Source organism: Lutjanus erythropterus, chromosome 3, assembly GCF_056507025.1.
Source record: "Lutjanus erythropterus isolate fLutEry1 chromosome 3, fLutEry1.hap2, whole genome shotgun sequence".
Classification (NCBI taxonomy): Eukaryota; Metazoa; Chordata; class Actinopteri; order Lutjaniformes; family Lutjanidae; genus Lutjanus; species Lutjanus erythropterus.
Window position 1 is genome coordinate 33,755,145 of NC_139319.1, and position 63,862 is coordinate 33,819,006.

Consider the following 63,862-nt stretch of genomic DNA (forward strand, 5'->3'; position numbering starts at 1 on the left):
AGACAGACACAAAAAATAAAACCGAAAGCAAGGAGACAAACAGGGAGAGACACAGCGACATGGAGAAACATACACCGAGAGAAAGAGGGACGCATACTGTAGTCATACATGGAGAATGAGAGAGCAGAGAGTAGAGGAAGCCAAGCTTTCTGTGGCTTAGCCAGACTGGAGCGGTGGGACTTGGCTGGCTGTGGACCCTTGGCTTCACTATTAAAGCAAGGGAGAAAAAAAATCACAGTCAAAAAATGAAAAGGGCAAAGAGCTATGCCAAGAATGCACAGGCAAGAAGCAACACATTAGGTTCTTTCCTTCTGCCTGCCTTTCTGTTTCCCCAAGCAGATCTAAACAATAGGTGGGACCAGCCTCAAGAACCAAGCACTATACTCTCAAGAACCCTGCTGTGTGACTGAGGTCGACTCTGGAAGTTTGAGACTGTGTATAATGAGCATATCATCCCCTTAATACACAGTTTAAACCTTTTTGTTTTCCCTTAAGTAGCTTTAAGGTTGTTAAAATCATCTTATTCCACACAGTCTGACTGATATACTGTGTGTTCTGTACTTTGTTCCAACTCTTCACTTGAGCACAGAAATAACTACACCTTACATTTTTTGTTGTTGTTGTTGTTATTGTTTGTTTATTGACAGCATTATTCAATCAGATGGAAATATTTCAATTTTTTGTGCATAATTTTACACAATTTCACTAAATCCAGTGTGACACATTCGAGTCCTTTTGAAAATGTATTTCTATTAGGATTTGACAGTTTTGTAGATTTGATTTGCTGCATGGCTTTAGTTTGTGTAATGACTGGCCCACCAGGAGGCCCAAAGTGTGTTATTAGCGTTACCAACAAAGTACAAATTTTAGATACTTTTTCACACAGAATATCCTCGTAGTGTGATGTGTGAAATGCAAATTCTGCTGCTAGGGGTCTCTCTCACACTAAAACAATAACAGAGGACATAGTTTGATGACATTGTGAGGTACCATTGGATGGTGGAAATTGTTTTCTTCACTTTTAAAAGACAACCATAGCTGATGAACATCTATCTGACATGACTCAGGCAGAAATCATGTTCCTGGATGAAATAATATTACTTTTATTCACGTTTTGTTTAATTGTGTGTCGACTTCCTTCTTCACTCTCTGATGTAGCCCATTTCTGTTCCAGAAGTTGTAGCAACTCACAACATTTTCTCATTTTTTTTTTAAACATTGTTGGAAACATTTTGGATAATGTAAGTACGCAACTCAACAAAATGTATGTATGTTTGACCTGATGAGGAGGGAGTTTGCAATGTAGTTACAAGTAGTTACAAGTTAATTTGTAAGTATCATTTTGAACAACAAGGTTATACTGTCTTAAAGTAAATTAAGAAAATGTCCAGCGTCCTTGCTGGTTGGTCCAACACATTCAGAATCATTACCGCATTTGCCATTGAAATTTCATAGGTGCCTCGCTTCATGCCAAAAAAATATGGATTTAAATCGTTAAATCAATATCATTAACATGTGACAACAACGACTTGACTAATGGCTTCAACTGACAACTAGTCAACTAGGAAAAATTTTAATCAGTGGTAACTCAAATCCAGATGGGGACATGAGTGTTTGTATGAAAACCTTGTGCCTATACATCTGGTAGAGATATTTCACAGGTTGAAATTGTTGCTTTCTGATGGCGCTAAATGAAAAGAAAAAGAAAATCCATGGCAATCTGTCTAATAGTTGTTGGGACATTTCATTAACAGATATGGTGGCCCTCAAGGAACAGTCAGGGGATCACCAGTGTCAGTGGGATTCATTCTTTGGGGGGCATGAATGTATGGACAAAATTTAATGGCCATCCATTTAACAGCTGTTGAGATAGTTCGGTCTGGACCAAAATGGTGGACCGACCAACTGACCGACTTGCCACTAGCTGGGCTCAAGATGTAGGCCTATTAAAAATCTCATCTTGGCCTTTAGTGTGTTTACTCTCTTTTGGTAAGCAGCTCTTGAAGTTAATGGCATTGCAACAACAAACGGTGCCAGAAGTTTAGTTCTTTTGCGTCTGGGTGTGTATGTGTGTGTGTGTATATCTGTGTGTGTGTGTGTGTGTGTGTATTTCAAGTGCCGTGTTAGCCATTTGGAGGTTTGGCATTGTATATAAGCCCTATAGAGAAGTGAAAGCCAGAGCTGCATCAACACCTGAGTAATTTATGCTTCTGGCAAACGCACACAAACAAAGAACATTCTTCCATTAGTTTTTGCACAGACCATACAAAACAACAAAACATCCCATAATGCAATCTGACTGACCCAGCCACTCACAGCTACTAATCATGTAGTAATAGTGGCCATGCCATAATCATATCACCACATAGAGGCATGTGGGGACTTATAGGCTTTGCCAGATTAATTGTGAAAAACAAGGACTTATTTTTCTGACTTTTCCATCCGCTGATACCCTAAGTAGAGGATTATAGCCTTTAGATCGTCTGACTCCAGAAAGGCCGTCACGGAGGGGGATATTTGTGGAAAACACACCCCAGAAATGGCTCACCACACCATGGTGCACACAGAGCACACCAAAATATCCAACCAGCTGTGCCAAATGAGCACCAGAATGGCTTTGAAACAGTGAAGGGTGAGAGATTTCCTTCTGCTTGGGTGGAAAACCCAAAGCTCTTTCCCTTCAGTTGTCATCTGATGATTTAAAAGAAGCAAGGAAAAGTCATTCTGAAAACTGATATTCTCACATTGACAAATGACAATATCAGAGGAAAGCAAAAAAAAAAAAAAAAGTTTCTCTCCATACCTCAAACAGGTACCACAAAGTGAATCACCATGTGGTGCTTTGGTTATCTTCATCTGTCAAACGTTTGAAATGCTGCTTGATTTTGTTTGCCATATGTCTTGTACTGTGAGGCTGACTGTGTGTATGCAGCTGAGATGCAACCCCAAAGCCATGTCATATTCTGGGCTTGGAGGAGAAAGGAGGATGCCAAGAACTGAAACGTGACGACGAGTGGGTGTGTGTGAGAGTGAGTGGGGAAAAAGGAAGCCTTCCAAAAGCTCAGTTTTGCCGTGTGTGTGTGTGTGTGTGTCTGTCCATGTGTGTGCATGTACTTTCATGTGTGCGCACATGTGATCAAGAGTGCATTTATGTGTGGGAAGAAGGAATCCTTCCAGCCGTTTTCTTTCCTGAGCCTCTTCCTGTGTCCCCCCCGCACACAACTCTCAAAGCCGGCGTCGGAGGGTTTGGCCTCGGCAAGATCCAACCCACCAGAGGAGACGGAGGAGAGGAGCCAGTGTTTCTCCTCTCCCTCTCTCCCTCCTCCAAGCTCTGTCTGTTTCCACCACTCTCTGAATGTTACTATAAATCCTGCTCACACACACACACACAGATATTCCCACATCCCTCCATCCAGTGTGTGTTGGTGTATCTCATATGACTTGGCAGAAGTGAACCATGCATATGTGCGTGCCAGTGCGGGAATGTGTGTGTTAAGAGTTTTGGCAGTTTTCTCAACGCAGTCTTACCAAAAGATCCTCTGGGAAATGTGGTTTTAACGCCCCCTCTCTTCTCTCCTCTTGTTTCCTTTCTCTCTCCATTTCACAATTACATCTCCGCTGTTTCTCCATGCTCCGCTCCCTCTTTCTTTTTAATTTCCTTTACATTTTCCTCTAATTCAACCTGTGGAAATCCTTTCTACTTCTCCTTCCAGCTATTCTTTCATTCTCGCTCTAATGACTCCAATCTTTTCCTTCTTTTTTTGTTAATATTCACTATCTTCTCTCTATTAAAATCATGACATCATCATTTGCATAAAAAACATTGTATGCCGTGCATGCATATAGGCCTCAGCTTCAGGATGTAACTCTCCCAGCACTGTCCGCACACAATGAATGCTGATGGAGAGACATGATAGGTTATCCTGTAGGGAGGGCTGGTCAGATGAAATAGCTACTTGGTATTCCATCCCTCTGCAAAGCATGACACACAGGAGAGGGATGCTGCCTGGCAAATATGCAAATGATGAAATACTTCATATATTTCATCGCCCTCCCTCTGAAGTTCATCAGCAACAGAAATGTTACAGATGTTTTTGTGCTGTGTGAGGGCTGGCAAAATATACAACACATGTCAGATGGGTGTACATGTGTTTTCTCAGTGGGGGAAGTAACTAAGTACATTTGCGTACCGTACACAAGAACAATTTTAATATACTTTACATGAGTATTTCCATTCTAAGCTGCTTTATACTTCTATGCTGCTACAAAGTAAGAATATTGTACCTTGATATCCCACTACAAGTTATGAGTGTAATGAAGTGAAGTTTTACAAATACAATTCCTAGACTATGTTTATTTTTATGCTTTTTATCAGGATTATTTTATACTTGCTGCTATTTATCTTTTCTCTGTATTTTTTATTGAATGTTATTTATAAATGATCAGAGTCCACATTTCATTTTATGCATGTAAGAGTGAAACACACAGTCTTGATGTTTGTGTATGGTACAGATGTCATGGTGCAAATATATACATGTCTAACATCTTTCACATAACTCACACATCATATAACTATGTAAAAGTGTAAAGATTAGTGTAAAGAGTGTCTAATTATTTCAAGGGACATACATGAGGGGGTATTTGCGTCACCACAAGGGGTCCTCAGCTGAGAAACAGCTGAAATCCTGGATTAAACTATACTCATCAGTGTATAAAGTCATAAAACCTTTTTGACAAAACACTGCCTATTAGATGTCATAAGTAGTCAAAATTTGACAATGATAATACAGACATATCATTCTGATTGTACATGTTCACATTTGTCCTTTAAATCAGTTAAAATATTCATTTAAACTTGCAAAATGTTTTACACATTTTCAGCTCCTCTCTACCTTTGTTCCAGAAATTCACCATTTCAGCAGAAATACAGTAACTGTAATACTTTAGTCCTCCCAACCCTTTGTTTGTGAACACAAATACTACCTAAATGGTGTTGGTTTTTACTCATTTTAAACAACTTTTGGAAAATTTACAGTTTGTTTTTAACTGGGTTTGTGCTATGTCACCTCTCCAGTCTGATTTTAGAGCCTCACATTCACTAAACAGTGGATTCTTGATAAGTAGCTGTCATTACAACTTTAAAACTTTTTTTTAAGTATAAAATTTATTTTATATGTTTCCTCATATTTTCAGACAGTAAGCAGGCTATAAGTGAAAAAGGAGCTTGAGCTTGGAGAACTGGTTTGTGTGAAAGAGTACTCCACCAATTTGTGACGCTGACTCAAGTGACATCACAAGGTCTACATTTATAATGCATACATAATATATAATTTAATAGCACTCGCAAAGGTCATTTTCCTTAATAAGCCATTTTACTTTTAATACTTTGAAGACATTTTAACATTGGACATTGCTGCTAATAATTATGAACTTTTATTTGAGTAAACTTTTACTTTGTGGTTTTGTTACTGAAGTAAAAGATTGGAACACTTCTTCCACCACTGTATTTTAATGCCTGATGTCATGCAGTTGTGTGTCTCTTTCTAGTCATTCATAAGCAAGAAAGAAGCCCCATTGACTGTGATAGGGATCGAACCACACAGACGTTCTCCTGTGTTCCACACTGACTTCAGCGGCCCTGTTCCGCTCTGCGAAGTTCATCAGAGTTCATCTTCTTTGTCCCTGCTGAGCTGAGGCCCGCTACTGTCTCCATCCTTGTCTCGCTCATCACTCCTCACCCCTGTCCCTCCCTCCCTCCCACCCCAGGTCTACTTCCATCACCTATCCCGAGGGGATAACTGCCTCCACACACACACACACACACACACACACACCTCCCCCCTTGTCTGTCCCTTAACCAACCCGACCTCACCCTGCCTCTCCCTCTGCTCTTTGGCTGCAACCTCTTTATGTGATGTCATTGAGGAGAAGTACAGCCTTTTTGGTGTGTGGTGTGTGTGTGTATATAAATGGGTGTGTGGTGTGTGTGACTCAGTGAGTGGGGGTGCTCATGTGTGTGAGTATGTGACAGGGAAAGAAGGAGAGAAAGGCAGAAGTGTCAGGTTTCCCTTTTCAATTGAAAGGATCAACTACTTGTTTTTAATCTAGAGAAGAGGGTGAAAACAGCAGGAAAGGGGAGAAGATAACTGGGAATTTGAGCTGCTGACAGCTGTTTTTGTCCCTTCTCTCCTCACCCCTATTTCTTTCTCTCTTTACAGTGTCATGGCTGGGTACCCAAAGCAAGGAATGGGAAGTAACTTAGTACAAATACTTTGTCACTGTGATTAAGAAGAGTTTTCAGATATCTGTACTTTACTTGAGTAATTATTTTTCTGATTTTTCTTTTTACTTGAACTCCAACAAATATTGGTACTTTCTACTCCTTACATTTTCAAAACAAGCTTGTTACTTTAATCATAATTATTTTTTGCGTCACCTCCTTCCCAACATAGAGACTGATTTCAACTTAAAGGGACAGAGCAACAACACATGAAAAAGACAGTTCCTTGAAATATCCATCACTGCATATTACACACGATAGACGTAACAAGAAGAAAACAATGTAAAAGTAAGTAACAAGACAAAAACAACAAGACAAGCATGACATAAAAGATGTAGCCAGTGAGACTAAACCAATGTAACAGGACAGAAGAGGTGAAACAAGTAACATGACCAAAACAATGTAAAAGCAGTAACAAGACGAAACTGACATAAAAAATGTAACACGATGAAAACAACTTTAAAAACGTAACAGATGAAAACGACATAAAAGATGAAACAAGAATAAAATTATGTGATAAGATGAAAACAATGTAAAAGATGTTATAAGAGGAAAATTATATAAAAGCTGTAACAAGAAGAAAATGACGTAACAAGATGAAAACAACAGAAAAAGATGAAAATGACGTAACAAGGCAAAAACAACAAAAAAGATGTAACAAGATGAAAATGACATAAAAGACATAATGAGAAGAAAATTACATAACAAGATGAAAATGATGTAAAACGACTTAACAAGACAAAACAGACAGAGAGGGAGAAAAGGTGAGGTTCAGTCAGACTTGCTCAGAAACAGAAATGTCTGAGGTAGAAATGTCTTTCAGAGGACAACTTTTTACTTTTAGTACATTAGTACATTTCAGAGCCTGTGCTTTTCACTTTTACTTGAGTAGAGAAGTTGAATCAGTTTTGCTACTTTTACACAAGTATCTGTACTTTTGCTTGTGTACAGAAAATGTGTACCTTTGCCACCACTGCCCAAAGCATCTGTATAAACAGATGTAAAACTGACTATAAAATGCTGCTTACATTTACATGCATTTCTATCTGTCATTATTTATAGAAGAAGTGATTAGAGATGCAGTCTGTCTCTTTTTTTTCCACTGATGATAGTATTTACCTCTCAAATCACATTTTTCTCTCTCTTCCTGTGACGTGTCACTCACCACATCCTGGTTTTGACTTCACTAGATGCTGACATATCTGCAGTTTAACGGTTTTCCTGTCAATTTTCAGTTCACACACTCGTATGCTCTCGTAAGATATATTTATTCAGCACGCCAGCTAAAGCGCACGCATCCAGACTGTACAATAAATAATTATATATACCATAATGGTAGGCTACTGTCCAATCTGTGGGAAGCCCGTTTACTTTGGTGAGTGTGACCTCTTTAATTTTTATTCAGTATGTATCTGTCCTCCTTCGTCTGGCTGTCTCTGTCTCTGTCTCTGTCTCTGTCTATGTCTTTCTGAATTTTTGCTCTCTGTGTTATTTTAGTGTCTTTCCGTCTTTTACTCATTTTACTCAAAGAGGAAAAAGTTCAAATTAGATGAAGACAAGAAAACATTTTGCCATTATTACAGAACTTATCACAAAAAAAAAAAAAAAAACATCAAAAGTCTATGGCATAAAAGAAAAGTAATGAACAGGTGCAACCAATAATGTTAACGATGGCTGCATTCCATTTATATGTACCAGCATTAAGGCCCGTTGTTGTGCACACTGACTCAGACACACATATATGGAATAGAGACATTATTAGCAGTTATTATCTTCACCCGTGCTTTTCCTGCTATGACAAATCAAAATATCTGCTTTGAAAACGAAGCTTTGATATTTATGCTTCAAGGGCTCTTAGGTCTATTTTCTAATATAAAACTGGTTCCTTTCTGTATATGGAGGACAAAAAAAGGCTTTTCACTCTCTCGTTCTCCTTTGCTTTCAAGCACACACAGACACACACAGACACACACACACACACACACACACACACAAATGCATGCACACGAATCCATGATAACAACAGGATGTGGGTCTAGCCAAACAAGCTTGCACGCTGCTCTCTGGGTTTCCTCCTTACCTTCTGTCTCTTTTAGTTGAGGCCTCTCCGAAAATCAGACCTCATTATTAGATGAAAAACAGCACTTAAACTGACTATTTCAAGTCTATTTTGTTTTTTTTACTGCTAGTTTCAGTTTTCCTATTCATGTGCCAGCTAAGTTCAAATTCTCTGATGTGACCTGGCCTACTTACCTCTTTTCCTCCAACACCACCCTCTTTGGTCCAGTTGCACTGATGAGAGTAACAGTCTATACTCTGAACCAGATACCTGAATCACACTATATCCAGTAAATGAAATAAAAAATATGGTAACACTTTGTAAGAACATCCATCAGGCATTACAATGCTTTATAATGCTTTATATTTAAGGTTTTATAAAAGACTTGATAAATGTTAATAATCGTGCATGACAATGTATAACAATGTTTATAAAGCCTTGGTCATGTTATAGTCTATTTAGGTTTATAAGACATTATTCCTTTTCAGAAACTTATTTTAAATTCTAATCTGTTATGAAGCTTTAGAGCAGTTCGCTATGTGTCTTATAACTGGCCAAAGTCACAGCGCTTATAATGTATTGTGTAACACAGTACTCAGACTCTTCTTTCAAATACTTTGGTATGTATAAAGTGTTATGAATGCTGAATTTGAAGAAAAGTCTGAGTCCTGGGTTACACTGTACATTATAACTGCCGTAAGTTGAGCCAGTTATAAAGACACATAGAGAACTGCACCAGTGTTTCATAACAGTTTATAAATTCTAAGTTTCTGCAATGGAATAATGTTTCATAAACATCAGTAATACATAGCATGACTTTAGATGTATTATAATGTCATATTATGAATGAGCTTATAATGTACATTACCTTTGAAATTTTTTTTAAATCAAAAATGTTATTTAATTGAAGTTATTATCTCACATTTTGGAGAATCCAAACATGATGTTTTGAAAGTGTATGTGTGCAATGCAAATTTCCTCCGACTTTTTGGTTAAATATCCATAAAATATACACAGCATAATTACAGCTAGTGTCCAGACTGCTTTAAACTTTTAAGTTGACTGAATTTGAAAAGTAAGGTTATTCATCTTGTTACTTCAGTCGTACTTGACTTAAGCTAACATATTTGATTTCCTTGTACATTTCCGTTTGGTTTGCTGGTTTGCTTTCACACAAAAAACCTTACAGTTACAGCAGCTCCTGTTGGATTTATTAAATTTTAAGTGTAAAGAAGTAGAGACTGATTTCAAAACTAACCTTCATCATGGTTCACTGTGTTTTTCATTATTGTGAAAACAAGCAAACATGATTTATCTTAGCGTGTATTAGAGACACACAGCAAGTCTTCATCATATCTTTTCTTCAAGCTGTAAAAAAGAATGGTGTCAGAAAGTCAGAGAAAGTCTCAAACCATGCATGTCATGTTGTCATGTTGTATGCTGATCATGTTTCTTTACTTAAACTTAATTTTATGAATTGATTGAACTTTGTACAGTACATTCATTCAACTCATCACAAGACTTTGAGTTTGAAGATGTCGTGTTTAAAAGTTCAGAGGTTGTCTGATAAATATTAAAAATGTCAAGTTTAAGTTTAAAATAAATGAAACATTATGTTAAGTTAATGAAAAAAGATGAGTTGATTCATTTTTTCATTTTATCTTTGGTACAGGTGAGAAGAAGAGGTCCCTAGGGCGGGATTACCACCCCCTGTGTCTGAAGTGTCAAAAGTGCAACAGACAGCTCACAGCTGGACAACATGCTGAGGTATTTGAGGACAATAAATAAGGAAATATATGAGGAAAAAAGTGAAAAAGTGATTGAATGAATGAGTAGAATGATACAGTAAATGTGTCCTGCTGGTTGTTTTTCAGTATGATGAGAAGCCATACTGTTCACACTGCTACCTGAAGATGTTTGGTCCAAGAGGTACTGCCTTCCTAGTATACATGCACACACACACACACACACACACACACACACACACACACTGGCATCCACATGCAATTTCTAACTGCCTTTTCTCTGTGTGAATGTGTCTTGACAGGTAACAGGTAACTGGTGTCATCCTGGCACAGTGCAGTGCTCCTTCACAGACACCTGAGAGGCAAAATGGACAAACGCTGACAAGGAAAAGACACACAGGGCCTGTTTATTGGCCCAAAATTAGTGAATAAATATGAATGATGGCCAAATATTTAACAGCTCCTCCACATAATTAAATATTTATAAATGTGTGATGACCACTGGATGCCATGTGTATGTGATTGTTCACTTTTACAATATAAATGGATTTTGCATGTAGAAAATTGTAATAAATGCATTTTTAAACATTCAATTGTCAAGCCCTGGTAAATGTCTCAGTCCTTCACTCAATTTACACCTGGTATCAAAATGGGATCTGTATCAGGATACGATGTCCAAACTTTTTCACAGATTGCGTTTACATCTACCTAAGATACAAAGCCAGACTACCTCCAGATGTGGACAGGCAGATCTGATCTGTTTTTTCTTATCTGAGTAATTTTTCCAGGTATACATTGCATTTTAATACCAACTGGAAATGGCGTATGTGTGGTGGACTTGCAGTGTGGATGTATTTGTTCACAAACTACCAAATCAAATCAAATAGCCTAATCACCAAAAACATGCATGCACATAAAAAATGAGTTGAGCTACAGGGTTGTCCCGCTCTCCCCCTTCGAGCAGCCAGGGGGAAGGAGGAGGAAGGAAGGAGGAATGGATGAGGGTGGTTGCTGTTGGCAGAGTGAACCAGATCTTATGCCAGCAGAATCTGCTGGAATGGGTGCTACAGTGAGGCAGTGAAGCACACAGGCATTCATGCACACTGCTGCAGGGGCTTGTCACCCAGTGGTGGGTGAAGTACATACAGTAGGTTTCCACACACACACACACACACACACACACACACACACACACACACACACACACACACACACACACACACACACACACAGAGAGAGAGAGAGAGAGAGAGAAAGAGAGGTGTGCTGATGTGCTTCCCTGTAAAGTGTCATGTGTCACACGAGTGACATTTCAGGTATTTGTCCTTGAAGGGTGGAGGGATCCAGAAATAAAAGGATGAAGGAGGCAGAGGCAGAAACAGTGTGGAGAAGGCTGATGGACAGAGGGAGATAGGGCTGATAGGATTATTTTAACATCTAGCAAAGAGCTGGCAGAGGGATGCCCGTATGTCTCTGCAGCACGTCTTTGAACCTGTCCGTCTCCTTCTCATCCCCCTGGATCCCTCCTTCATCCCCTCTCCTCTTCTCTTCCTGCACTCTCTCCTCCTCTTTCACTCCCTCCCTCCTCTCCCCATGTCTCCTTCACCCCTTAACCCCCTACCTTGATAGATCACATGACTGCTGTGATACCAGCTGGCTGACTGCTCATTTGCATGTGTTTCAGCTTCACTCCCTTATTAGAGAGACGGGTGGTGGTGGTGAAGGGGCTGGGATATAGGTGGAAAGGGGCTTAGGGTTAAGGGAGAGTGAGGTGATGTGGAGAGAGTTGGGTGATTGAGGGGCACTCTGAGAAAAGAAAAGAGAAACAGTTAGAGAGAGAGGGCATGAAATACAGGAACCAAAAATAAGCTTATGTTAAAGAACCTGCATTAATCCAAAATGTTGGAAAATTTATCAACATCCTGACAGCTGCACCATAAAAAGTCCCATTTGCAGTCCCAACAGACATTGTAGACCAGGAGTTACTCCTATTCAGGTCAAATATTGAGAATGATGCCACTTGTTGAGGAAAAGAGAACTTCAAAATGGTTGATAAGGACCACCAGTATTTTACACCAAAGAAATCATACAATGATTTAAGGAAAAGTTGTTTTGGCACTTAACACGTGACTAGTCTTCATTTGTGTATCAGTGTCGACATCTAGTGGCCATAGAATTTAGCTGCTACATGTGAAAGGAGGGCAAGCAGTGGCAGGAATGAATGGACAAGTGAAGGCATCAGTATGCTTGTTTGCAAAGTTTTAACATTCCGAAATATAGATGAATTAAATGTCAAGATACCAGTGCTGTGTGTGTGATAGATTGTTGTTTTTTTACGATTATAAAAGTTAGCCCACAATAAGTACAAAAATGTCACTGCCCTAATTTAAAATAAATAAATAAACATACAAACAAATAACTAACTAACTAAATAAGTAAATAAATAAACAAGTCATGAGCATGTATAATGATTTAATTTCTAATGATGTAATATGTTTAGTTGACGTTATTGAAGCTTTATATTAGGCCTTGTGTATTGTTTACAGTGTATTCCCTACAAAATATGGGACAGAGAGAGAAAGAGCTGAGGGACAAAAATATCAAAGCTAGATTCTGTAATAATAATAATAATAATAATAATAATAATAATAATAATAATAATAATGATAATAACAACAACAACAACAACAACAACAATTGTGTGTGCATGTGTGTACTGCCATTTTCTTTTACTACCTGCATAATTTTTTTTTACTCTGATTTTATGTTATTATTGTGATTTTATGTATTTCCGTCTTGTGTGTTTTTACCTATGTTGTCATTTTTAATGCCACATTGTAAAGCACTTTGAGTTGCATGTTATGTATGAAAGGTGCTATATAAATAAAGTTATTATTATTATTATTATTATTATTATTATTATTATTATTATTATTATTATTGTCAATGGGTTTTTATTTACATCTTACAAAAGGGGGACCTGTGCCATTTGTGGGGCCTTGGTATGAAAAAGTTTGGGAACCCCTGTCCTAAGTAAACTGACTAAAAAGCCATAGCAACTACTTTTTTTTTTTTTTTTACTATTTGATAAGTATTTGTATTTCTTTTGTTGACACCGAAAGCAGGTTTTTATATGGACTCTAAAGCTAGTATTTTGTTTGTACCCAGCATTAATTATTGTCCTGTCATGTGAAGTTGACGTGTGATCTTCTTTTTTACAGTAAAGAGAGCACATTTGAACAAGAAATTGCTAACGTCGTCAAATTTCGGGAGTTCCGATTCCACAAGAAGCACTTGAAGGCAGCTTTAGGCATCAGCGTTCTTTTTTTGGAGCGCATGCGCAGTGAGCCACATAGGAAGCAACACAGCGGAGCTTCACGGATTATGTGGACATATCGGTGAACGAAAGCAGCCGCTTTCGATTAATTTATTTGGGCTTTATGTACTCGTGGAAAGAAGGAAGCCTTTTTGAAATGGAAGACTGACTGTTTAAAATAAATTTAATGTCATTTAATGTACATTTAACTGTATGTCAAAAAAACTGAGCGACAATGATGTCAGAATGCGACCCGACAGAGGCAGAAGAGACCAGCCAGTCAGTGCTGGACACCGGAGCAACAGCGGTTTCTGCTTCGGAGTGTAACTTTAACTCCTTAGACCCTCCAAAGGTATTATTTGACAGGAATAGGTTAGGTTTGGGACTTGCGGCCAACCCTGGAGTCGCCGTTCGCATTTCGGACTCTTGTGAAAGCGTCTTGACGGAGCTGGAGACGGAGGGTTCCGGCGAAGAGGCGCTGTTGTTACCGTGCTTAGCAGGAAGCTCGTCGTCTCCGCGGGGTGTACGAGAGAAGCGGAGCAGGCGGAACAGACACAGCTCGTCGTCGGATAAAGACACCTTGGCCTCCCCAGGTAATTGTTCTGGATCAATACCTATGAGATCTGATTAAAGGAAGTAGGGGTGGATTAACAGAGAGCCAAGGCAGGGAACGCATGTTCAATGAAGATATATCCCGAGAAACATGTCTTTTTTTTGTCGCATATAGCTCGTTGCTGGTTGCTAGGTTAGGTTAGGTGTGTAGATAAGTGAATGCAACGTGGTCAAAACGCTGTCATATTATGCAAGCAAGCCCTGTGAGGACTGTTAACCATTTCACTGTGGATCCCCACTGAGAAACCCTAAAGATGGTGCTGCATCGATTAATCGACTGAAAGACGATTACTGTCCAACTATGTTGATAACTGATTCATTTTGTCAAGCAGAAATGCCAGACAGTTTGCAACATTGGCTGTTTTTCTTTGTTTCTAATGACAATAAATGAAGAGCCTTTGGGATTTGGACGTTTGGTTGGACAGTTGGCCATTTGAAGACATCACCTTGGGCTCTGGGACATTGTGATGTGCATTTTTCCACAATGTTTTGATCAACAATGAAAATAATAGTTAGTTGCAGCTCTACCTCAAGAGCCCCTGGTGGGCGCTTGGGCCTGATTTTGTGGGGCTTCTTGGTTAATCAGTTAGTTGAGTGGTCCAGAAAATGTCAGGAAACTGTAACAAATGTTGATCACTGTTTTCCAAAGTCCGAGATGACATCCTCGGATGTCTTGCCCACAACCCAAAGATAGTCATTTCACTATCACAGGTGAGTAAAGTAACCAGAAAATATTTACATTTGAGATGCTCAAATCATAGAATTTCAGAATCTTTTATTCAAAAATTACTCAAATGATCAACTAATAATTAATTAATCATTTCAGTTCTACGGGGAACCAAAACGCTGGATATTGATAGGATAAAAAGTAATAAGAAGTAGAGAAGTACCCTGTTACTAAGCAAACAGACAACTCTGTGACTATTGAGAAAACAGTCCATGCGTACATGTTACTTTGAAGGCGTTTGGCTTGTGTTTGCATGGAGATTGAGCCTTTACCTTGTCTGTGTACCCTGTGTGAGTTTTCCAGTCAGCTGATGTGAAAGCTGCGTGTTATCATCCAGGTGGAAGATATGAGCTGGCACTTCCACCTGGTGACCTGAACATGAAGTCCAAAGTGCAGTTAATAGGACGATCCAAAATTAACCTGTCTGTCCACATTCAGCTTAAAGTTTACCAGCCGCTCGATTGATGAGAACTGTTCTTTGGCTGATGAGTGAAACAAATCTAGAACGGCTTGGTTTTACAAGCATTTAGCTTGTGGCTGGTGCTAATTTTAGTCCCTGGTTAAGAATAATCAGTTGTAAAATGCCCTCAGTGTAAACACACTTACATCACACTCTCATAATTGTATGGGTTTTGTAGTGGTTTTTAAAAATTGTTCTTTGTTAATTCAAAGTCAGGAGAAGCAGGTGTTTCGGTTTCTTTAAAAGACAAACAAACAAAAAAACCCCTCTATATTTATTTTCTTCTAAAAACGTAGTTATAAGACAAGATGTAACTTACACAAATGTAGTACCAAAAGTGTAAATGACAGAGGCAAAGAAAAGACAAGGCAGAAAATAAAGATTATAATGGTAGTAGTATATATTACTGATATAGTAGTAATAATATATATAATATAATATCATATATACATATATAAAAATAAATAGGTAGATGATTAAAATAAAAGTAGCAATTCAGCAGGAGCAAGATTATCTTAAGTGCACATTAATTTAAGACTTACTTAACAGCAACCCACAGATGATTGCTGGCAAAATGGCTTTGTCCTATTTGTTAATTTTTTAAATTTAAATGTATTGATTTATTGTTCTTTATTTATTAAAAATAAGACATAATTTGCCATAGCTGGCACCTGTAACTGTTAACCCGACCTTTCATGAATTCCCATTGGCATCACTTTGTAGCATATCTGACACACACGATCTCCAGTATTTGGGAAGACGTTTTTAGGATATAAGTTATCTTCCCCGTTGCATAACAGCTTTGCCTTTATTGTGATAGTGACAGCTGAAGATATGACAGGAAAGTGGTAGAGAAAGAGGGGATGACATGCAGCAAATGGGCTACAGGCAGGAATCGAACTGGCAGCCGCTACAGAGGACTGACAGCCTCGATACATGGTGCGCACGCTCTACCCACTGAGCTATAGGGGCGCCCCGGGATGAAATACGTTTGTTGTATTATATTGCAACAATATTAGAGGGATGACTATTGGTGCTTTCACAAAATGTGAGATTATTTTAAAAATAATCATCAGTAATGTGGATATAATGCCTTAGTGAGTAAAGGGAAATAATAGATTAGCTGGAACAGTCTGGTAAATTCTCAAAATAACATCATTGAACTGTAATGCAGGCTTTAAAACCAGGAGAAGACAAAACTTCTGACATATATTTTATTATATATAAAATCTATCACAGTATCGTCTGTCATATCACAATACATTGAAATATAATATATTGCCCAGCCCTATATCCTCTTCAGTCTAGGTATAGACTAAAAACGAAGGTAAACAGAATCTATTTTTCGCCTGTGTCTGTTGTTTTGATGCTTCTCTGTTCTCAGTGTTGCATATTTGCAGCACTAGATTTGTTTGGACTATAAAAAGAAGAAAAAAGATGGTATTGGGGAAAACAAAGAAAAGGTGATCTAGTCACCATGGAAGCGGCATTTATTCTGACTTGACTGCTAATTGGATTTAACACCTCTCCCCCTCATACCACCCACCTTTTTTCCCTTGCTGCTACATAGTTTTGGAGCATTTTTTTCCTTCTGTATTCACTTCTATTGGTATCTCTCTCCGTCTCTGCTGAGATCTGTTGTTTGACCATGTTCTATCAGGGCTAGAAATCTAGGCCACGGGTTGACATGCTGAGCCTGAAATTGCAGGTGTTAGTGTCCCATTTCCCTGTGGCCTTTTAGTATAATAGTGTTCAGGTCTAGAATTACAACACAGTTTTCATTCATTTCATCACAAATGAGGTGCCACCACACGTGGTCCTGAGAGCTGTTGTGCTGTATCGCTTTGTGTGATACGAAATGTCATACCAATCTCCATGGCAAATTCTGGCTGTTAAATTCTGCCATGCATATCAAGTACAACTAGACCATAAACCATGTAAGGCCTTACAGCTAAAATTTACATTCATATTATCTGCCAGGTCCATTGTTCATTCAAGTTATGCAAAATACATTTAATCTTTATTGTTAGATTTACATATGTTAAAATATTTAATTACGTAACTGTCTAAACACAGAATAACAATTAAATTCCACTAAATGTCACTAATTAAAGCTATTAGAAGGAACTTTTGTTGATTTTTGAGGCCCCTGTGGACAAAAGCAATAGTTTTTTCATCGTAATAACATGAAATATAGCGTCAAATATCAAATTATTTCCTCTTGTTAACTGGTTTTCTTGAAAAAATATAAATTGAGGCTTTCTTCATCTTGATTGAAAGAAGAATCCGACCAGGTGGCAGGCATTAAGAATAACTATACAGAAATAGCTGGTCTTCTTGTTTGCTTATGTAGGTCATATAGAGACATCGGTATTAAATTTAGACTTTTTCACAACCAGTTAAAAGCTTCTTGTAGTAGTTTTAATCAACAATGTGGTCCTCCAATGTCTAACTTTGCATATAATATTCAGTGTGGCCACACATCATAGCAGTAACCTTTTTCAGAGTGCAGTGTTGCAAGATGTCACACTGTGTGCTCTGCAGGTCAGCAGGTCTCTAGAGCTCTGAGCTGCACTCCGGCTGTGAAAGAGCTCTGTTGGGCCACTTAAATGGCCACGACTCAGAGAGAGAGAGACAGACATTAAATATGTATAAAGCCTTTGTTCAAGCAAACACACAAGCAGACATGCAAACTCTCTGTAGTCCCATACAGTGCATGATGATGATGGTGATGGGAGGGAATTTGAGAGAGAGAAAGTATGCATTAGTGTTAACTTTCAACTTTCACTTTCTGCGGGGTGAGAATAATGGAAAGAGGGAGAGACATAGACATTTCTGCCTCCTGCAGCCAAACATGGTGACATTATTATATACTTTCATCAATGGTATAATCCAGTGCAAGCATACATTCTTCATCAGGCAAGACAGCTGAATAAATGCACTGAATCTATTGTTGGAAATTGCATGACAAAGATAAAATATTTTGTCAACTCTGTCTTGCGCACAGACAAATTGTGTTGTAAATCAGGACTTTATCACAATCTATCTTTAGCTCTGTGTAAACACCGTATTATTCCTCTCTTAATGTCAAGATTCAGCCGTTTCTAAATTACAGTCAGCTTCCCTGCAGACCATAAAAGAGATGCTTTCATGGTTACACTTCTTGTGGCCAGTGGCACATTTGCAGTTACTAGATGCAAACAGTACATCAACTAGATGACCTTTCTGGTTAAAGGGGGTCTCTCTGGACTGCATAGTGGTCAAACTCAGGGACATGACCTCTCTCATTAATTGGACAAAGATGGTGTTACAAGCATACAAAACCAAGAGATCAAATGTTACATGTCTTTCTAGTATCAGTCAGTTTTCCAATTGGAGCAGTACAATGCACAGTGATTTCATATAGTCCATACACAACATATTAAGCCAGATATGTTGTATTTATTGTTTTAAATACCATGTACTCTATATTCATCCAGATTATAATCTAGTAGTTAGGAATCTCTACAAATTACAGCTGCAACAAAGGCTTATTTTCATTATTGATTAGTTTTTTGGTCCATAACATGTCAGAAAATGGCAGTTAATGTTGAAATGTTTCCAAAATCCCAGAATTACGTCCTCAAATGTCTTGTTTTGTCAACAAAAATATTCAGTTTAATGTCAAAGTGTACTAAAGAAACCAGAAAATATCAGGTAATTTGGATAGTTTTTCTTCAATTACTAATAGTTGCCGATTAATTTAATAGCTGATAACAAGCTATTAATTGAATTGCCTAATCCTTGCAGTTATTCTACTCCTGTAAACTGGTAGCATAATGATTTAACGTTAATGGATTTTCTTCATCAGGAGGGATAAGATTCAAGTCTTGGGGTAATTCTCTGTAGAATGATCTGATCTGATGGTGAAAGTTTGCCAAAGTCAGAATTCTTCATCTGGTACTCTACTTTCACATTTCTTGAGGCCTTATTTTAATTATTTCATAATATAAAGTAGGCTTACCAACTGCCAAATTTAGCACAAAACACAAGAACAGCCTTGCCTTTGTATCCCCTAACTCTGCTCACTTCATGCACACACCTTGAAAACATAATTAATGCAGTAATATGTGACTTTTAGAAAAATAGATGTCAATATTGAGGCTGGTGGTTTGCAGATGGATGAAAATTAACTTTACAAATCACAGACCGTGGTATGAAGTATCCAGTGTGAGTGGAAGTCCTGGAGGTCCCCTGTTAAGTAAAAGACAGCAGACTAGATTGGATATTTGATCAGATCTAGGTGGGCCACATCATGAGCAAACCCTAACATGCAACTTTATAAGTAAGCCAGGTCCCTGATGTGATTTTTGTATATCTCCACCCCTCTGTTATCTCCTTCCTCTTTTTTAATTAGCTTTTTCCTCAGCCACCCTTCAAGTGAATTAGCTTCAAAGCTATCTTTGTTGCTCCTTATCTCCCTGTGACAAATGGCATGTTAACTGTAACCCCTGTCCCTTTGTCCATTCCTCCTTCCCTCCCCTCCTCCCTGAGTCTGTCCCTTCATCCCTTCATGCATCCCACTGTGACTTTAGTGTGACTGATACACAGCATATGGAGCCTTTCTGTCAGCTGACTGTTCTGCCCAGAGTGAGGAGGAGGAGATGGTAGAACGTGTCTTGTCATGTGGTTGGGCCTTCATCATCAAAGGAAAAATTGGCACCTCATATCCACCAGAGAGCAGTCACATCCAGGGAATTATATGAGATCTGCAAGGCAATTAGAAAAATGCCACTTTGTGACAAGTGGCAGAGTCACTCATTTCTCTCTGTCGCCCCCAGCAAGAAGGTTCTGGATTTATGTCCACTGATGAGCTGGACACATTTTTTTGTGGAGCTGGCGTGCTCTGTGTGTGTCTGCAATCGACCTGCATGTCCACAAAGAAACCAGGTTTGGTGAAATGGTAGCTCTAAACTGCCCCTAGGTGTGAATGTGATGGAGTAGTTCTAGCCTGTCCAGGTTGTAGCCCATCTCTACTCAGTGTGTACTGGGAACAGCTCCAGCTTCCCATGACCCTGAACAGGATAAGCAGTCTAGAGAATGGCTCCAGTACTAGTAGAATGAGTTATTAAAGGAGAGACAGTAGATGGAAAATATTGACCTGTAGATATGTGTGCAACCATAGAAATATACATTGTTTTGGGACTGGGTGATATAACTGAAAAATGTCACAATAAAATTAGAGATGGGGAGTATTGAGGCTGTCGGTCCTCTGCAGCGGCTGCTGGTTCGATTCCCGCCTGCAGCCAAAAAATAATCTTAACAAAATTAGAGATGGGGTCGATCCGACCCAATATTGGTATTGGGGCCTGATATTAAAATACGGCGTTCATCGGGTATCGGACTCACAACATCCATCCACATTTTGATCAAAATTACTCCACACACCACATGTTTGCTACGTGTTGTTTATTTATGTTAAAGTGTTCTGTATTTGCATGTAAGAAATTGAGAAAGATGCATTATCTGATCTCTGATTGGATCTTTACATCGTAAACAGGTTTGCCTCCCTTGTACAGTTATCACTGAAATTTAATCTTTCTATTTCAGGTTTTTACACCTTATAGGTTTTGTTGCTTCTCACTCTGCCTGCCCATTATGTCCTCCTGTAACTCTGTTGGCAAAAATCTTAAATGTAAAGTTGACACACAACAAATTTTGAGCAAAATTTTTGTGTGTTAATTACTTAACACACATTAATTGAACAGTCTGGATTCTCTCCGAAACAAATACTAAACAAACCTAGATGAAACAATCCCAGATGCAGTCTGGCAAAAGAAATATACAGAGAATTTACTCTTCCTCAACATGTCTTAAGCACACAGTGGTTCAGTTTAAAATAATGCATCGTCTTCACTGGACCAAAGATAGATAATCTAAGATTAGGACGGATATCAACCCTACATGTGATCAATGCAAGCGAGCTGCAGCCACATTGCTACACATGTTTAGGGACTTGACTTAACTGTCCCGTGTTCAAGTTATATGTATTTTGTGATATATTTGAAAATAAAAAAAAGGAATGGCCTGTAGATCTAATCTTTCTACTCTGGACTAGGTTTTGCAAAGAAAAGTTGTGAATGCTTTATTTATTATTCATAGAAAAAGCTAAAAACAAATGTCTTTAATGGCAGTTGGATCCTTTTTAGCCTACATGCTAGGACTCAGATGAAACCAGGTGAACTGTGATGAGATTGTCAGGGTGATGAGACAAGCTGCAATGATATCTGATTGGGGCTTTAAACTTGCAAATTATTCCTTCAGCTCCAGCCACTTATCCCAGTTTAAAATATGCTTTCTACACTTTTTTACCATTCATAATCTGTTTTACAGTTTTGTTACAGAATGCACTACATAGATAAGGTACCAGGGATATTTCCAACGTTTATCAGTTAAGATTGTTGACTCTGATGATCACGGTCCAGTTGCCCACATTGTAAATAAGAATATTAATCAGATCTTACTCTCATTCTAGGCACCAACAGTGGGGACTTCAACCATTTCCCTGATGATCCCGAGTTTGCAGATATTATCCAAAGGGCGGAACAGGCTATCGAGAATGGTGTCTTTCCAGAGAGGATTTCCCAGGGTTCCAGTGGGAGCTACTTTGTCAAAGACCCAAAAGGGGTGAGACAAATGAAATGGGTCTGATTAAGTAGAAGAGGACGAGAGGAAGGACCATGGATCTCAAAAACATTTGTTTCCTTTACTGCCTTGTACATTAGGTTTTTTAATATTAATTATTAGATTTAGTCACTGTCCCCATTCAGATTTATCCAGTTAGTTTAGAGATCCTAGTAAGTTCTAGGTTTTGCCATATAACTAACAGTTTGTTTTCCTATAAGGTGGCCCTTCATTTCTCTGAAGGAGAGTTGAGCAGCTGAAGGGAATGTACAGGAGTTAGAAAGTTAACATGAGGAAGAGTCTCCTGTGGAGACTGGCTGAATAATGCAGCCAGCGACACTCGCATCAATAACAGATAGCCAGCATGAATGATTAGCATCGCATTAACAAGTACGCTTCAGGGGAAAGATATTGATCTCTAACTTGTTAACAGCATCTCTGTCACTTTGCATTTGTTGTTTATAACTTCACATGTCTTGCCTGTGGTTGCCTTTTTAATTCTACGGGCCTTTTAAACGTCCCACAAAAATGAAAAGGTCAAGTTCAGTGGCCATCATGTAGCTGTGTGTGCTGTTTTTTTTCTCATTGGCTGAATGCATTATTGATATAACTCTCTTTATCATTCTCCTTTCCTTCTACAGAAGATCATTGGTGTTTTCAAACCAAAGTCAGAGGAACCTTACGGTCACCTGAACCCCAAATGGACCAAATATTTTCACAAGGTACATTGTGTCACGTGTGTAAACAATCTGAATGAGTTAATGCACACATGTCACAAAAAACTGCTTTCTCAAGGTTTCCTCTTTGCCCTCTTTCTCCTTCACTCTCTCATTAGCTGTGCTGTCCGTGTTGTTTCGGCCGAGGCTGCTTGTTGCCCAACCAGGGTTACCTTTCGGAGGCTGCCGCCTCACTGGTTGATACCAAGCTTGGCCTGGGAGTGGTGCCAAGAACGAAGGTGGGGGCTCCGAGTTTATCCATGTTACTAAATTTCAGACGTTTTGAATTTAGGCTAGAGAAGAGAGAACTCCAGCACACTGTCCATACACTTGCAGTAAACTTTATGCAATATACAACGTTTTACTACTTAGACACGCATCAGGTAAAACTGAGGAACAAAGACCAATATAGCATCACCTCCTCATTTGTTGCCAGGAAGCATGAGACATCAGACAATCAGTCCCACAGTCTGTATGCATTGAGACTAGGGATGTCCCGATACAACTTTTTCACTTCCGATACGACACCGTTATTGCAGCCTTGAGTATTGGCCAATTCCAATATCGATCCGATACGATATCAGCATGAATCATACATACTTTCATTACTTATTTTGTAGTGTGGTATGTTAGAAAAGGCTTGATCAAGTGATGTTACTCAAACAGAGAACAATAGTCAGCAACCACAGTCACCTATGGATAGAGGTGCTGGAGCGGAAAATGGACTGCTTATTGAAGCACTTATATCGGAGATTTTAGATGCAGTCCGATAAAATCTGATACTCGTTTTTTGGCTGATATCGGACCGATATCCGATATCGATATTGGATCGGGACACCCCTAATTGAGACAATTAGAGGGCACATCCCAACGCCAACAGTGGACACTCACAGTCAATTTTTACTTAAATAAAAATGAATTTAAATGAAATCTGCAAAAATGTATTGCAGTAGAATACTCAGTGAACACCTGAATGCATCTTAATCTAGATGCGATTATGTTACATTTTTCTTCAGCTATAAGATAGCTGTTCAGCAGCAGCCACAGCGCACAACCAAGCTGGTGTTAATTTAAGTGTCTGAACTGTCTTCCTTTTGTATCAGGTGGTGTATCTGGCTAGTGAGACTTTCCACTACAGCGCCATCGACAGAGCCAAGTCCAGGGGGAAGAAGTACGCCTTAGAGAAAGTTCCCAAGGTGGGACGCCGCTTCCACAGAGTCGGCCTGCCACCCAAGGTAACACAGAGTGGAAAACCTTCACAGTTTGTCACCAACTTGTAGCTGTTTTGTCATAGCAATCAATGAGAAGCATTGGCTGGAAATTCTTCTCTTGTTCATTCTTGTGTGGTATATCCTTGCAGATTTTCTTTTCATTTGCTTTGTGTTACTGTGTGAAGCTGCGTTTTGAGTAGGAATAGGAATGTTGCGCTTACAACAACAGTCACTTCAGGGTAGACAACCAGCAGTTAATTTGATTTGTGGAGATAAACTGTAAATGTAAAATCATGATATATCATATATCATCATATGTAACTATTATTTTGTATTTTTTCCTGTTGTAATTTTCAGCCATAAATGCAACATTTAAAGATAGTTAAACACGATCTAATCCATCTGACATTTCTACTGTGCATATGTTATGGACTGTTTTGCTTTACTAGCATCTTTGACGAATGAAATCTAACAAACAGTGACATTTCACCACTGGTTGGACTAAACTGGTAGTTTTGGGCAAGGTTGAGTTGTAATTTTGTTTGGTCTGTGGCCCACTCAGGTCTCCAACCTTGCGTTAGTGAAGCATTAAACATGCATTTTTGACAAATGTGATGTATGACTTTGAAATAACATCATAAAAATTGCATTAAATTGTATGTACGCGGGGGTTTTCTAGCTGGAACTTATTGTAAACAAAAATTTTGATTATACTTTACAAATGGTGTAATTGGAACAAATGCTAATATATAAAACTAACAATTTTTTGTAACATATAAATAATTTCTCTAATGGAATGTTTTTAAATTTTACATATACACATCATCGTGTGGTAACAAGAATTGTGTCGGTGCATAGAGGGCTCAGAATAGCTACTGATGCAGCCCTGGCAGAGGACAGTAGAGGGAATCGTGCCACGCTGCCTGTCTTTGTGTTCCTCAAAAGGACAGGTTAATTCAGAGAAATAGGTCAGAGGAAGAATAAATGTCATCTCTGCTTTAAACTGTGTTCTTTTTTTCAGGGTCTTTCAAACAGTGGTTGGGTATTCTTGGATCTCTTTTCTAGTGTACTGTACTTGCATCCAATGCCAGTTTTACCATTTAACAAAAATACATAAAGTATTTTCTAGCTTGTTTCTGGTTTCTTGTTTTCTGGTTTCTTCTGCACAAAAGCATCAACCATGTATAAAACAAGGAGATATGTAATGTACTGGGTTTTAGCAAACTGCTATTTTCTGCCTGTAGTCTCTGGGCATCTGAGGCAGCCATCCTGATGATCTATAGCTTTGTAGGAGTTGTGAAAAGGTGCTGAGAAAAATGTTGAGGAAGCAGTATGAGGAAGTCGGCTTCATGTTACAACTGTCACACACTGTTGACATCTCGTGTTACATCATTCCACCACGCTACATCATTACCATATAATCAAACTACCCACTATTTTCAGAACACTGAACACTCCAGCATGATGGGTTTTTTTTATGTATATTTGATACATGCTGTGTGTTTGTTTCCAGGTGGGCTCATTTCAGCTGTTTGTGGAGGGTTATCGTGAAGCAGACTACTGGTTGCGGCGCTTCGAGGCAGAACCTCTGCCAGAGAACATCAGGAAGCAGCTGCAGTCACAGTTTGAGCGGCTGGTAGTGTTGGACTATGTAATTAGAAACACAGGTGAGGGTGTGTCTGTGTTGACATTTTAACAGTGTGTACCTAACTTAAACACAGCACTGCATAACAGTCCATCAGTCAAACCTTGTTACCTTTCTGATTCTAGATTATTGGCATTAGTTTACTTTTGCGCACTAGCCATTTACAGCCGTTATCAGTGTTCTTTTGCATTTCATAGCTGCTCATAGACCATATTTGTAAGTTCATTATTGTTTTATATTGAATCACGGTCAATGATTTTAAAAGCTTGCTAAATCTGTCCCCACCTACGCATCTTCATTTGACACATTCCTCTTATTCCACATACGTTCATTTCCATTTTCTCTTTGTCCTCCTTCTCAGATCGAGGCAATGACAACTGGTTGATCAAGTATGAGAAGCCAGGAGAAGGAGGAGGAGAAGGAGATGGACAAAAGGTGAGGTTAAATCAACACGTATGTAAGGTGTGTTCAGCTGATCATAGAGCAAATTATTATCCTGTTTCAGGCAGTTGAACTGTTGGAATGTTGAGGCATTTTCATGGTCACAGCTCACACACACACACACACACACACACACACACACGGACACACACGGACACACACACACACAAAAAAAACAAAAAAACAAAAAGCTTAAAGGGACAGGTCACCCCAAAATCAAAAATACTAAAACAATTTTAATACAAAATATTTTCCTCTTACCTGTGGCCAAAAATACACCAATGAGTCTTTACAGAAATCATGACCTGGTTACTCAAGATAATTCACAGACCTTGTTTTGACCTTGTTTCATTTACAACTATTTTCTCTCTCTTGTTTGCCAACCATATCAGCACACCAGGGTTATTATAGTTTTTTTCAATAGTTTTTATTTTGTTCTAAGTTTTCTTATCAATTCAGTTAAGTTTAATTTTTGTTTGCAATGTAGGTTTTCTTCATTTTAGTTTTTATTGTTGCAAAAAGTTTAGTTTTAGCTTTGTTTTACGGGTTTCAGTATTAATTCTGAGTATCTAAGACTGTGCCATGCACACACAATATGCAAAATGCTTAGATAATTTTTATGCCCACTGAGATGTCTTACTATATATACTGTATTATATATAGTAAAAAGTCTCAGTAGGCAGTATATCAAATATAGTATACTATATTTTATATTTTTTTTAATTGTGGAAGATCTTTATATTTCATGTTTATATTTTTACGCTTACATTCTTGTTATGCTTAGATTTTATATCCTTATCCTTTTTATATTTATCTATCTTTCCTTTATGTAGATTTGGTACAACACACTTAATCTCATTGTACATGTACAATGACAATAAAGGTACTAATATTGGTATTTTTTGTTTTGTTCAGTATAGTGGTATTTGTCAAAGATGAGTTTTAAGGTGTCTAGAATAGGTATTACAATAGACACACAACTGACTCACAGCAATCTGGAGAATTACTGAGACTCCCAGTCTCAGTTAAGATAAGCACCAGTGTCTCCTCCTTTAGTTTTTATTTTTATTTCTGTTAAGTAAAATTGATTTTCACACCCAGTTTAAGTTTTTAATTTAGTTTTAGTTAACTATAATAACATTGCACTTATGGAAGGAAGGAAGTATGCATCAGCTAATGGACCAGAGGTTTGAGACGGCATGGGATATAAACATTAAATACACCCTCTCCTCTTTTGTCTGTGAGCAGATGCACGTTTCCTTCTGTGTGGTGATACGATTGGTGGTCCGTTATATTCTTGAGAGGACAGACATCTCCACAGCTGGTCTCTCCAAAACTTGCCAGCTCACTCAAGAACAATCTAGATGGATAAACAGCACTACAAATAAGAGGGAGAATCTGTATTTTTGCTTTTGGGGTGAACTGTCCCTTTAAACAAACACGCCTGTGTACTTCATGCGCTGCCACACATTGATACACAGCACACTCAGGGCCCCACATACACAGACAGACAATAGCTTGAATATTGCAGGTCTAGAACAAACTTGAGCCCCGGTGACCTTGTTAGTTATAACAACCAGAACTCTGTGTGACTCCAGATCATCAGTCATTATTTGCCATGTGTTGATAAATGAGCAAAGGTTGTCATCGCTCTGTCCAATTAATCAGACCTCTGGACAGTGATCAATAACTGGTCTGCTCACAGGTCATTAATCATCCAGTCAGTTGCTGATGGTCACGTCTCTGATCCTCTCTCCCCTCACTGTAGGATGCAGAGTGGCCAGAGAGCAGCTCAGACTCCTGCATCAAGATTGCAGCAATTGACAACGGCCTGGCCTTCCCCTTTAAACATCCGGACGAATGGAGAGCATGTACGTTTCCTTTTTCCCTCACCTCTTTAATTCGTATTCTGTCTATATTGCTCTCTGTTAACACTCTGTCCTTACTAACAATGGTGTAAGCAGCAGTTATAGACTTTAATTCTGGATCCATTATTTTTTTACAAACATCACAGATAAAGCCAAATCTGATTTAAGTACTCAAAGGCACCAAACAAACAAACAAAAAAAACCCACTCAAATGAAAACAAATAGATGTAAGAGTGATATCAATCTTCTCATCTGATCTCTCAACAAGAAAGGCTATGAAATAGTTACCTTTTTTGTGTATTTTGGCAAAATATGAAGGACAGTTTACAACAAATACAAGCATGAATAGCTGCAACACCATACATGAATCAGCATGTTCATCTGTGTGTGTCTTTCTACAAAATTTCGTCATGTTACATAAATCTATGTAAAAGTTACGCTTATTTTGGAATACAGCACTCCCGTTGCCCCACCCCCTTTTGCCAGCTGACATGAACATACACACACTTAACCTCTATGCCAAATTTCAGCCTTCTTGGGCGAAAACTGTTGCCACCAAAGAGTGTTGAAATTTTTGTCGACTGAGTGACAGAGCGAGCTGTGGAGCTGCTGGTTGTGGCTAAAAGACAACTCGGTAAAAACAGAACAAAACAGTAAGGCACGATATCACATTACTAGATGGTGTGGACTGACAACAAATGTCGTACTATTCATTCATTCATTCATTGTCCGTAACCACTTATCCTTGAAGGGTCGCGGGGGGGCTGGAGCCTATCCCAGCTGACATTGGGCGAGAGACAGGGTACACCCTGGACAAGTCGCCAGTTCATCGCAGGGCTGACACATAGAGACAGACAACCATTTACTCTCACATCTATGACAAACTGTACTGTTGTGTTGCTGTCTCCCTCCATCAGACCCGTTCCACTGGGCATGGCTCCCCCAGGCTAAGGTGGCCTTCTCCCAGGAGACCAGAGACCTGGTGCTGTCCCGCCTCTCTGACATGAACTTTGTCCAGGACCTCTGTGAGGACCTCTATGAGATGTTCAAGGTACAAGGCACCTCATAGCATTCCTCTTCTCACCTTTATTTCTCTGTTTATGCAGAATAACATGAATCTTCTTTAGTAGGTATGTAAACAAACGGCTGTCTGGTAGCACAGTAACATGTCACACAGTGTGACGTCCACCTGCTAACATGGACTATTCTTTTTCTCTTCAGACGGATAAAGGCTTTGACAAAACCATGTTTGAGAGACAGATGTCTGTTATGAGGGGACAGGTGAGTATTTTTTACTCTTGTTGTTCCCACTAGTCTCTGCGCCTTGTCTCTTTCTCCATCATGTCCTCCATTTTGTTCTTTCCTTTTATATCCTACCTCACTCTTTGACCCACTTTCTTTCTCCTCTATTGTTTGCTCTGTAACCTCATCACCACCCACGCTAACATAATTTCTCATCCTCATCCTTGTATCTACTGCCCTGCCTCACCTTTCCTGTCTCTCTATTCTGCTCCTCACCTCTACCCCTGCTGTTCTTTTACCTCTGTGGATTAATGACCACTGAGTGAGGTTTAGCATGATCAATCCAGTGGCCATCGTGAAACTGTTACTTCTTTATAACGAGTCTATTTTGAGGCATTTCTCAAAATTTACTGTGCCCAGTGTTGTTGTGTTCTGTTTAGGCACCATGATGCTGTCATATGTTGTCATTTAAGTTGAAACAGTGTGGTCTCAGCATTGATGTCATGTCTATATGTGCAGTGCACGAGTACTCAGAATGAAACACTTAATCCCATGTATCCTTTCTGTAAGTTTCTATATTTCATACATCATGAACCCTGTTTGTCACCAGGTCTTGAACCTTACCCAAGCACTGAAGGATGGGAAGAGCCCCATACAGCTGGTGCAGATGCCCCGGGTGGTGGTGGAGCGCAGCCGCTCAGGTGGCCAGGGACGCGTGGTCACACTTGGCAATGCCTTCACGCAAACCTTCCACTGCAAGCGGCCCTTTTTCTCCTCCTGGTAGTCAGAGACTGGTGAGGAAGGGGAGCTGAGGAGAGACGTCTGCGCCAGCTCTTTTTGTCCCGAAGTCAGGAACTGAGGGTCGTAACTACTTGTATTTCCTTGACAAGAAGCGAAATGAAGAGGAAGACATGAAGATGGAAAGTAAGAACGAAGAAATTGCACTCCTGAACATTCCTTAATTCAGGAAGAGAGTGCAGAGAAGCATGGGAGCTGGAGAGATTGGCATAGGAGTGTCTCCCAAAGACCTTGGGGCTGTTTGTTGTTACCATGGTGACTTGATTGGATAATCGGCTTTTCCACAGAGGTGGGCTTTGTTTATTGTAAGGAGGCAGAAAAGATTTTTTTTTACCCACCCAAAGTACCTACTGAAGTATCTTGCAAGGTCTCTTAGTGGGGCTAATGGCCAAAGAACAAGCACTTTGAAACCACAAAAGAACAGATCTGTGGTTCAGTAGTGTTTGGGAATCTAAAGGACTGGTTTCACAGAGCTCTCTAGAAAGAGATTTTTTAAAATCTGGGACAGTATTGTTCCTGGCCTGGGATAAAGTCTAAAAATATTTGCTTTGCCTTGTAGGATTACTTATTAAAATATAGATGTGCCCTCGCACTGCTGGAAGTGTTTGACTAGTGCTACACAAATGGGTCAAACTGCTCTTTACCCAGTGTTAGTTTTCAAAACCACATCTGTTGAACAAACACAAGCCCAGTGTCTTCAACTCTCACTACTGCCAAACTCTGTGTGTGGAAGGAATATTTAAAAGCCTCAAGAAAAGAATATTGCTGAAACTTGAATATGAAATCTGGAGGGGGAGGAGGACTAGTAATAAACACATTGCTTGAATGTAATCTGTTTACGGTTTCTATACAGATTCTTGCTCCTAAACATTTCAATACGAGTGAATGCTCTCAAAAATCGACTTTTCTTGTAACAATGAATGTATTTGTCGTTTGACATGTATTTAATTGCTGACAAGCAGCTTCTCTTGAACCTCGTGGCATGGGGGATGGCGAATCGTCCCTTCCCTTTATGACACCCGTTACATGAAGAGGAAAAACAAAACAGAGGACAATATTTCACATTTGCTCGATGCTGTTGTGTTTTCTTATGTATGCATCTTGAAATTTTTATTCCAACTCAATGATTGTATGAAGAAAAGTTGTATATTTAACAGATGAAAAATAAAAATTTGGGAAATTTAAATCTTTGTTTGGGTCAGTTGTATGTCACAGTTTCAGAGAAAAAGTGCCAGTGATTGTATCAGTAATGAGATAAAGAAGCAGCAAAATTAGCTTTTTACTTTGTTTATTTGATAGGGATAGCACACGTTAAGTGAACATCTGTATAAAAACACAACATGTAAACATGGTGTATGGCCATGGTGCAAGAAGGCTAATTTACATCCATGGTTGGTAACAAAAACAGACATTACAAGTGACAGTATGCAGATACAAGTAGAAAAAGACAAAATACCTTGTGCAACATATCAAGTTAAAGGGGATCACGTTTGTCTTAAGCATTTGTTTGAGATGTATCTTTCAGGTTTTGTATGTAGAGCACTGTCTTATTGCAACGTAGTCACTGGACCAGAATTTTTAACTATACTAGTATAAAAACATGAAACTTCATACCTCTTTCAATACCACAACAAAAAGAAAAAAGACCTAGACGTACAAAATATGACAATTATTTCCTTTTTTTAAATTAAAAACGTGCACACAAAGACTAAACTGAACTGAGGTCTTGAATGAGCACTCAGATCTTTTTTTTTTGTACCTTTTGTACTTTTGATATTATTGAATGTTAGTATTGTTTTTAATAATGTGGCATGGTATTCATATTTTTTGACAGCCTTATTTGCAAGTAGTGGGCCATTCCAGTATTTAATTCACTTTATTGACAGCACGCTTTGTCAAAATGTGGTGTGTCTACGTGTCACCTTACAGCCTCCTCTAATGGTGGCTCTGGTTCTAATGCCACCGTCAGCCCTCTTTTTATATTACATAATGATTTTTAGGGAGGTGGGGCCAGCTGGAGAGAAAAAAACACATGATACACAGAGTATTGCAGCTGTGTACATTTACTGTCCTCAAACTCAGTCGACAAAGGCGTGTTCAGCAGAACTGAAGTGACTCAGGTGTCACAGTTTCCATACAGCTGTGACAGTGGCCATTAAACTAACTGACTAGCTGATGACCGACTAATGATGGGAACAGTAATGCCTCAAGCAAAAGTAAGCTATTAATAACTGTTGAATCTGTCTGTGAAACATGTTGAATTTTGTACTAAGCTCATATGTATGATATTTGAATATACAGTGTATATCCATGAAACTGAGATAAAACACTTCACATAAGATGACTATAATTTACCACAAATATTGTAAAGGAAGAACAACACAAAGCCATCATGTTAGATGAATACTGTAATACTACAAATACCGTAGTGCATTATGGGCTTCTTCTGATGGTTGTACCCTGGAGATCAGTGTTTTTTCAGCCTGCAATGTTTTGCCCGACTTCCTATACATGTAGAGCTGCAACCAACAATTGTTTCAGGACCGAGTGATCAGTTGATCGTTTTTTTGATTCATCAAGTTATAATTTTATTAATGCAATGTTGGAAAATACATAAATTACCCATCGCAATCTCCTAGTCTCCTTGTGCAATCTTTTTTCAAATTATATTAATGAAACCCAGAAATGTTCAATTGTAAACAATGTTTAAAAAGAATGAAAGGAGCAAATTCTCATATTTGAGACACCTGAATTAGAGGATGTTTGGCAAGTTGTCTTGATAAATTACTTAAATATGTAATAGGTAATCAAAAGTGTAGGTAATTATTGACAAATTGATCAATTATGTTATTCTTCAGCACTGTTTGCATCCTATGGGTACAAAAACAGGGATTTGTGGGGCAATGCCAGCGCTATTTATAATGAATCATCACCAATAGCATGGAAACAACCTGATATTCAATGGCCTCAGAGAAAATAGTGATACTAAAACTTTAACCTGACAGTATTCCTGCATAGCTGTGTCTTCATGTAATGTAAAGATCGACATGCTCACAGTTCATTCTGCAGGTTAGACTGATAAAGCTTTTAAAGGAGGCATTGATAAGCAGATGTTGTCATGTGGACACAAACACGTGCATAATTTACCTGCTCTCATTAAAACATGTCTGCATGCATGTGCAAATGAAACACGTGTACCAACACACACCCACACACTTCCTTTGCAGTAGCTCCTCCCCAGCCATGACACTGGTGGAAGTGAAGTAGTTGGTAAGCGTCACCACAAACACTCATCCGTTTAGACTAAGGTGGCATCCTCACATACATACTGAGACCAAGCGGCAGCGCACATCTGGAGAGGAAACAGAATATGAAACATGAGTTGTGTTACGATCAGTATCTGTATCAGCAGAATGAAGTATGGGGACGTACTGTATACTGTAGCTTAACACTGCCACCATGTGGGAAATATTCATCAAGCTAAACTCACAGGCACAATTTGTGGTGTCTCAAAATTCAAAATGCATTATTTGGAGCTTGCTGTCATTCTCAGATTGACCGACAGATCCTCTAAAACAAGGACTAATATTTAGGGTGATCAGGTGCCTCAATTTATGGCAGACTGCAAAGCATTATTATCCCTTGTCCCACATTTTGAGATGAAGTTTTGATTGGCTCTAGTTTTCAAAACTCAAACCCCTATGATAAATGAGGAAACAGGGAAACGTGAAATGGTGAGAATTAGGGGAACCCTCAAAGTGATCATCTATTTAAGCCTGATATGATTGAAACTACCTCAAAGAAAAGGAAATACACCTACAATAAAGACTGGGAAAACTTGTCTGCTGTCTATTGTGTGCTACCCAGATGATAAAACGTGAGATATGATTTTTAAGTTATTTTTAAGTTGGAATCTGTTCACTCTACTAATATTATACAAAAGTACCTGAAACACAAGAAGAGCTTATGCTGCATACTGCTTGTGTACATCAGTAGTATTCCGAGTATTATTGGCCCATATTTTGAATTCTGATGGTTTAGAAACACACAAAATTAAGATTTTTCACCTATAATTGAAACTCCTCAATCATGTACATGAATATAGCTCAAAAAAGTCTCTCAGTTTTCAAAGTGGTTGTGAAGAAAAGGGAGTTTGTTTGAATGTGACTTTTTTTTATACTTTCTTGTCTCACTGATATACTGACGGAATTAGATTTTACATTTTAAACCTGCAAAATGAGCTAATTGTGAGTTTATTATTGTTACCTAAACAAGACCTCACAAGGAGACAGGTGGATGAACTGACTGGATTATAGTGGACAAAGGTCAAAGGTCACTGTGACCTCACAAAACAGGTTTTAGCCAATATTACCCAAGAACTTAATAACTAGGCCTATAAAAGGTCAACAAAACAGAATATACTTAAAATAGCAGTAACAAAACAAAACAAACTGACCTCAAATATAATACTTTGTGGTTTTTAAAGGGGCTTGTGATTCAAAAGTTACTGCCTGCTACTGGATTGATGAGTCACAAAATTCCTGTCTAAACTGATAAAAATAATAAAAAAAGAAAACCCTGCCCTAATCTCATTCTATTCCAGGCCCTGGTAGGGACTGAAAGCTTCTCTTGGCAGCCCCTGCACTTCCTAACCAGTGATTCCCACCGCATCCGAAAACTTGTTGCAGCATCAACAACAATCTAAGTTCTCTCAGACTTTCCGTCTGCCTCAGCAGCACAGTTAATCACCATGGCCAAAAAAAGCTAGGAACTTATTCTTGTCCTTGCAAAAACAATATTCCTCATGCTTCCTACCTTTCTGTTCTCCCTACCGTCTTGAATCTTTACTTGCCTTTACTAGCCTTCTTCCAAACCTGGTCTACATGAACTCATTTCCTTTTTCCTCTTTGGACAGTCTGCCTGCTGTGCTTCATGATCCCCTCCACACTGATTACACTTAGGTTCTTTCCCACAGTTTCTTCCATCACACATCTCATCCCCACACTTTCCACAGATCCCCAATTGATGTCTGCACACAAGCGAACTGTGGCCAAATTTCCAACAATGTTTCTACTGAATGGATTTAAGAACAAAAGGTGCCACTGGGTAATTGATGTGATCTAGGAATATTCTGTCTGGCAGGATTTGTGATTCAAAATGCAACATGCTTTATAACTCTCTCCATCACTCAGCTTGTACATTCAATGACTGTCAACTACTCTATTACTCTTTTTAAGGCAGCAAGTAACTAATTATTTTCATCAATGATTAATCTGTTGATTATTTTCTTAATTAATCAATAAATTGTTTGGTCCATGAAATGGCAGAAAATGGTGAAAAATGTTGATCAGTGTTTTCCAAAGTCCAAAAGTCTTGTTTTGCCCACAATTAAAAAATATTCAGTTTACTCTCAGAAAAGAGTAAAGAAACCAGAAAATGTTAATGTGAGGAAGATGAAATCAGAGAAAAGTGACTTAAAAAACAAAACAAAACAGAAATGATTTTAAAATGACTCAAAATGATTAATCGATAATTAAAAATAGATGAGAATTAATTGGACTGTTTAATAGTTGTTGCAGCTCTAAGTGTTTTATGTTGCTTGTTAATTTGATTAGTTTGCCCAGCTGTTTCTTTGTTGAATGCAATTTATTGATTCATGAATTTAAAGACAATAAACGGTGAAATTTCCATCCAATGAAGCTCAGATTTGGAGTGGTGACTGTGATCAGAACAGAGCAGGATGTCAATTTAGACTAAAGATTTGGATAAATGAATGATACTGCATTAAAAATCAATGGTTAAATAGTAGAGAGCCATAATTTTTCATAATTTTAATCTTTCAAATCGTTAGCACCTGGTCTTGTAGCTCATGTAGTCAACTGAAGGAAAGAAAAAAATCCTCATGCTGCTGTACTGACTGAGAAAGGGAAAAAATGTTGCTCTTCCTCAACATCCAGTGATGTCACTGGATGTGGTTTGCATTAAGGAAGAACTACAAAGTATTTCACTTTGGATTTCAAGATTCCACTTCTGGTTGGCCAGTGTGCTAAATGAATATCTTGATCGCTTTATTCTGGCCAACAGAGTAGCTATAGGTTGGTGTGGTGATCAAAGGCAACATGGATATGTCCATCAGAAGCTCCTCTGCAATGCATCTTGGTACACGTGAGCACTGCTGCACTGCTCTGCTCTATATTTATCATTAGCACTGACCGGGTCCACATGATAAGTGCCTTATTTTCCCTTTAACCCGACATAATGGCTGCTTTTAAATTGTGTTGTTATGCGTTTAGCGCCCACTAGATGGTGCTGCGCTTTATTAATTTCATCCCATGAGCGGCCCACTCGTTCACAAAACTAATGTACAGTCACAAGGCTGTCAAAATATGCGACCACCGATGAGTTCAATCTACAGAGCTTAGAAAAGGAGCTTCATAGGTCCAATCATTTTAAACAGTGCCATCACACCGGAATTTAAATAACAAGTACAGGGTATAAACTCTTGTTTATTTAAGGTCTAAAAACAGAGAAACATCCCGGCTTTACATTTAATATGACGGTATAATAAGGAATATATCCATCGGAACCTTCTGGCGCTGTCAGGATCACAATGCAGTTTCTTCTACTCGCAGCGGCGTTCCTCTTTACGCACGACCTCACCGGAGCTGTGCGCTCTGACAAGTGCGCCTCCCGGTGCGACGTGAGCTCTTGTCCGAGCCCCAGCTGTCCCGGCGGGTACGTCCCGGACAGATGTAACTGCTGCCTGGTGTGCTCGCCGCGGGAGGGAGACCCCTGCGGCCGCAAAAACGACCTGCCCTGCGGGGATGGCCTGGAGTGCAAGCTGCTCGCCGCGGGGAGCCGGCGAGGCTCCAAGGGGGTCTGCCGGTGCAAGATGGAGCATGAAGTGTGTGGAAGCGACGGGAAGACGTACGGTAACGTGTGCAAAATGAGAGCAGCCAGCCGGAAAGCTCAGCAGAAGGGGAGAGCAGCAATTATCCAAGCGCACAAAGGAGCCTGCTCACCTTCAGGCGCAGGTAGGGCTGCTGTGGGCGGTCAGAGGGCTGCAGCCTGCTGCAGGGTGGAGGAGGTTAAAACATAGAAATTCACTAAACATGCATACATGGACTTGGGGAGGATAACTGAATGTCATTAAACTAATAGTTTCATTTTCATTGATTATTTTTCATCAATTTTCCAGCATCTTTCTGGTAGTTCAGCCACATTCATATTTACAGAAATCCAAGTATTACTTTTTGCCATTTTTTATGTAATTTACCACTGAAACCACAATGGTGGACCATAAAAGGGAAGGACTGATTATTTATTTTTTTATTTTGCGTCTCTGTGGACTGATGGACATTGTATTCAAAACCAAATCTGACATCCCTCGCATTTACTTGGAAAAAGTATTTTTAGTAAAATTTTTCTTCATGGTTTATGCTTGACCTGTGAACATCTGAGCACTTTTTTCAGTAATATCAATTGAGTAGCATTTTTTTTTCTGTAATGTGACTTTTTGTATCATATTTTATTATAATTTAATATCACATGAACCAATTTGATAATTTTTACAAACTAGTTCTAACTACTTTTTTGAAGTAACTTTAGTTTAGTTCAAACTAGAGTTCCTCCCAGGATAGTTTTTATATTTTACATTTTAGAAAGAGTGACAACAATTTGTTAGTTAATCAATTAGTCATCACAGTAAGTAATTAGTAATAGTAGTAGTTGAAATAGTAATTTCAATTATCTATTCATCATTTTAGTAATTTTTCAAGGAAAAACAGATTCCAGCTTCTTCAGTATCAGGATTTGTCTCAGTTTTATATTAATGTAAACTGAACATTTTCAGGGCTTGGACTGTTCATTGGTGAAAAAAGCAATTTGAATCATCATGAAAGTAATAGTTAGTTGCATTCAGCATCATATTTTATAATACTTTAGAGGAGAAGAGTCAACTTTAACAGAATTAACAGAATTATTTTGAATGTAGCTCTGTCTCCTGAGACTAATTGTAAAATATAGTTTGTTTGCAGAAGCAGGATGTGAAGAATAAAGATCTTCATTTACATCTCAATGAAAGTTTGGTGCTGCTCTCAACTATGCTGTGTCAAGTGTTCTAGGAACTCCATTTCTCAAAGGAGTTCCCAACAAAAACTACAAATCCCATGTACATGGCATTCTACCAATATGACATTCCAAGATGTTTACTTATTTGCTTCTTAAACATTTTGTGTGTGCATGTTCATGTATGTTAATGCAATGTGTTCTTCATGTCAGTGTAGGTCTCTCCCCGCTCCGTCCCGGCAGCCCTCGCTATAAGTTCAACTTCATTGCTGACGTGGTGGAGAAAATAGCACCTGCTGTGGTCCACATTGAGCTGTTTGTAAGGTGTGGCATGTACATGTGTGTGTATTTTTGAGTAGAGAAATGTTAACGCTCCACCAGGAGGAGGGACTGGTGTGTTAAGACACATGTAAAGCAAAGAGTACAACAGAAGTCCATTCTCAATTTAAAATGCAGAGTGACAGGATTCTCATGTCATTAGGTATGTCTGGTTTGGGTACAGACATACACTGAACTTTAAGATTTCACAAGCTGTAGTGTTCTCTTACTGACTTGTGACTTCTGGGTATTGAAGTCTACAACTTCAAACCTCTTCCTGTCAGAATGTACCAAATCATTCAGATCTGAATAAAAGAAAATAAAAAAAGATTTATCTTCTTCCTCTCTGTGCCTAGACATCCTCTGTTTGGCCGCCACATGCGTCTCTCCAGTGGCTCTGGTTTCATTGTGACCCACTCAGGTGTGATCGTGACCAATGCTCATGTAGTAACCACAGCTGCCACAATGACAGGGAGGACCCAGCTGCGTGTGCAGCTCCACGACGGCGACGCATACGAGGCGGTGCTCAGAGATATAGACAGGAAGGCCGACATCGCCACAATAAAGGTCAATCCTCAGGTGAGAGCACCCACACCCAAAAGTTCATTTATGTCCGGGTGAGATCACAACTTTCTTTATACTCCTCTCTTTGTCCAAATTGGGGTAAAAATGTTATTTTCCAGACATTATTTATGTCTTGGACCCTGATATAAAAACATTCTTTAGTATTCCACAAGAAGCCACATCCTGACACGTGTGTGTGCCAAGTTCTGACAGTTTCCTGCGAGACATTCAGGAATACTTTCATAAGCAGCAGCTCTGTGACTCAGAGACACAGCGCTCATGTGTGTATTCTCACACCCATATCTCAAATAGCTGGACAGTTTTGTAAGCAGTGGACTCTCCGTCTGTCTCTTTTCCAAATGTCTTCTGCCCTTCATAGCTGTGTTTTTCTCTCTGTCCAACTTGCTGTCTGTGTGTGTCCATGTGGGAGCAGAAGAAGCTTCCCGTGCTGGCTCTTGGCCGTTCAGGTGATCTGAGACCAGGGGAGTTTGTGGTTGCTATTGGCAGCCCTTTCGCCCTGCAGAACACCGTCACCACCGGCATCGTCAGCACCGCCCAGAGAGACGGCAAGGAGCTGGGCATCAAGGACTCAGACATGGACTACATCCAGACTGACGCTATTATTAACGTGAGCTCACACACACACACACACACACACACACACACACACACACACACACACACACACACACACACACACGATCGTCAGGGCCGATCATGTCTGTTATTTAGGACAGTGGCATAGATTTTGTCATTGCTTTTATTGCATTTTAAGGATTTTGTCCAAATGATTAATTTTATTTTCTCTCCATCTCATATTTCATGTTTTCTGTGAAAAGTATGGAAATTCTGGAGGACCTCTTGTTAACTTGGTGAGTAGTTTTATAATGACTTATATGTTTGTGGAGGATTATTCAATCAGACTATCAGAGATCCACATTGTTATGTGCAAAGACAAGATATTTCCTGTTCAAAATGATAAACTTTGTTGCTTATTTGGCAAATATACACTCTTTCTTTCTGATCTGATGCCTGTAGCATGTTTCAAAAAAGTTGGGACGGGGACATGTTAACCACTGTGATACAACACCTTTTCTTTTAACAACACTCAGTAAAACATCGGGGAGCTGAGGACACTAATTGTTGAAGTTCTGAAAGCAAAATTCTTTTCAATTCCTTCTTAATATGCAACTTCAGGTGCTCAATTGTATTTTCATAATGTATCACACATTTTCAGTGGGAGACAGGTCTGGACTGCAGGCAGGTCAGTCTAATACCTGAATTCTTTTTCCATGAAGCCACACTGTTGGAACATGTGCAGAATGTGTCCTGGCATCGTCTTTCTGAAATAAGCACCTACGTCTCTGAGAAAGATGCTGTCTGGATGGCGGCATATGTTGCTTCAAAACCTGTTTGAACTTTTCGGCATTAATGGTGCCTTCACAGATGTGACAGTTACCCATGATGCCATGGGCACAAAAATATTAAAATAAATCATCATTGCATCAAGCTGGAATGAGTCAAAATCAATCGCTTCAAACCTCTGAATTTCTGCCCACATTTTTTGTTTTTCTCCTCTTGTGTTTTATGTGCAGGGCTTGACACTGGCAATATATTTTCATATTAATTTGCTAAAAGTGTAAAGTTTCTATATGTTTACTGAAAATCTCATGTTCAGGTGCAGACCTACGAGTGTGATTTGTGACATTGCCTATAGTTTGGAAGCCAATTCTAGCAGATGTAATTTCAAAGATTTTAACAAGACAATTCTCCTTTAAAACATGTGTGGAAGGAATCTTTCTAAAATATTTGTAATAATCAAAATTATATTTTAGCCTGAGTTTAACAACCCCCCCCCCAAAATTCTATCATATCTATATCCATATCTACTGTATCTCTACATTTACAGCAACTAACTGTAAAGATTTAGTGTGTTCTCTGTATGTTTGTACATGTGCATGTATTTATTTCAGGATGGTGAGGTGATAGGCATCAACACTCTGAAAGTGACAGCAGGGATCTCCTTCGCTATCCCCTCAGACAGAATCAGCCGCTTCCTGGCAGAGTCACAGACCAAACACAGCAAAGGTCAGAGATCAAAACTGGAGCAGCAACAAACAGCAAATATATTCAGTGTTTGTAGTTTGAAATCCCACTGTAATACCTGCAGAGATACTTGCGTGTGAAGTGGTTATTTCTTAGTAAATCTCACCCGTCGTCGTTGTTGTTGTTGTTATTGTGACAGAAAAGACGAGACTGCAGAGAAGACTGAGAGAGGAGCCTCAGTCTGATGCAGGTGAGGGCTGGATATGGAGTTTCAATAACTGTTTACATGTTTGAAGTGCTGTGCCAGCTTTCTCCACTTTTATACTTTTGTGCTGTTTCCAGAGCTGTCCGAAGGGAAAAGATGCTTTTTAGGCATCAGGATGCTGACTGTCACTGAAGCGTGAGTTGTAAAATCCACACACACACATTAACTCACACACAGTAACTCTTTTATTACAAAGTCTAAGCATTTTCAGCACTAACTTAATTTAGTATTTAGTTACATGATGATAGACTTACTACTAATTTTCTTTAAGTGAAACAATTTTTTTGTAATATCAGAAAAGAACTAATGTTATTAGTGCTGGTATCAGTATTTTAATACTTAATAATAACAATCCTTAATGAATGGTAAATTGATAATTGAACTTTAGTTGTTAGTTGTTTAGTTATTATTTCACTGTTAACAAACAATGAAATGATAATTACGTTTACTAATTATTAGTAATGTTATAATTTGTGTTGTTTTTGTGTAATTACACTGATTCAACTTATAAAACACACTTACCCATTAACATTGTTAATGGTTAATAAGAAGTTTATAAATTGTCTATAAACATTATTGGATGATATTTAGAGTTGCAACAAATGATCCTAGGTGCATCATGTTACATACATGAACCTCTGTAAGAGAAAGACTTATTTTAACCCAAAGCTTCACGTATACCTAAACCTACTCAGTTAGTTTTTCTGTGTTTATATGTAAGGTCTACCTGGACTTTGCATATTTATTATCTCTAACTTGACTGAGGAATCCTGCGTGTGCAAAACTGATATTAGAGGTGTACCTACAGCATCATAGTTTGAAGCGTAGGGCCACTGACCAAGCTGCCATGTTTGATATGTTAAGAGTTAGAATGTGTTGTTTATAAATATTATCTGCATGGTTATTATAAAGTTGCAATATTATAATATTTTGTAAATGTTAATAAACAATTAGTAGTTTATCCACAAATATATTTGAAGGCCCATTGTTAAATTGCAACTGATGATTATAAAACTTTACAAAATGGTTTATAAAGCATGTAAACACATTTGCACATTTGTTATAGTCAAATAACTATAATTTTAAGTTTAATTAACCATCAACTTACCATTTATCAATGATGGCTATTAAAAGTGTCACCATGTTGTTGCGTTTCTGTCTCAGTCTACTAGCAGAGTTGAAACATCAGACTCCAGACTTTCCTGAGGTCAGCAGTGGGGTTTTGGTGCAACAGGTCATACCTGACAGCCCAGCACAAAAGTATGTTCACACACACACACACACACACACACACACACACACACACACACACACACACACATTGAAGAAACCTTAATAAGAGACCACGATCCATCAAAGTCGCATGAGGCTTAACAAGTGGTTCCACAAGAAGATTTTAAGAATGTTTTTCAATAAAAAAATATCTTGTACGTAAGTGATGACTTATGGTCAGTCATGTGCTGTAACAATGACTACAGTTTCTTTTCTCTGTTTCAGAGGAGGCATTAAGGAAGGTGATGTCATAGTAAAATTAAATGGACAACCAGTCCAGACCACTGAAGACATCCGCGAGGTGCTGCAGCGTGATCAGCCTCTCCTTCTCGAGATTCGTAGAGGCAATGATGATTTACTGTTCAACATCCACCCTCAAGTTATTCTACACTGAAAAACAGCACAGTTCATTTGTGAAGTGTGAACAAACCAGGGCAGCAGTGCATCACTCAGTAACTTTTTACTATAATATTATTACTTTACTCAATAATCAGTAGTATTAGGATTACAATTTCCAAGACAGTAATTATAACTCGTAATTGCAAAGTAAATTTTTGACCAGGGTAGATCTTATGATGACGTGTGCCAGGTCAGCACAAGTCATGTCAGCTGTTAGCCAAAAAGCTAAAAAAAAAAAAAAAAGCATGGAGAATGAGGGAAAGCAGGTGGAAGCATTGTCATTATTTTGAGTTAGTTTGGCCAGAGAGAATCTGTGGTGATGGATCTAATTTGAAGGCCACACTCAAAGAGGTGGACTTTGTGACCTGACATCTGGACCACTAACAGTTCACTGGATCAGCAGTTCAACTTTGACACGCACCTAGGCCGCTAATAAGCTACAAGTAATAAATATATAATGTGACTAATTACTTTTGATACCAAGTAATAAAAACGTAATATTTTTACCTTTGAAGGAGTAATTAGCAACTCCGTAACTTATTGCACTTCCTGAGTAACTTGCCCAAAACTGGCCAGGACTCAGTAGAATATATTGAAATAAAATTGTTCATCATACTACAAGTATTGCTGGAGTTTTACCTTTTTGTGCCTTTTTGTTCTCTGTGCAACTTGGACATAGAATTAAAAGGACAGTTCACCCCAAAATCTAAAAGACATATTTCCCTCTCACCTGTAGTGTTATTTATCCATCTAGATTGTTTTGGTGTGAGTTCTAGAGTTTTTGAGATATCGGCCACACCTAAACAATCTACATGGATGTATAGCACAACAGATAAGAGGAAAAATATGTGTTTTTGATTTTTGGGGTGAACTGTCCCTTTAAAGTTCAATTTGGCCATGGTCAACATACTGCATTTCACCATATATGGAAATACTGAACATTTGCTCTCAATGTTTCCTAGTCTGATATTTTTGTTTGATTGATTTTGTTTAGCAGGATTTCTGGGTGTTTTGTCATACAGGCTCTGTTTGACAAATAAGCAGTTAATAACAATAATCAAAATACTGCAGAGGGAAATATTATACTCTGTATATTTTATGAAGCTTTTTTATTTCACAATAAAAGCTTCCAAACAAGGAGTTGTACAGTGGTATGAATTCTTCTGTCCAGTCCATTCAGCAGCTGTTGTACGTCTGCGCATACGACAGGTTGGACTCCTTTGTTTATGTCTTTTCATCCCTCCTCCCTCCCCTCTGCCTTGGAAGGACATTCTCTTAATCTATACAGACCTAACTGGACACCTAGAGTACACACACACACACACACACACACACACACACACACACACACACACACACACACACACACACACACACACACACACACACACACACAGAGAGAGAGAGAGAGAGAGAGAGAGAGAGAGAGCAATGTCCTCTTACTGGAAAGTCACCTCTGTCCTCTCCTGTTTTAGTAATGGAAATCCTCATGCATAACATTTTCTGAACCTTGAAGTTAAGGACAGAAAATCCTCATGTGGCTACTTTGTCAGCCTCTTAAATAATCCAGCGTGGCAACACTTGCTTCAAATTACAATACAATGGAGACAAACAAACTCTCTTCTTGGTGGCTTGATATGACATTATCATGGAAGCCCTGGGGCAAGTAAAAAAAAAACAAAATATACTGATCCATTTTCTAAGTCTGATTTTCTCTCCTATGTTTATGACTTAAAAACAGATGAAAAAACGTTTTTGATTATTTTTCAAGGTAACTTTTTTTTAATCTGTGGAAACAGGTGATTTTTTTCAGATGATGAAGAAACGTTTCTTTCCTTATCAAAAAAAAAAAAAAAAAAAGCATTTTAAGCATTTTAAAATTGTAATACTAATTTTGGCCACAGGAGGCTGAACTGCACCACTACCCCATGTCCTAAATAGGACTAACATAACAGCAGATTAAGCCAAAAGGAAGACATGACAATAATGCAGTGTCTGTCCTCCTTAGCAAAATTCTGCTAAAGAGCCCTCCTATCTAACCAGGGAGCCATCCAAACCATTTGCCACACAGTCACACCCCAGTGCTTCACTACAGTCCTCCTCCTTTCAGTTTGCTCCATCTGTTGGTCAAATGATAAGTAGATCTATCTTTAACAGAATGAGGTGCAAATAAAAAACCTATTTAGTGAATAGGATATTTTATAGATCAGCAGACTAGAATAATATGAGCAAATATGTCTCATGTTTCAGCCGCTAGGTTCAGTTTTTTCTTCACAGAGAGTAAACATTTTAAATGAATTTATAATGTATCTCTCAAAGCAAAATCTCAGACATTAGGTGCGTTCGAGGTGAGCCAGGCCTGCGCAGAATCGATTGTGTTAACTGAGTTGTTAAATTAATTTAGTTAGAAATAAAGTATTGTGTAAATAGTTGAGTAAATGGTTAAAATAATCTGTTCAGGTAATGTTAAAATAAACTGTCATAAATGACATATTGAAGATAAACAGAAGTGTAAACTGAACTAGGTCAAAACCTACATAGCATGGCTTTAATATCGTCTGTCATTTCAGTGTTTCATTGGTTCCTGAAGTTGTCAGTCAGATTCACCTGTGGTAATTGGTCGTAGGTAAGGAAGAGAGAGCAGTAGGGGGCGGAGTTAAAGGAAACAACACGAAGGACGAAGTATAAACGAGAAACTGTGGTGGAAATACGGAGTTTTGCTATTGTAGATGGCCAGCCAGAGTTTACGTAAGAGGCAGAAGATTGTAGCTGTTCGACACATTCGCTGCTGAATTGCTGTGAGTAAGGCGACCGTTTGTGCTCGTGTGCCTCAGCTAACACCTGGAGGACGCCATGTTCGGGAAGCGCGGGAGCGGAGGACGACGTGGCTGACCTTAAAGGACTGGTTCATGTTTCCAGAGGACTGCGCCTGGACTCCTGACGCGGATTTCTTCACCTGTTTTCCATCTTTCGGACTTTCAGCGTTCTACACCGGACCTGAACGCCAAACTGTGGGTGAGGTTTCCTATACTTTTCCTTCCGTGAATAAAGATTCAACCGGCTGCACTGCGAAAGGAGGACACACAGGCCTGCAACTTTTTTTTTATTCTTGTGTGTGTGTGGGTGGGGTGCACATTTGTTAACAAGGGTGAATGTCGGCACATGATCGGAAGCTAACTGTTCGAGTAGTAAACAGTAGTAACAAGTAAGCCTGAGTCTGGCCTCATACTGCAGTTTTGTGGTATAATTTGGGTAGAAAGCCATTAAGTATTGAGTAATTTTCAGTAATTGAAGGATTACTTTAAAGTTGGATCAAGGCAATTTGGTTTACTGGTATTTTCTAGGGATTCATTTGTATAATTTGTGTTTTTTTTTTTTAAATTAAAGGGCAATTTTGTAATTTCTTATAAAACTAAACTTTAAGTATATGTATATATTTTTTCCAAATATGTTGTCTGGGTCCAGTCATGTAAATATAAAGGTGAATAGTGATAAGTGTAGCAGTTTTGCTCATAATCAGAGAAATGTAATATATATAGGTAATATAGGTAAACCTTTGTGGTAGCTACCTGAATCTAACAAACCCAAACACCCCATCAGTCCAGTTTGAGGTCACTTAAATCACATAGGTCTAAAATACTGTGGAGTGCTGGGGTGCTACACTGTACACTGCTACACACACACACACACACACACACGAGATATGAAAAGAACCATTTGTTGCTTTACAGTGCTTTACGAGGCAGATAGAACAGATCTTCCATGATGTAACAGAAGGGGGATCTAAAATCAGTGCTCAAGAACGCACTTTATGACTTCAGCTGTGAACGTGGTCTGTGAACTTCGGGTCTGGACTCTATGGAGGCCAATCCATGTGTGAAAATCATGTCTCATGCTCCCTCAGCCACTCTTTCATAATATGATCCCAATTAATCCTGGCATTGTCATCTTAGAATATACCTGTACCATCAGAAGAAGAAAAAATCCATAGATGGAAAAACCTGCTGATTCACTATATTTAGGTAGAGAGCTGACCACATTTTTTGGGGACATAACTTTGGTGAACCTCGACCTGAGCAATTGAAGCAACCCCAGATCATAACACTGCCCCCACAGGCTTGTACAGTAGACACTAGGCATGAAAGGTACATCACTTCATCTGCTTCTCTTTTTACCCTGATGCGTCCATCACTTTGGAACAGGGTAAATCTGGACTCATCAGACCACATGACCTTTTTCCATTGCTCCAGAGTCCAATCTTTATGCTCCCTAGTAAACTGAAGCCTTTTTTTCCCGGTTAGCCTCACTGAGAAGTGGCTTTCTTTCTTTTTAGTTAAATTCAAGTGGTGACTTTTTATTTGGCAAAGCAGTGTATGTACTTTGTGTTTACAGTGCATAGAGAAATTAAGTCTCACCTGGAAGAAAATATGAACGATTTTAGGACATGGGGTAGTGGTCCAATTCAACCTCCTGTTGCTGAAATCAGTATTGCAACAACAAACTTGAAAAATATCCTCTGCAAAAAACTATTTTTTCATCTATTTTCATAAATGAAAAAAGTAAGTATTTCTTGAGTCGTAAACACAAAAGGAAAATTAATGATGTTTTGAAAATGGCTGACCAAATATTTTTCATTCGCCTCTCAGGGATTCCATACAAAATCTTATGCCAGCATAAGTCTTGACTCGTACAGATGTGTCCTCCCATGATGACGTTACCTTAAATAACCCCCCCCCCCCGTTGTGCGCCTGTGTGTGCACAGTTCATAAACTGCAACCACACAGACAGTCCTTCCTGCTTATGTGAATAAAGACTGTGCCATGTAACTCTTGGATACGACGCTTTGAAAGACAGAGACAGAAGCTTGATGGAAAAAAGAACAGAATGGGAAAGAGATCAAGAGAAAAGGGGAGAAATGGGCTGAAAGAAAAATGAGAAACTGCCACAGCAGACAAAGTACTACCACATCGTCCAGTCAGAGACTGTAACATGCTCCTTTGAGTCTTGAGTGTGTGTGTGTGCAGTGTGTCGTTGACCCAGTTGTTGGAGTGTGTGTGTGGTGTTTTTTACTCTTGCCAAGACATATTATCATAACAGAATGCCAGACTACTTCAGTGGGACAGACAGAGGACACAGCTGTTTGTCCTTATACAGACAAAACTCCACATTAAAACCATATCACTGAGCTCACGCTGAATCAAAACAACTCAGATTTTTGTTAAACTACAAAGACTTTTTTGAGATACAATAACCTACAATGCAAACTATAATATATGCAGTACATTTTCTTATAAGGCCTTCATGTTTACATGGAGAATTAGTTCCATTCCTGTTCAAGCAATGGACCAATGAATGTATCTCCATCTAGTGGCCAAATGCAGTCAGGTCAGGTTTAAACTACATTTTCTTCCCCCAGTCGTTTTAAAATGTTTCCTGAAACTATGACTCAGATTCTCAAAACTCCAAACACAAAACTGAAAACAATTCACCATTTTGTCAAAATGCCACACATCTCTTGCAAAATGAAACGCTGCACTTAAAACACATTTTCTCTCTTCTCAAAAGTTTTTTCCACCCAAACTATACCCACATAACATTTCTTAGACAGCATCAATTTGAATGACGGTGTGATAAATTTATAACACTACCATCACAGTAGGGTTACAGCATATATTCCAGTGTTTAGTGTAAAACTGTGAAAATTGTTTCCTTCCTCTCCTTTTTCAAAGTTAAGGGTTTTTTGGTCCCACAGTACAGTAAAATAAAATGTTATGGTACGTCCAGAACAGTATATATAGACAGTTGCCATATTGTAGTACAGTACTTTGAAGATATCCTATCCAGTTTCATGACAGCTTACAGTTTGGCCTGATTGTTTGAACACATTTCCTGAAACTACAACTCAATTTATCACAACTTTAAACACAAAACTTAAAAATGTGAACCATTTTGACAAAACTCCATCAATCTCTTGCAAACTGAAACACTACACTCATGTTCTTTATTCTCAAAACAGATTCTTTCCACCAAACTGATGGCATCAATTTAAATACTAGTGTGATAAGATGAAAAAAAAATCCATCAAAATACAATTTATATATGTTTTGGCCTCATATTCAAATGTATAAAAATTGTGTATAGAAACTGTTTCCCTTTCCTCCTTTTTTAAGGTTTAGAGTTTTTTGTCCCAAAATAGGTTGCAATTTTATGTTACTAATTGTATAAAAACTGTTGCCATATTGTTATACGATATTATGAATATATAATATAAATATTGCACTGACACAATAATTGTAACAGAACAGAATCAGTGACCCGAGACCTTGTTTGTTTTTTTGTTTTTGTTGTAGTCTGAAGTTTTGTTATTGGTAAATTCTTCAGAATTGCGCACATAGTTCTAATTTTTGCATGTATGCTATGTTGAAAAACTGTGAAGACATATTTTGATTCTCAAAAAGACCACTAGATGGCGTGCTAAGAATGAAAATTCACTCCTGATATGGCAAATGATGCTCAGATCAGAGACTGACTACTGTATACGTGAAGTATAGCTGTTGCAGTGGTCTACATATAGCTCTGGTTTCTAACTGGGTGATGCTGAAGCTTAAGTAGAGGCAACTTCAAATATCCAAAACCACATGAAGGTCTGTTCTGGAAGTTACATTCATTTAAGTCTCCACAAAGCTGTTCTCTGCAGTCATTTCACTAAACAAAATCTATTTTTTCTAAACCAGGGATACTCAGCTTGGTTTGACTGGGGGCCACTTTTGCAAAATGAGAGGAGGCCAGGGGTTAGTCAATAAACAAATACTAACAATAGCCTTATTTAACAGATACAATTAATTAACATTAAAAGACTCATAAACTGACATATTTGTCCCTCTCCCCTCCTTTCTGGGAAAAGTAGTGTGCCATTTTCTTTTCATTGTAAATAAGAAAATGGTCAAATGGCCACCCAGCACCTTGTCAGGGGCCAGATTTGTCCTGCAGGACACAAGTTGAGTATCACTGTTGTAAATCCCGTCTCTGTCATCTCTGTATAAACAGACCAAACATGTTTTTGAAGTTTTTCTCAATTGTTTAAACACATTTCCTGAGCTCACAAATCTCTAAACACAAAACTGAAAAGAATTAACTATTTTGCCAAAGTCCACAAATCTCTTGCAAAATGTAACACTGCACTCCAAGTTCTGATTCTTTCCACCAAAACAGTACACGCAGCTATCATATCTCCCAGAGCATCAGTTTTAACACCGGTGTGATCAGATCCTCTTGCACAAATCTTTCCCTTCCTTTAGTTTCTTCCTCCTTTTTTCCCCAGCAGAGTAGAGGCCACGAGGCCTCTTTTAAATACTGACAGGTGATTGAAATGTTTTAGTTGAGTTTGAACAGGTAAGACCTGAGTAAGACCAGTCGGTAATCAGGTTGGGGCCTTTTGCAGGTCAGTGTTTTCCGGGTGAACAAAGTGTGCTAAATGACGTGATTTGTGCTTAAGCGTTTATAAAGGTTGTTGGTTCTATGTGATACAGAAAATGTTTCACCAAGGACACTCCACTGTGTTGATCACATAAGAAGTCTCATAATGACAGTTTTTCTCAAATGTATACCCACAAAAACTGAAGCTACGCACACAAGTCTAAAACCTCAAAGCTTATTTAACATCAAGTGGTGCTTACAGGATACATGATCATAATCAGGGATGGGAAATAACTAAGTGCAAATACTTTGTTACTGTACTTAAGTAGAGTTTTCATGTGTTTCTACTTTACTTTTACTTTTTATTTTCACTCCATACATTTTAAGTTTGTAATTTCTACTCCTTACATTTTAAAAACAGGCTCATAACTTTAGTTGATTGAAATCACAGGTCCTCTTTTAGATGACGTGTCAGATCCTGACTACGCATCGCTGCAATCTTAAACCTCTCTAGAGATTGGAGTCACTGCAGACAACATTTCTGAGGAAATACTTGAAAAGGTTACATGCAGAAGAGGCCCAAGGCCCGAAAACAAAACAGAAACTGTTTTTGAAAGGAGTAGGGAACAAGATTAAAATGTGTTTTTCAAATGCCTTTGTGAAAGTGTTGGTACATCACATGGTGGTACAGCTGAAGTCCAAATTCTACCTGGATTCCAACGTTTAGAGCGAGCAGTCAGTGTATTCACTTAAAGATTGTGTTGATTCTGCTTCTGTCAGAGAGTGGTGAAAAACAACAAGGTGGAAATGAGACTTGTAAGTAACTATATACAGAATATAGATGCAGAACAACTTAGTGATCCCCTGTACAAACACATGACAGTTGGGTTGAAGCCCAAGATAATCCCAGGAGCAATGAATGGGAGTGCACATGCTAACATGTACACTGATATATGGATCAAAGTGTGGGGTTTCCTGTCGTTGCTGAGCTGATGTCTGAACATTCAGGTTGGCAGCCACAGTCAAAGGGTGACATGCGCTTCACTGGACACCAAATCACTGGCAGCAACACAGTCACCAGCACCCTTGGTAACTGCTGCAAACTCTGCCATGAAATGTGAGGAGACAGTTGCCTAACAGAGTGCAAGAGGACAGACAAAACGTCTGTCAGTGTATTTGTGGGCAGCTGGTTTTGCAGATCTTCAAGAAAGCAGAGGTGAAGTGACTCAGAGGACATGATTAAGCATCTGTTTGAAAACAGTGGGGCCAAAGTCGAGAGTGCAGATTTAAAAATCAGTCCCCCCAAATTTTAAAAACCTCGACAAGGCGATTTATAACCACCATTATAATAAGTGGGGCCCTGCAGATATGGTGATGTTGTCACCACGGTCAAAGGTCACCTGATGGCACCACCAAGAGAATATAGTGTCATCTGCCAGTTATTTTCTCCTATGGACAAAGCCTTTTCAAAGCCCCTCAGGTGTAGTGTTTGGTGTCATTTCGGTGAAATTAATTTATCAGTATGATTCTGTTTATTATATTTTGATATTTTTTTTCTTATTTTCTTATTGTTATTTTATTCTATTTCACCTTGAAGGAAAAAAATGTCTGTGGCCTGTCTTTTTTCTTTCAAAATGAATTCAGTGTAGAGCTGAAGTTCTGCTTTCAAATCAGAGTTTCCTTCTGCTCCACTGGTCTCTGTCGCCCAACAGGGACCACTGGGGCAGAAAGTTACCTAGATTTGGGGCAGAACTTGAGTCCTCAGGGCCACCTCAGCAGTGTCACCACAGATCCAGCGATTGAGGGTTCAGTTCCCAGTGCTGAGCCCTTCTGACTTTGTGTGGTGGCTGCTGTGCTGGCATGGCTTTACCCCCATAAATTGGCCCAAAAAGCTAACTGACATATCACAGAAATCATCGGTAATACAGTATATCAACTGTATTATCTTCACCTTAAAGGAAGAAATTGTCTAAGGTCTCTGTTTCCCTTCAAAATGAATTAAATGAAAAGCTTATCCAGGTTGTTTTCTCCTCCACAGCTCACAATCTGCTTCGACTCCATCGTTGCAGCCTATGGGTATATATATTTAAATAATTTTGAATTTTATACTATGGATTACACAAAAAAGCATTGTGAAGGTGTCACTTTAGGCTTGGAGTCATTCTCACTATTTCAGAAATTTTACAAACAATTGATAATTGGATATTCAAATAATGTTAAAGAGAAAAAAAATAAACCACATTTTCATTAGCTTTAAGCTGCAACTGAGAGCTGTCTTCCAACTTAAACTCAGTTTTGTTCATCTGGTCTGTATGTATCAACTTTTCACCTCCCATCTCTGTTCTGCTCCTCCCGTGCTTTTGCCCCGCTCTGTGACTGGGAGGAGGCTGGGATTGGGTCCAGGGACCTTACACCTCCAGGAAAGGCATCCATATAGGGAATAATAGACCTTCAGCTCAGTCACATGTTATCATGACACTCTGTCATTCAGAGAGAGAAAGAGATAAAGTCTGGAGACATTTATAGTAGGGCACAATTATTATGCCCTGTATAATGTCAAACTGTGAGTCATCCATGACCTCAGGACCTGATGACATTCTGAGTGCAATCAACAGAGTTTAATGGATGCTACTCAGCATCGTCTCTCTGCTGTTTGCAAACAAACACACACGTGAAAACATGGAAACAGCTGCAGTTACAGTTTACAAATATTGTGTTGATGATCTCTTATAATAAAGAAAATCTTTCTGATTTTTATAGTGGTGGTACATGTACTCAATTACTGTACTTAAGTACAATTTTTAGGTACTTTGCTTGAGTAATGGATGACTCTGTAGTATTTAAAACATGATAAATGGTAGACAATGTGATAAAGGGACCTCTTGGGTGCCCTTCCAAAGTGCTCCCTGCATTATATTATTCTGAAATGGACCCTTCTGCATAATGTGTATTTTTACTTTTGGTGCTCAAAGTATATTTTGATGTTGATACTTCTGTACTTGTGCAAAAATTTCAATGCATGAATTTTACTTAAGTAAAGATCTGAGTACTTCTTCCACCACTGAATTTTGGATGTGTGTTTGTCTGTGGGCTCTCATATGGTCAAGGGAGTGAGTAACTGGGAAATGTTCCAAGAAAAAAAATACAGAACAGTAAAATTACAGCATGTGGCTTCAGCTGAATCTCTACTGAGCTCAATAGACTATGATCACAGTAAAGTTGTGAGTTGGAGGAACTTTGGAGGCACAGACTGCAGATTGGGGCATCTGGCATGGCAGCAGAGCTATAGACAGATTGGACTCAATAAAAAAAAAATCCTGTTAAACTGTGGCATTACAGTAGTACAGGCCCTAACTACTTCCATCTGTCTGCAGTCCAACTCTCACTGAGTGACTCACCGCCTTACTGACCAAAACTAGTGTGGGAAACTTTATGTGGAGAAAAGAGAGGAGAGGACAGAACCTTTGAGCAGACATGTGGAAAGAAAATAACAAAGTCTTTCAACCCACCACACACAGACACCCACACAACCTTAGCATACAGTATAGCAACACAGCTGAAGGCAACATCTCACACACAATGAGGCTCCACAACTGGACAATTAGTCTTGCAAAAAGCTAATTAGATCCATGTGTTGTGTTGAATGTTCTGCCTGGAAGCTATACTGTGCCTGCACCTCCACAAATGTGCTAAAATACATAATGGCACGTTCAAGTGCAAAGCTGTATATGCGAGGTTAATCCATGCATATTGTTATGATGGCTGTGACATAGAATGTTTCATTTTCCAAAGGCCACAGAGTTTTTGGAGAATTGATGAGTGCTGGAATTCCAAGCATTCCCTGCAAACATGTTTATGATCTGAGTTTTCCCCTGGAAATAATCGCTCTCCACAGTCATGACTCGAGTCTAAACAGCTTTCTGGGGCTGTTTATACATAAAAGGGAGAGACAATTAGAGGTAAACAAAAAAGTAAATAAAAAACATTGATTTTTTTCCCTCTCTTTTCATAGACTGGTTTCATGCATCTGAAAGAACTCAGGGTATCTCAGTTGAGAACTACACAACCAATCCCATTATCCTAACATTAGAAAGTACATGTATAGAAAGAGTCACAATCTACAGATACGTAGGCGCATGGCTTGATGAAAAATTAGCTTTAAATGTGCACTTTGATCATCTGTTGAAAAAACTTATGACTAAGCTAGGATTCTTTTTCCATAAAAATGTTTTCCATTTATTGTCAAAGAAAATTGTTGCCAAGGTTCATTTTTAACTGTTTTAGATTATGGTGGTGTGATTAACATGCATGTAAATTCAGCAGTATTCTGGAAGAACTGGATTCTGCATATTATGCTGCATTATGTTTTCACATACTCACCTCTGCATGTTATATGAGTCTAGGATGGTTTTTCTTTGCACTGGAGGAAAAAACATACATGCTGCTGTTAATTGTCAGGACACTCTTGGGTAAATTACCTACATATACATATATCCAACCTTTTATTCCATCACACCAGTGACTATAGCACTAGAACACTAGGGCACTAGAACCGTTTTATTTTTAATGTCCCCAGGGTGTACTCTGAACTTGGTAAAACTCATTCCCTGGCCATGGAATGAGTTGCAAAATACTATTTTTTTAGACGCCCTCCCATTGTTGAATACATTTAAAGATCTTTTACAAAGTACACAGGAGGAAACATGTTGCTGCTTTACATAATCCTTGGCCTGTGGTGAAATGTGATGTGGATATCACTGGTGTGGCCTGTATGTTTTTATGTTTGTTTGTTTTACTGTGTTTTATGTGAAACTGCATGTGCTGCTGTCTTGACCAGGACTTCCTGGAAGAGGAGCTGCAACTCAATAGAATTTTTCTGGCTAAATAAAGAAGAAATAAAAAAAAAAATTTATGGTACATGCACACATGCCAACACAGGTGCTGAGAGATATTTTTCTCTTTTCACCCCCAGCCTCAGCTCTCACCGTCTGTCTCATCTTTCTTTGTCTATTTTAGTGTCTTACTTTCAAGCCTCGTCTATTTCTCATCTATTTCTAGTCTATTTCTCATCTATTTATTTCTCACTGTGCTTTTTATTAATCAAAGGAAAGACAAATCTGTTTGTGGTCTCTAGCCCTCAAGCGCTGAAGGTACGACATAAATTCAGTCCAACAGACTGTGCAGATAACACTGTTCTTTTTCCTCAAAGACCTCTTATTTCTTATTTCTGGAAGTGAATATGTGTTACATTGAGGGGAGAAGGGATGACACACAGCAAAGGGGAGTCAAACCAGTGGCCGCTACAGAGGACTGACAGCCTCCATACATGGGGCGGACGCTCCACCAACTGAGCTAAAAGGCTGCCCCCAGGACAGATTTCTTATCAAGTGAAGGCCCTTGTAGCTTAGCAATATGGGAACATCTAGCCTGAGTCTCTAACCAGTGTGATTTATCTCATTTCATTTTTAGTTGTGCTTTTACAGGAAGTTACTACTGTAACTATTGATTTACAACCAGCACACAGGAGCAGTGATGTCCTGCAGTCTTGTAGCCTCTTAACATGTTGACATGTGTAATAGTGAGCTTGTTAAATTCTTTTTGGAGAGAGTCTGGCTAGCTGTCTCGCCCTGCTTCCATGCTAGGCTAGGCTAACTGGCAGTAGATCAGTACACTATTGCACAGTGGTATCATTTGTCTAATCTAACTTTTGGCGTGGAACTGAATAAGCGTATTTCCCAAAATGTTGAACCATTCCTTTGAGATTAAAGTATTTCTGTCATCCTTTGAGCAAAACTGTTGTGCAAAACTCTCAAAACAGAGACAGAAGCCAGTGCTTTGCTGTGGTTTTACACAAATTCCTTAGATTTGGATGGCCTCTTATACTCCCTTCCGAGGAAATGAGACAAACATGCACAGACACACACACATACTCACACACACACACAGTCACACACTAAAGTGAGCCCAGAAATTCTTTTGTCAGGGCTCCAGTGATAGCTAAATCCTGTGAGCCCTTCCTCTGTCTCTTAACTCCCTCTTTCTGGCAGACTGCTGACTCATGCTTTCTGCTCCTCTCTGTCTCACTCTTTGTGTCCCAGTCTACAGCCTTTTCCCTCAACTCCTATTTTTTTTTCCTAGTGAGGCATTTCTTGGGGTTTTGAATAATTCAGCTGCATTTTCTCATCTTGTGACCACTGCGTGTGTGTTTGTGTATGTGTTTGTGTGTGCTCACATAGGCAATGTTATTGTAAGTGCGTGTGTTGGTGAAGTTCATGAGTTGTGTGGGTGTATTATTGTGTGTCTTACAGCAATCACCCTCCTGCCTGTGCAATTTATTTAGCATTTGAAGAAACAGAGTAATTGCCTCGTACTGTAGCAGGCAAAGTCTCTTAATGAGAGTAATGCCTGCTGTGCCCAAGCTCGAGGCCAGTATTCTGTGGGAAAAGTTGGCACACACATGGAAATCAGCATTTTACTGTAGCTGGAAATGGTTCCTCTTGTCTTGAATATTTAGCTTTTTGTAGGTTTGTCTTGCTGACAGATTATGAGTATTTACTTGTTTGTTTATTTTGTTTATTTGTTTACTGTAGTTCCACTACCATCACAGGTGGTTGTGGCGTGCAGTGCCAGGTGGTCATAGACCTGGTTTGCTAGAAGTGACAAAATAATGCAGCTTTTTTTTTGTCTCTTTTTCACATTTTAAAAGCAGAAAAAGAGATGTCTGGGGCACACATTTGTGAAAATAAACAACAAGCCAGCCAAGGGAAGCAGGAACTGTAATCTTGGATAACTGCACAGTAGAGGACCACATGTTATCTATTGGTGTGAGTGGGTGCCAGAGCTATCATAAAAAACAAGAAGCTCTACACTGGATTATAAAGACAACAAGGACCAGATCGCTACAACAGTGGTTCTCAACCTGGGGATTGGGATAAATCACCATGTTTTGAACACACAAACATCAACAAAAAGTAATATTTGCGTCTTTTAATACAAACTGGCAAACTTAACAGACTACTCATGACTTGGAAAGGTTGAGAACCACTGAGCAAGAAGAAAATTACCTGTGAACTACACACATACAACATGTTAAGTGAAGCAATTCTGATTTTTGAATTTTGCAGAAACAATAGAATCTTTAACTTAATGACAATATATATTATTTTTCCACCACTGGTAAGATGTAAAGAATGGATGGTCGGTTGGTTGGTCCATCAGTCACTCTGTCTGTTTTCTCTGAAGGGATTTCATATCAAAACTTTGGTCAAGAGCAAAGTCCACAAACACTGGTCAGACTGCAGTGGTCGAGTTGAACAAGACCACTTCAATTCAGTTTAAAATACTTTATTGATCCTCAAGGGGTAAATTGAGGATGCAAGTCTGCAAACACAAGGACACACATAGAATTCATTTAAACACATCAAAACAATATAAAAAATCTAAAAATGGAAGAACAAGTTGAAATACACAAGGATCAGTGACCAACAATATCTAACACCACAACAGAGAACCTGTCATTGAGATTAAACATTTCCACCCTGCTAACAAAGGTCAGAAACTGTTGTATTTCTTAAAGAAATGTAGTTGCCAAATTCTTGTTTAATTCTCTAGAGGAGCAATAGAAAGCATTATGACTGGAAACATAAAAAAAAAAAAAAAAACTGGCATGATACATGCACGGCTCAGGACAGGAGGACCCTGCCAGTCGGTCATTAAAACTGCCCAGAACATTGTTAGTACTCATCTGCCGAGCATCAGTGATTTTGGAAAGGTGAGATGTCCATCCCAGCCACAGCCTGTTCACCCTGCTGCCCATCTGACAGGAGATACAGAAGTATCCACTGCTGTACCACCAGACTACTGAGAAGCTTCTTCCCTCCAGCTGTAAGACTCCTAACTTCATCCTTAGCCCTCCGCCATTATAGTTTTATTTCTATGACTTTTTAAAAAAATTAATTTAATCTACTGTATATTACTGTAGCATTATTTTTCTGAGTAACAAAAAGGAAACTATGCCCTAATGTCATTATTGAGGAAACAGATACATGAAAAACTTAAAATACTTTCAATGAAAGAAGAATGAAATATCATCAGTAGAGGCTCTGCTTAGCCTTTGCACAGTGGCATCTGTATTTTCACTTAATCTCAATCTGTTTTAATACTTACATGCCTTAGTATGTGATCCTGAGATAATCAGAGGAGCTCATCTCCCCCAAAGTAGCAGTGTGCGTACAAAAACTTTGAATTGGAACAATATACAAATGCTGGGGAAACACATTGTACAAAATCTAATTGCATAAAAACATAATACAAAGCAGATTAATTGCAAAAGTCAGCCAACCACAAGTTTCACTTCCAAGTGCATGCTACAGATGGTCAACATGTGTATGTGAACAGATGGAAAAACATTTATGCAGAGAAACAAATATAAAATTCATGTTACTGACTGGTGTCTTCCAATAAAATCACTACTGATATGCCATAATGCTGCAGAAATGCAGAAGTTAATAATTAATGGCAAAGATAGATGGAAATTGTTGATATTATTGACATTTCTGACTTTTTCTTCCCCTATGTCATTGACAGCTGTGGCCGCAGGCATTCAGTTGTTTGGGTTATCATCCCCCCAGTTTTGTAAACACAATATCTCAAGAACGCCTCAGCGGAATTTCCTCAAATTCAGCACAAGTGTCCACTTGGTCTTGAAGGTGATCTATTTTGGAAATTAAAGGCCACGGTCACTGTGATCTCACAACCATCCCATTTTCACGAACGTGATATCTCAGCAACACTTTGAGGGGATTTTTCTTCCCTCCAGATTTGGTACAAATGTCCACTTGGATACACATATGGCTTGATTGGGATTATGAGGTCAAAGGTCAAAGTTCAATGTCACCTCGCAAAAAAAAATGGCCATAACTCACTAATTATGACAAAATGTCAAACAGAAATGTCTAATAGAATTTAAAAAAAGACGACATTGCTTATCCAAAAGGTCAAAGGTCAACTTCACTGTGACATCATGAGGTTCAGCTCTCTATCAGTCCTCTGTCCTTTCTAGTTGAAAGAAAGTAGTTCCAGTAGATTGTACGGTGGAAAGAAAGTAGTTCCTACATGTAATTACTCACAACAAGGTCTGTGGATGGTCTTGAGTAACTGGGTCATGATTTATGGAAAAAGACACTGGCAAATTTTTTTCTTTCTTTTTATTTTTTTTCTTGCACTTTGTGCTAAGTGCCAGTCTCATTGTATTTGTGAGATGACCAATGTTTCAAAAACCTGGCAATTTACACACAACAATCTAGATGGATATATAGCCCTACAGGGCAGGGGAAAATATATGTTTTTGATTATGGGGTGAACAATCCCTTTAAATTCCTTCAGAGTCTTCACTACATACATTATATGAGTAGAAATAAATTTGGATGCAGATGTAGTTTATATTGTGGTTTGCATGCTAAGAGTGAAAAATCAGTCACAGATTTGACCTGATCTGTGTGACAGGATCTGTGTCAATCATCAGCCATTTTACCATCTCTGTTCACTCAGGTTCGAGAGATATCGTTCATATCATCAGAGGTGTGAACAAATAGACGTTCACCTTTATAGCATCACATACTTGCACACACTCATTCCCTCAGTCAGGCTCCCATACTGTTTGCACGTGACTGAGCGTGAGATAGGGAGGGAGGGAAGGAGAGAGTGACAGAGAGCATAGATGAAAGTGAGTCTATGTGTGTGTCTGGACATGTGAGTGTCTGTGTGAGTTAGCGTTTGTGTGCGGTGCGTTTGCTCTGTAGCTCACAGGGGCTAAGACCTATTTATACACACAGACTCCCACGCTCCAGAAACGCTCACCCATGACATTTGTTTCCATTCTCTCTCCTCCTCGCATCATCCTCTCATCTTTTATCACATCTCTTTCTCTTCGTTTCTCATCACCGTCATTCTCAGACAGGTATAACACTGCAGGGGCAAGCTACCATCACCTCGACAAAATGCCTCTCTCCTCTCTGGTCTTTCAGGGGTAGAATTGGATTGAATGGAGCAGACAGATCAGGGTCACTGCTGCCAAAAAGGTGTGATTCTCTTCTCTCAGTCACTAAGAGCCTTTAGTCAAGCTAAAGAGCTGCATGCGCCCTGGGATGTATTCAAATGTGAATTCTGGTTTTGCAAAATTCACCTGCAGGGGAACTAAGCCTCAGGATGGCTGAGGCTGAATTGCGTGCAGCAGCGAGGCTGGAGGAATGGAAGGACAGATGGATGCATGGGCTGATGAACAGAGAGTGAAATCATTTTCTAGCTCGGAGGGAAAAGAATACAGGCGAAGTTAAGGTGACGAGAGAGCTCCATATTGTTGTGCCGACCGTGGGAATGGTGATGTTATGTAATGGCACACATGTTCAGCTGCAGCATATACACAGAGTCATACAGCCGGGGGCAGTGGCTGAGGGGGAAGTCGGATGGACCCCTCGCCTGCTAACGGGACTTCTTAAGTGCTTCTGCCATCAGCGTTCTGTTGCTTGCATAACAGCCTCTTCAGCCCAGGGAACCCAGAGGAAACACGTGACCACTAAGAGGGTTCCTTCTGGCTGAGGGGTGATTTCTCATTCCCTCTCTTCCTCTTTTTCTCCCTCTTTTTCTCTCTCTGTCTTTTGCCTTCTGAGCAACAAAGGGGTTTTTCCTTCACGGCAGAAGAGACGTTAAGTTAACACGCTCAGGGACAGTGATTCCACTGAGGATAGAAGGATGACAAAAAAAAGGAGAAAAGAGAAAAGGCTGGCGTATTAGGTGTATTACTGCATATACTCTAATGTTCTCAGAGCCTGTTAATGATTGAGTGTAATGGTGCTACTGGGGACAGCATAGATAAACAACTGGAGAGCTGCCGCAGCCCACACCCTTCATACCCATAGACAAAAAAATGTGTATATAATATATAATATAATGTGTACATAGTGGGGGAAAAGGTGCCCACGCATTAACACACAGCTCACTCATGCTTGCATGCTTGCAGCAGTGATGACTATGGAAGATTTGAACTGCCAAATTAAAACCAATCAAAGACACAAAGCATTTAAAACACAGTGTTATGTGAGATTGTCCTTCCAAGAAGAATGACAGCATCAGTTGTTTCAGCAAGTGCCCCAAAACAACACTATGATGACAAAGCTAGCAGCTGTGGCAATTATGACAGGAGCAAAAGAGGAAGTCAGGGAGTCCATAGTCCACAGACGGAGGATTAGGCTTCAAATCTGAAGCCCGATGTTCATTGTTTCCAACTGACAAAAATTGTGTCAAATTTTGTGTCAAATTATAATTTAAGAAAATAGCCATGTAATAAGTGGGATAATGTACAGTTAGCAGGTTATTATTGTTAAATAAACCACTTTGCATCGGGGTCCTGCACCATTACTATTGGGGGTTTATTTCACAATAATGACCTACTCACTTTACATCATCCCTTACTTAATTCCTCCCACCAACATTCTGAAATTCTTCCTTCTGGCTGTGGAAAAACAAACCCATTCTCATCCCAATTACATTTTGGTTTAACATGAGACATGGCCCTCGGTCTCTTGGGTGTTTGTTTGTGCCATTCATCCAACCCACCTCTTCTATATGTGGACTGCTTCTTTATACTATGTTGACAGCCCGGGCCGTCTCATACAGGGTTTACATTCAAGTCACTTGAAAAGCCCTCTGCATCTCTTTCAGGTATTGTGTGCATCTGAATGAGTCGCTGAGCGTTGGTGACAAATTATGATGGATGGTATCTGACGAGCTGGGAATGAGAACAGGCAGGAAAACAAATATTAAGTGAAAGAATCAATTTTCAAAAACATGGCCACAACCATGATGATGAAAATCCCTAGTCCTAAAGGCCTGAATATAATTCCATTTTTTCTGAAGTCCGCTTGGAGGACGTGTTCCACACTTGTGCATACACTATTATGTCACTTGCTGTAGTGTAGTGGTCTTGTGGGCAAGCTGGACAACAGGTCTGTGTGATCACAATAAATTGGAAGTACATAGATGTCCACAAAGAGCCCACATGTACCGCCTCTGAAGTTGAAATTGCTCACATCACATGTATACACATAGACGGATAAAGTATAATTTCTGCTAAATTTTAGTGAAGTAGCCATTTTAACTCAAACCATGATTTTCCCTGAAATCTTTTTTGCAAAAGCCTAACCAAACCACAGTGTTGTCACATCATAAAACAGATTTATTTTTCAATGATTTTGTGGTTCAGTGTATGAACAAATAACATAATTTGTTGTTTGACTTAGACAAGTTCTTGTATTACATTCAAGTCATTCAAGTTATGCATTTGCTAAATCATAATTAAATAAAATTATGTTAAAGGGACTCTGTCCTTAATTAAACCATGTCCCTCAGCAGGCACTGGGTTTGTTTACAGCCAAGTGTGAAGCAGCTGGGATGAGAGTCAGCACCTCCAAGTCTGAGGTCATGTTTCTCTGAGGGAAAACAGTTGATTGCTTGCAAACAAAAAATAGAGGCTTCTCACTGAAAAGATACAATTTAAGAATGACCATGTGCCATGTGCAAGAAAAACTAATGTCAAAATGAAAAACTGTTTTTCCATTTATCAATCCAAATAATTCTCCTTGATGATTGTCACTGACTTATGACACTGTCAGTTACTGCATATATAGAAAGCAAAGACACAACATAACAATGTGCGTTCTATTTCATTATGTAGGCATTTTAAATTTTCCACAAAGAACACACACACATGGATGTACAAAAAAATCTTAACATTTACACCGATTCGTTAAAGTGATAGTTTAGATTTAGGTCTTATTGTTATTATTATTATTATTATTATTATTATTATTATTATTATTATTATTATTATTATTATTGTTATTATTATTATTATTATTATTATTATTATTATTATAACAATACATTCCATTAACATTATAATTTAGAAGATGTATAGAATATTTTAACACCTGAAAAAGGCTGTAGCTTCCTGTAAGACATTCTGAAAGGCAAGTGAAGGCATCACCCATTTTTCTATCCATCCATCCAGCACGTCCTTTCTCTCCTCCCCCTTAATTTTCTTTTCAGCCTCGGGTTCTACCGTTCTTGTCATACCTCCTTTGCTCTCTCCTCTCTTTAACCTACAATGTTTGTAAGGTAGATTGTGTCTAACACAGTGTATGATATTTTCCAGAACTGTATTTTGATGAACACGCTGTGGTAAATGCTTTCTTACAGGCATTTGAGTGGAGATCAACACAAATCAGTGCCGACGAAGATGAAGTTCAAAGAGTTACAAAGCCACCAGAGATTTGGTGTTGCTATGGAGATGAGTGAATCTGTGTGGTGTGTGTGTGCATGTGTGCGTGTGTGTGTGTGTGTGTGTGTGTGCATGTGTGCGTGTGTGTGTGTGTGTATGTATGCGTGTGTGTGTGTGTGTGTGTGTGTGTGTGTGTGTGCATATCACCTGATGTTTTGGGGGGGTGGACTAAATCTGTCACTGTGGTCACAGCTTAACTGTGGTTATATGTGCATGTTGATCCACTAGAAGGAGCTTCATTTATTTATGTATATAAATAAATGGTTGTAAGATATCCATCTTTACACAACAAACTATCAGGGCTGGGCAACATAGAAAAAGATGAAATAAGATGAACTATCACAATATTTACGACCAAAGTAAGTGAGTTCAGAAAATTTGATTCACTTTACTATA

At 38.9% G+C, this 63,862-nt stretch overlaps 3 protein-coding genes across 3 annotated transcripts; all 3 read left to right on the forward strand.

The window, feature by feature from the left end:
• The first annotated feature begins 7,451 nt into the window (after nt 1-7,451).
• Nucleotides 7,452-10,677, forward strand: LOC146330340 (cysteine-rich protein 1). Its single transcript, XM_084713751.1, has 4 exons — nt 7,452-7,655; nt 10,012-10,106; nt 10,214-10,268; nt 10,387-10,677. The coding sequence occupies exons 1-4, from the start codon at nt 7,613-7,615 to the stop codon at nt 10,395-10,397; spliced, it is 204 nt and encodes a 67-aa protein (XP_084569877.1). The 5' UTR covers nt 7,452-7,612; the 3' UTR covers nt 10,398-10,677.
• A 2,736-nt stretch (nt 10,678-13,413) lies between these two features.
• Nucleotides 13,414-30,969, forward strand: pi4k2b (phosphatidylinositol 4-kinase type 2 beta). The gene is made up of 11 exons (XM_084715866.1): nt 13,414-13,993; nt 21,714-21,865; nt 22,504-22,584; nt 22,698-22,817; nt 23,682-23,813; nt 25,303-25,456; nt 25,796-25,869; nt 27,644-27,746; nt 28,661-28,794; nt 28,965-29,024; nt 29,596-30,969. Exons 1-11 carry the CDS (start codon nt 13,636-13,638, stop codon nt 29,767-29,769), a joined length of 1,542 nt encoding a protein of 513 aa, XP_084571992.1. The 5' UTR covers nt 13,414-13,635; the 3' UTR covers nt 29,770-30,969.
• A 5,212-nt stretch (nt 30,970-36,181) lies between these two features.
• On the forward strand, nt 36,182-43,642 carry htra3a (HtrA serine peptidase 3a). Its single transcript, XM_084715867.1, has 10 exons — nt 36,182-36,817; nt 38,069-38,174; nt 38,525-38,747; nt 39,166-39,360; nt 39,572-39,604; nt 40,706-40,820; nt 40,978-41,028; nt 41,121-41,178; nt 42,208-42,303; nt 42,541-43,642. The coding sequence occupies exons 1-10, from the start codon at nt 36,394-36,396 to the stop codon at nt 42,707-42,709; spliced, it is 1,470 nt and encodes a 489-aa protein (XP_084571993.1). The 5' UTR covers nt 36,182-36,393; the 3' UTR covers nt 42,710-43,642.
• Nucleotides 43,643-63,862: the final 20,220 nt, after the last annotated feature.

Excerpts from the sequence above, each read along its gene's own strand:
- LOC146330340 (XM_084713751.1), top strand. The coding sequence starts at position 7,613 with ATGGTAGGCTACTGTCCAATCTGTGGGAAGCCCGTTTACTTTG. Across the intron at positions 7,656-10,011 it reads TGGGAAGCCCGTTTACTTTG|GTGAGAAGAAGAGGTCCCTA; the intron begins GTGAGTGTGACC and ends TCTTTGGTACAG. Across the intron at positions 10,107-10,213 it reads CAGCTGGACAACATGCTGAG|TATGATGAGAAGCCATACTG; the intron begins GTATTTGAGGAC and ends GTTGTTTTTCAG.
- pi4k2b (XM_084715866.1), top strand. The coding sequence starts at position 13,636 with ATGATGTCAGAATGCGACCCGACAGAGGCAGAAGAGACCAGCCAGTCA. Across the intron at positions 25,457-25,795 it reads CTATGTAATTAGAAACACAG|ATCGAGGCAATGACAACTGG; the intron begins GTGAGGGTGTGT and ends CCTCCTTCTCAG. Across the intron at positions 25,870-27,643 it reads GAGAAGGAGATGGACAAAAG|GATGCAGAGTGGCCAGAGAG; the intron begins GTGAGGTTAAAT and ends CCCTCACTGTAG.
- htra3a (XM_084715867.1), top strand. The coding sequence starts at position 36,394 with ATGCAGTTTCTTCTACTCGCAGCGGCGTTCCTCTTTACGCACGACCTC. Across the intron at positions 38,175-38,524 it reads CACATTGAGCTGTTTGTAAG|ACATCCTCTGTTTGGCCGCC; the intron begins GTGTGGCATGTA and ends CTCTGTGCCTAG. Across the intron at positions 41,029-41,120 it reads GGAGCCTCAGTCTGATGCAG|AGCTGTCCGAAGGGAAAAGA; the intron begins GTGAGGGCTGGA and ends TGCTGTTTCCAG.